Here is a 72,089-nt window from a genome sequence, read left to right on the forward strand (position 1 = left end):
ACTTCCTGTTTTTGAAACGGGAACAGGAAGTAGAAACCAGTGGAGATCTTTTATAAAAAAAAAAAAAATAATAATAATATTTAGGGGCAAATTAAACACTAGAAATTTAAGCCTTTAACCCCTTAAGGACGCAGGGTTTTTCGTCCGATTTCTCGCTCTCCAACTTCAAAAATCCATAACGTTTTCATTTTTACGTGTACAGACCTGTGTGAGGGCTTATTTTGTGCGTAACAAATTTTACTTTCCCGTAATGTTATTTATTTTAACATGCCGTGTACTGCGTAGCTGAAAAAAAATTCCAAATGTGGAAAAATTGAAAAAAAACGTCACGTGCGTCACGTTCTTGTGGGCTCAGTTTTTACGACTTTCACTCTTCGCTCCAAATAACATGCCTACTTTATTCTTTGGTTCGGTGCGATCGCGGTGATACCAAATTTATATAGGTTTTATTGTGTTTTAATACATTTTCAAAAATTAAACGAATGTGTACAAAAAAGAAAAAAAATTTTTTGCCATCTTCTGACGCTAATAACTTTTTCATACTTTGGCGCACGGTGATGTGTGAGGGGTCATTTTTTGCGAAATGAGGCGACGTTTTCATTGCTTCCATTTTGAGGTCTGTGCGATATTTTGATCATTTTTTATTTCATTTTTTATGTGATGTAAAAAGGTGTAAAAGTCGCATTTCGGACATTTGGGCGCCATTTCCCGCCTCGGAGGTCACCGCCGGCCGTAACCGTTTTTATATTTTGATAGATCGGGCATTTTGGGACGCGGCGATACCTAATATGTTTGTGATTTTTACTGTTTATTATGTTTTATATCGGTTCTAGGGAAAGGGGGGTGATTTGAACTTTTAATATTTTATTAATTTTTTTTATTTTTTAAACTTTTTTTTTTCTTTTTTTTTTCACTATCTTTTAGACCATCTAGGGTACATTAACCCTAGATGGTCAGATCGCTGCTACCATATACTGCAATACTTCTGTATTGCAATATATGGCATTTTAGCAGCACATTCATTACAATGAGCCACTGGCTCATTGTAACGAATCTGCAGCTGCCAGATAGCCTCGTGTCAAAAGAAGACACGAGGCTACCATGGCAACCGATCGCCGCCCCCCGATGACGTTCGGGGGCGTGGCGATCGAAAAAAAGATGGCGGCGCCCGCGCGCCGCCGTCTTTTAAACGCCGCCGGCGACTTTGCCGGCGGCAACGGGGGGGTTAATAGCCGCGATCGGTGCTAGCACCGACCGCGGTTATTAGCGGTGGGGGTTTTATGCATTTTGCAAAAACCCCCACCTTTGTATGAAGAGGACTCAGCCCGTGAGCCCTCTTCATACATCCCTTATACCTCTGCGCCGTAGAGCTACGGCGCAGAGCGTTAAGGGGTTAAAAAAACTACTGTGACAACAAGCCTTTTGTTGTTAACCTAAAAACAGCGCCTCCTCCTTGTCCACAGGCCGTGTCTGGTATTGCAATTCAGCCTAAATAATTTTCTAATCCTTCACGACCCCTCTAGGATTCGAGATTGTAGGATCTGTATACCTCGCACTGCATCACAGATTTTCATTAAAAATATTTTTTAGATTTTTAGCATTAGAGACTTTTCCAAATTTGAGGTAGTGGATTTTTAATTTTTTTTTGTTTTTTGAAAATTCCGTATGAAGTTTTCATTCTTTTTACAATAAATGTTACAATTCTTCAGGATTTTTTTTTTTCTCTCTGGCAGAAAAAGAAAAAAAAAATCCTTCATGACGGCGGAGGCCACTATTTATAACACAACAATATGCAATTATTATTACATCATTTATGGGAGGTTCATGCCGAAAAGAAATGACATTTTACTGTAAGTGCTGGAATTTAGCATAAAGAAAATTCTTTTCATGCAAATCTTCTATCTACATGTGATAAGAGCAGAGTCTTATACTTTATATTCCTGTTACGGTAGATTCATGCAATTGCATTATTGTGCTTTGCATCATATAGAGAACTTAAAGGGTTTGTCCACTTTCAAATAATTCATATTGTTTATATTGCAAAAAGTTATACAATTTCTCAATATCAATTCCTCATGGTTTTCTAGATCTCTGCTTGCTGTCATTCAACAGGAAGCTCCATTGTTTACTTCCTCTGGATAAGAAAAGCTCCCCGATCATGTGATGTCACACAGGTGCACAGCTCATTATATCCATGGTCCTGCGACGCCTCACAGGTGCACGGCTCGTTATATCCCTGGTCATGTGATGTCACACTGGTGCACGGCTCGTTAGTATCACAGTATAATCAGAGCTCTGTGTGTTTTATAACGAGCTGCGCACCTGTGTGACATCACAGGACCAGGCATATACAGAGCCGTGCATCTGTGTGACATCACATGGCCAGGGTTATATAACGAGCCGTGCATCTGTGTGACATCACATGGCCAGGGATATATAACGAGCCGTGCACCTGTGTGACATCACATGGCCAGGGATATATAACGAGCCGTGCACCTGTGTGACATCACATGACCAGGGATATATAACGAGCCGTGCACCTGTGTGACATCACATGACCAGGGATATATAACGAGCCGTGCACCTGTGTGACATCACATGACCAGGGATATATAACGAGCCGTGCACCTGTGTGACATCACATGACCAGGGATATATAACGAGCCGTGCACCTGTGTGACATCACATGACCAGGAAGCTCATCCACAAAAGTAAACAATGAAGCTTCCTGCTGAATGACAACAAGGAAGATCTAAAAAAACAGTGAGGAACTGATACAGAAAGTATAGCTAAAAATTAGGGTCCAACTCCGGGCCCCCAAACCAATCAGCTGCAGCAGTGGCTGTACCCATTATACCAGCTCCTAGCTGTAATACCAGCCATAGCCACCGGAGGCAAAATTATAAACTTGTAAAAGTATATTTAGGGGAAGTACCACAGTCTTGTCAATCAGTTGATCAATGGGGGCACTGAAGATGGACCGCCATCCATCCGATTTTTGGGGTACTGCAATGATTCAATACAGCCTTGCCTTTATAGGATTTCACAGGAGGCCGGTGCTATTTTTCTTTTCTGTAGGGAAAATCTCTTATGAGAAATGAATAATCTAAAAACTTCTTAGACTAAAAACAAAAGTAAAAAAAAAAAAAAAAAAACAGTTTAGTGTAGTGAGACCGGTTCACCCATTGATGGACTATCCCCCCACTGGTGCTTGGTTTTCTGTGAGCCAATTGTGTCTAACCAATAAATGTGAACAGATCCCAAGGCGTGCGTTTTCGGATTCCCATTTTCAGTCCGTAAAACATGGACAGTAGGTCGCAACGTATTTCCTGGCCTACACGTTGTGAATAGACATGGGCTTCCCGCTTCATAGTCCCCTGTGAGTGAAGGTACAGGTTCCCGATGTGTACGGCCGGTCTTACATGGGAACACGAAAATCAGGATGTTTGGTAATACAACAGGAAGGTTTTTCTTTGAAGGTGGATCTGTAGTGTTCGCCTAACTTAGAATATAGAGGGGCAAACAAAAATTTGGAGTGCTACTAAGGTGGGCGGGGCTTCACCTGGATAATACCACCTACTCTTCTTAATCATAACCATCCTAAAAATAAGAGATCCCCCCTCCATTTATGGATCATTGCAACATCCTTTTTTTTTTTCTACAAAAAGTTTACCAAATATTTTTGGACTTGGTGGAGGAAGAGATTTTTTTTTTTTTTTGCTTTCTTCGAGATGAAAAAAAATAAAAATATTGCTTTGTGTTAAATTCCCCCAGAATTGGAGTGAGCTTTAGTTGTGTTCATCAGTAGTGCATTTAGCGGACACATCAGTGATGGCTGCCGGGGCGCTGGACTGGCCAGGATACGCTGCATCGGAGGATAAGACTGGCGCTACGTGGCCCCTGCCCTCTTTGGACGCCTCGATGTTGTTTAGGAGCCCTCCTGCAAATTCTTGTAATATGGCTTCACACTGAAGGAGCATTTTCCCCCTTTCGGGAGCCAGGAAGGACAAGGGGCACTCCGAGCTGGAGTATTTGGCCAGGACTTGTATCTGCTCGCGGGTCAGAGACGCTTCTCTGCAGACCTGGTGGCACAGTCCGGACAGGTTCTGTTTGGTTTCTCCCAATGTGGATAAGATTTGGTCCCTTTCCTTCAGTAAATGGTGCTTTTCAGTTTGCTGAAAGGAAAAAAAAAAAAAAGAGGATACATAAGACGGGCGATCAACATATTTTGGGGGGGGGGGGGGGGGCGGGGTGGTCTGAAACTCAAGATCTGGTATCAAGCAAGAAGAGACACATTCTTTGTGAGTTCCCATTACAGTGAAGCCGCAGTTACCCGAGCTAACCACCATGCAGACAGTGGTGATATTCTTCCTAGTTACTTTGAAGATTTCGGAGACAGAACTGACTATCTTCTCCACTCTCCCTGTTGGCGCCAGCGTTCCAAATTTACCAGTCATGCCGCATCATCCTGGTGTGTTATCTGGGTTACACACGAACAGCCGTGGCCCGTCACATACTAGATAACACGCACGGACCCAAAGCTTTTCTGAAAACTTTTCTTACAGTATTGTCTCCTATGTTTAAGGGGTGCTCCACTACTGCACAACTATAGCCAGGATTAAGTACTGAATGTCTATCCCCCCCCAAAGACCCCATCAATACTCAATCAACACCCGGCTCCTACAACAATCAGATATTCTCAGCCCTGGACACGGAAGCAGTTCCAACAGATACAGGGACACAGAACAGACGGCTTTTATAGGTCTGATGAGTAGGGGCCGAAGGTTAGTAACCCTCATTCCAATAGTGGTGGCCTATGCAGAGGACAAGACTAAATCCTGGTCAAGCTCAGGTCTGAACAATTACAAAACTCCTGACTCCTCTCTTCCAGAAGCTCATGACCAATGGAGGTGTCTAGTGTTCAAGTTCAGTTCCGTTCACATTTTCTGGATGTTAGTTTGAAGTGAAAAAAACATTTTGAGTAAAAGTTCAGTAGTGTCCTGAAATGAAGAGTCTGGAATCTCTGTGTAGTATGGGATCATCTGTATCTATAGCTGTTCTTCTGGTCTGTGTAGTATGGGATCATCTGTATCTATAGCTGTTCTTCTGGTCTGTGTAGTATGGGATCATCTGTATCTATAGCTGTTCTTATGTCCTGTGTAGTAAGGGATCATCTGTATCTATAGCTGTTCTTCTGGTCAGTGTAGTATGGGATCATCTGTATCTATAGCTGTTCTTCTGGTCTGTGTAGTATGGGATCATCTGTATCTATAGCTGTTCTTCTGGTCTGTGTAGTATGGGATCATCTGTATCTATAGCTGTTCTTCTGGTCTGTGTAGTATGGGATCATCTGTATCTATAGCTGTTCTCCTGTTCTGTGTAGTATGGGATCATCTGTATCTATAGCTCTTCTCCTGTTCTGTGTAGTATGGGATCATCTGTATCTATAGCTGTTCTTCTGGTCTGTGTAGTAAGGGATCATCTGTATCTATAGCTGTTCTTCTGGTCTGTGTAGTATGGGATCATCTGTATCTATAGCTGTTCTTCTGGTCTGTGTAGTATGGGATCATCTGTATCTATAGCTGTTCTTCTGGTCTGTGTAGTAAGGGATCCTCTGTATCTATAGCTGTTCTTCTGGTCTGTGTAGTATGGGATCCTCTGTATCTATAGCTGTTCTTCTGGTCTGTGTAGTATGGGATCATCTGTATCTATAGCTGTTCTTCTGTTCTGTGTAGTATGGGATCATCTGTATCTATAGCTGTTCTTCTGGTCTGTGTAGTATGGGATCATCTGTATCTATAGCTGTTCTTCTGGTCTGTGTAGTATGGGATCATCTGTATCTATAGCTGTTCTTCTGGTCTGTGTAGTATGGGATCATCTGTATCTATAGCTGTTCTTCTGGTCTGTGTAGTATGGGATCATCTGTATCTATAGCTGTTCTTCTGGTCTGTGTAGTATGGGATCATCTGTATCTATAGCTGTTCTTCTGGTCTGTGTAGTAAGGGATCATCTGTATCTATAGCTGTTCTTCTGGTCTGTGTAGTATGGGATCATCTGTATCTATAGCTGTTCTTCTGGTCTGTGTAGTATGGGATCATCTGTATCTATAGCTGTTCTTCTGGTCTGTGTAGTATGGGATCATCTGTATCTATAGCTGTTCTTCTGGTCTGTGTAGTATGGGATCATCTGTATCTATAGCTGTTCTTCTGGCCTGTGTAGTATGGGATCCTCTGTATCTATAGCTGTTCTTCTGGTCTGTGTAGTAAGGGATCCTCTGTATCTATAGCTGTTCTTCTGGTCTGTGTAGTATGGGATCATCTGTATCTATAGCTGTTCTTCTGTTCTGTGTAGTATGGGATCATCTGTATCTATAGCTGTTCTTCTGGTCTGTGTAGTATGGGATCATCTGTATCTATAGCTGTTCTTCTGGTCTGTGTAGTATGGGATCATCTGTATCTATAGCTGTTCTTCTGGTCTGTGTAGTATGGGATCATCTGTATCTATAGCTGTTCTCCTGTTCTGTGTAGTATGGGATCATCTGTATCTATAGCTGTTCTCCTGTTCTGTGTAGTATGGGATCCTCTGTATCTATAGCTGTTCTTCTGGTCTGTGTAGTATGGGATCCTCTGTATCTATAGCTGTTCTTCTGGTCTGTGTAGTATGGGATCATCTGTATCTATAGCTGTTCTTCTGGTCTGTGTAGTATGGGATCATCTGTATCTATAGTTGTTCTTCTGGTCTGTGTAGTAAGGGATCCTCTGTATCTATAGCTGTTCTTCTGGTCTGTGTAGTATGGGATCATCTGTATCTATAGCTGTTCTTCTGTTCTGTGTAGTATGGGATCATCTGTATCTATAGCTGTTCTTCTGGTCTGTGTAGTATGGGATCATCTGTATCTATAGCTGTTCTTCTGGTCTGTGTAGTATGGGATCATCTGTATCTATAGCTGTTCTTCTGGTCTGTGTAGTATGGGATCATCTGTATCTATAGCTGTTCTCCTGTTCTGTGTAGTATGGGATCATCTGTATCTATAGCTGTTCTCCTGTTCTGTGTAGTATGGGATCATCTGTATCTATAGCTGTTCTTCTGGTCTGTGTAGTATGGGATCATCTGTATCTATAGCTGTTCTTCTGGTCTGTGTAGTATGGGATCATCTGTATCTATAGCTGTTCTTCTGGTCTGTGTAGTATGGGATCATCTGTATCTATAGCTGTTCTTCTGGTCTGTGTAGTATGGGATCATCTGTATCTATAGCTGTTCTTCTGGTCTGTGTAGTATGGGATCAACTGTATCTATAGCTGTTCTTCTGGTCTGTGTAGTATGGGATCATCTGTATCTATAGCTGTTCTTCTGGTCTGTGTAGTAAGGGGTCATCTGTATCTATAGCTGTTCTTCTGGTCTGTGTAGTATGGGATCATCTGTATCTATAGCTGTTCTTCTGGTCTGTGTAGTATGGGATCATCTGTATGTATAGCTGTTCTTCTGGTCTGTGTAGTATGGGATCATCTGTATCTATAGCTGTTCTTCTGGTCTGTGTAGTAAGGGGTCATCTGTATCTATAGCTGTTCTTCTGGTCTGTGTAGTATGGGATCATCTGTATCTATAGCTGTTCTTCTGGTCTGTGTAGTATGGGATCATCTGTATGTATAGCTGTTCTTCTGGTCTGTGTAGTATGGGATCCTCTGTACCTATAGCTGTTCTTCTGGTCTGTGTAGTATGGGATCATCTGTATCTATAGCTGTTCTTCTGGTCTGTGTAGTATGGGATCATCTGTATCTATAGCTGTTCTTCTGGTCTGTGTAGTATGGGATCCTCTGTATCTATAGCTGTTCTTCTGGTCTGTGTAGTATGGGATCCTCTGTACCTATAGCTGTTCTTCTGGTCTGTGTAGTATGGGATCATCTGTATCTATAGCTGTTCTTCTGGTCTGTGTAGTATGGGATCATCTGTATCTATAGCTGTTCTTCTGGTCTGTGTAGTATGGGATCCTCTGTATCTATAGCTGTTCTCCTGTTCTGTGTAGTATGGGATCATCTGTATCTATAGCTGTTCTTCTGGTCTGTGTAGTATGGGATCATCTGTATCTATAGCTGTTCTTCTGGTCTGTGTAGTAAGGGGTCATCTGTATCTATAGCTGTTCTTATGTCCTGTGTAGTAAGGGGTCATCTGTATCTATAGCTGTTCTTCTGGTCTGTGTAGTATGGGATCATCTGTATCTATAGCTGTTCTTCTGGTCTGTGTAGTATGGGGTCATCTGTATCTATAGCTGTTCTTCTGCTCTGTGTAGTATGGGATCATCTGTATCTATAGCTGTTCTTCTGGTCTGTGTAGTAAGGGATCATCTGTATCTATAGCTGTTCTTCTGGTCTGTGTAGTATGGGGTCATCTGTATCTATAGCTGTTCTTCTGGTCTGTGTAGTATGGGATCATCTGTATCTATAGCTGTTCTTCTGGTCTGTGTAGTATGGGATCATCTGTATCTATAGCTGTTCTTCTGGTCTGTGTAGTAAGGGATCATCTGTATCTATAGCTGTTCTTCTGTTCTGTGTAGTATGGGATCATCTGTATCTATAGCTGTTCTTCTGGCCTGTGTAGTAAGGGATCCTCTGTATCTATAGCTGTTCTTCTGGCCTGTGTAGTATGGGATCATCTGTATCTATAGCTGTTCTTCTGGTCTGTGTAGTATGGGATCATCTGTATCTATAGCTGTTCTTCTGGCCTGTGTAGTATGGGATCATCTGTATCTATAGCTGTTCTTCTGGTCTGTGTAGTATGGGATCATCTGTATCTATAGCTGTTCTTCTGGTCTGTGTAGTATGGGATCATCTGTATCTATAGCTGTTCTACTGGTCTGTGTAGTAAGGGATCATCTGTATCTATAGCTGTTCTTCTGGTCTGTGTAGTAAGGGATCCTCTGTATCTATAGCTGTTCTTCTGGTCTGTGTAGTATGGGGTCATCTGTATCTATAGCTGTTCTTCTGCTCTGTGTAGTATGGGATCATCTGTATCTATAGCTGTTCTTCTGGTCTGTGTAGTAAGGGATCATCTGTATCTATAGCTGTTCTTCTGGTCTGTGTAGTATGGGGTCATCTGTATCTATAGCTGTTCTTCTGGTCTGTGTAGTATGGGATCATCTGTATCTATAGCTGTTCTTCTGGTCTGTGTAGTATGGGATCATCTGTATCTATAGCTGTTCTTCTGGTCTGTGTAGTAAGGGATCATCTGTATCTATAGCTGTTCTTCTGTTCTGTGTAGTATGGGATCATCTGTATCTATAGCTGTTCTTCTGGCCTGTGTAGTAAGGGATCATCTGTATCTATAGCTGTTCTTCTGGCCTGTGTAGTATGGGATCATCTGTATCTATAGCTGTTCTTCTGGTCTGTGTAGTATGGGATCATCTGTATCTATAGCTGTTCTTCTGGCCTGTGTAGTATGGGATCATCTGTATCTATAGCTGTTCTTCTGGTCTGTGTAGTATGGGATCATCTGTATCTATAGCTGTTCTTCTGGCCTGTGTAGTATGGGATCATCTGTATCTATAGCTGTTCTTCTGGTCTGTGTAGTATGGGATCATCTGTATCTATAGCTGTTCTTCTGGTCTGTGTAGTATGGGATCATCTGTATCTATAGCTGTTCTTCTGGTCTGTGTAGTATGGGATCATCTGTATCTATAGCTGTTCTACTGGTCTGTGTAGTAAGGGATCATCTGTATCTATAGCTGTTCTTCTGGTCTGTGTAGTAAGGGATCCTCTGTATCTATAGCTGTTCTTCTGGTCTGTGTAGTATGGGATCCTCTGTATCTATAGCTGTTCTTCTGGTCTGTGTAGTATGGGATCCTCTGTATCTATAGCTGTTCTTCTGGTCTGTGTAGTATGGGATCATCTGTATCTATAGCTGTTCTTCTGGTCTGTGTAGTATGGGATCATCTGTATGTATAGCTGTTCTTCTGGTCTGTGTAGTATGGGATCCTCTGTATCTATAGCTGTTCTTCTGGTCTGTGTAGTATGGGATCATCTGTATCTATAGCTGTTCTTCTGGTCTGTGTAGTAAGGGGTCATCTGTATCTATAGCTGTTCTTCTGTTCTGTGTAGTATGGGATCATCTGTATCTATAGCTGTTCTTCTGTTCTGTGTAGTATGGGATCCTCTGTATCTATAGCTGTTCTCCTGGTCTGTGTAGTATGGGATCCTCTGTATCTATAGCTGTTCTCCTGTTCTGTGTAGTAAGGGATCAACTGTATCTATAGCTGTTCTTCTGTTCTGTGTAGTATGGGATCATCTGTATCTATAGCTGTTCTTCTGGTCTGTGTAGTATGGGATCATCTGTATCTATAGCTGTTCTTCTGGTCTGTGTAGTAAGGGATCATCTGTATCTATAGCTGTTTTTCTGGTCTGTGTAGTATGGGGTCATCTGTATCTATAGCTGTTCTTCTGGTCTGTGTAGTAAGGGATCATCTGTATCTATAGATGTTCTTCTGGTCTGTGTAGTATGGGATCCTCTGTATCTATAGCTGTTCTTCTGGTCTGTGTAGTATGGGATCATCTGTATCTATAGCTGTTCTCATGTTCTGTGTAGTATGGGATCATCTGTATCTATAGCTGTTCTTATGTTCTGTGTAGTATGGGATCATCTGTATCTATAGCTGTTCTTCTGGTCTGTGTAGTATGGGATCCTCTGTATCTATAGCTGTTCTTCTGGTCTGTGTAGTATGGGATCATCTGTATCTATAGCTGTTCTCCTGTTCTGTGTAGTATGGGATCATCTGTACCTATAGCTGTTCTTATGTTCCGTGTTGTAAGGGATCATCTGTATCTATAGCTGTTCTCCTGTTCTGTGTAGTATGGGATCATCTGTATCTATAGCTGTTCTTATGTTCCGTGTTGTAAGGGATCATCTGTATCTATAGCTGTTCTTATGTCCTGTGTAGTATGGGATCATCTGTTTTTCTTCTCTTCTGCATAGTAGGACATGTGGTCACTTATTTCTATTGCCCACAGAATCATCTCCTACTGCACACACTACATGTGGAGACGGAGATGAATTACACAATTTCATCATTTGGTGGGAAGAAGAAGAAGAAGAATTACCGCCTCTGCTTCTCTTCTAGCCTCACTATTGACATGCACTTGGGAAGATCCGTCTTCTCTCGTAGACAATTCGGTAAAGGGCAATTCCCCATGTGATCCCCGTCTCCCCATTTCAGACAGTGGAGAAGTGGTAAAACATTTGTGGCTCGTCTACGGGAGCCTCCCTGCTCAGCTAAGCTCCTAGAGAAGTGAAAGGAGAGAGCCGTCCATCTTGGCCTACTACACCCACAAGATTGGGGTCAGGGGACACTCCTTCAGACCAACCAGCCATTACAGTAGTACCATGTAGTGTGACATCTTCACCCCTCAGTATGAGATACCCACCCCATACCTGGCGCATGTGCAGTGAGGCCAGCGCACACCCACAAAAGCCTCTCCCGGCTCTTCAAGAGGATAAAGATGTATGATTGGATGTGCAGGAGATGTTGTGAGCTGTACAGATGCCCCTAAGCTCACTGCGCATGCGCCGGACAGTGAAGAGCTGCTCATGAGCTGCTACTACTTTCCACTACCAATAGTAGGTCATTTCACCCATGGAGGACAGACTGGACCCCTGTTATCATTACCAGCTTCCGTATCTCCGTCTCCAGGTTTTGGATGCAGTCCAGTTTTCTTTTCCGGCAGCGTTGAGCAGCGATCCTGTTCTTGCTCCGTCGTCGTATGTCGTGGATACAGTCCAGCTGCTCGGCAGAGAGGTTGTGCATTTTTACCAAGGACTGGAAGTCGTATCGTGAAAGTGAAATGATCTTCTGCGCGTTGAAGGGCAGCTTTTTCTACAACAAGGGGAAAAAAAAATTATCAATAAGTTTCTCAAAGGAGAAGCTGGATATGAGGAAGCGTGCGCTGTGCGGATACGATAAAAGGATTACTGTGATTGCCAATACCATTTCATGCAAATCCCTGCCCGCAGCATCCGGCTCAATGGTACGGGTCACTACAGAGCCCCAAATTATTCTGACTGGTACCTAGTGCTGGCGAAATCCAAGCCAGGATTAATACAGCTGTCCGGGGGGGCTTTCTGCTACATTCAGATGAGACACTAACAAAAACAGCAAAAGCTGCGCATCAGCCCCCAACAAGCTCCCTGAAAGGGACCTGGAGCACCCAACTTTTTCAAGGAGACCTCAATAACTAATGATTATGTGTATTAGGCTAGAAGGTGGGGGCAAAGAAAATACGTCTCAAGAAGACAAAACATGCCTTGGAAGCCCCATACGTGCCCCCTCACTTTCTGAATTGAGGGGAGAGGGCCGTCTGTCATAAAGCAAAATGGAGGGCACAAGGCACGCACCTTACTATAAGACACATTCTAGATTAGTCATCCTAAACACAGAAATATAAACCTTTTACTAATTAAGAATTCCCTATTAATCACACACAGCTCTGCTACATCCATTCACACACAAATACACTGAGCACCGCTATACAGGCGCACACAGGCACATATGCAGCACCGCTATACAGGCGCACACAGGCACATATGCAGCACCGCTACACAGGCGCACACAGGCACATATGCAGCACTGCTACACAGGCACATATGCAGCACCGCTACACAGGCGCACACAGGCACATATGCTGCACCGCTACACAGGCGCACACAGGCACATATGCTGCACCGCTACACAGGCGCACACAGGCACATATGCAGCACCGCTATACAGGCGCACACAGGCACATATGCAGCACCGCTATACAGGCGCACACAGGCACATATGCAGCACCGCTATACAGGCGCACACAGGCACATAAGCAGCACCGCTATACAGGCGCACACAGGCACATAAGCAGCACCGCTATACAGGCGCACACAGGCACATATGCAGCACCGCTATACAGGCGCACACAGGCACATAAGCAGCACCGCTATACAGGCGCACACAGGCACATATGCAGCACCGCTATACAGGCGCACACAGGCACATATGCAGCACCGCTATACAGGCGCACACAGGCACATAAGCAGCACCGCTATACAGGCGCACACAGGCACATATGCAGCACCGCTATACAGGCGCACACAGGCACATAAGCAGCACCGCTACACAGGCGCACACAGGCACATATGCAGCACCGCTATACAGGCGCACACAGGCACATATGCAGCACCGCTATACAGGCGCACACAGGCACATATGCAGCACCGCTATACAGGCGCACACAGGCACATATGCAGCACCGCTACACAGGCGCACACAGGCACATATGCAGCATCGCTACACAGGCGCACACAGGCACATATGCAGCACCGCTATACAGGCGCACACAGGCACATATGCAGCACCGCTACACAGGCGCACACGCAGCATCGCTACACAGGCGCACACAGGCACATATGCAGCACTGCTATACAGGCGCACACAGGCACATATGCAGCACCGCTATACAGGCGCACACAGGCACATATGCAGCACCGCTATACAGGCGCACACAGGCACATATGCAGCACTACTATACAGGCGCACACAGGCACATATGCAGCACCGCTATACAGGCGCACACAGGCACATAAGCAGCACCGCTATACAGGCGCACACAGGCACATATGCAGCACCGCTATACAGGCGCACACAGGCACATATGCAGCACCGCTATACAGGCGCACACAGGCACATATGCAGCACCGCTATACAGGCGCACACACACACGGAGGCACTTTTTAACAAGATTTTTTTCTTATGGTCAGAAAATAAACTAAAGAGAAACTAAAATGGACAAGACCCTACCTCACATTCCAGTTCTCTGGCAGAACAAGAGCCGCCACTGTCCTCCTCGCTGTCCGTTTCCGACTCATCCTCCAGGTTGATAGGACACACATAGGGGCAATTCTCGGGGGTGTTTCCTGTAGCGATGTTCTCGCTGTTCACATCTGGACTGTTGGCGCACGTCTCATTGGAGATGGTGTTGATAAAAGGGCAGGACACCGGATTGAGCGTTGTGAAGGTGCGTTCAGGGGTCTCACTGGAAATGGATATGGCTAGCCACGGACATTCAGACCTTTTGTCCACACTGTCCACTTCCTGAAGTTGTTTCGGAGGAGCCCCCATGTCCATTTCATGTTGACTAGAAAGTTCAGGGGGATAAACATCTGACCAGAAACCTTTGGCGAGATGTTCTGCTACTTCTCTCTCCACATTGCTACGTTCTTGTATCAGCTGTGGTTCCATGGCAGAAGACATATCTGGGTTGGTCATCATGCCTGCCCTTTGCATTTCAGGTGTCTGACTTGGATCAATGCCGCCCTTATCTGGCTGGACTGCCAGGCCGGAGGCATTAGACGTTTCCATGTAGCCGACGTTCCTGTATGGCTGATACGCACATGGAAAAGGCACAGGACTGAAGTCTGGAAGTCCAGGAACTATTGGAAAACATGGAGGGTAGGCGGCAGGGGTCACGACTTTGTCCGTGTTAGATACGAGGGTTGGATAAGTCAGGTCAGGGTCCTGCGGAGGTAGAGCGTTCTGTTCTATGTCACGCCTGGCTTCCTGTAGGTCCTCCACCTGAGATTTTGCCTGACTTGTACCCTCAGACATGTCGCTGCATGGTGCTGGTGATGGACTCTGAGCTTCCTGGTTGCTAGAACACGTACTGACAGATCGGACCCTGCCGCTTCTACACGCTTTCTGGAACTTCCGGTACTTTGGGCAGAGAGAGGAGAAGTTGGAAGCATTCTCTCTGGCAAAGCAGAAGGTTTCACATGGCTGTTTCGGACTTTCTGGGGAAGGGGATAAAGTTTCGATCTGAGGAGGACATTTGAGGTTCTGGGTAAAGTCCTCCCTCCAGATATCCTCCACCTCATGTACAACCACCCTCTTTGTCTCGTCTTGCTGCCGCTGTAGATTCGCCTTCGGGCAGAAAGACTTGCAGCATTTCTTTCTGGGACATTCTGAGGTTTCGGTTTTGTTGTCGGAGAACTTTAACTTGAGGAACTCGTAGCAGGTTTCTTCAATGTCATGGACCTCCAGTAACTTTGCACATTTCTTGATTTCCAACAAGTTGTCTTTGTTGACGAGAAGTTTAGAGGTATATGCAAACTGGAGGAGCGGAACGAAGCCCTTCACTGTAACCTGCGGGAACAATGGGTAGGATGAGAATACTACATAGACTCTAAGTAGCAATTTATGGCTTCCATCTCGATAAATAGGTTGGCTCATGTGGTAAAGCTCTTCCCCATGCGCTGGATGGAGGACAACCTTTTATTTTCTCTTAGGTATCTGTGTGCAGTATAGAAGTATACAGTAGTGGTCCTATGTTGCATCAGCAGATATGTATACAGAAAACTACAATAAAATACATGTATGTAGCAAAAGGTGCGTAAATTACACGGAGGCCTTGCAGCGACTACTGGAGATGGAGATGAAGTTGTGACTATGTAACGACCGGAGTTGTTAAAGCGAAACAAAGAAAATTATGTCCATTCTGTGCGGCTTTACTTCCCATTTTCTATTCTGAAGCTAAATGTCAAAAATCTCTGTGAAGTGGAGCCTCTGAGCCCTGAAGCGAATGTTTTCACATTAAGTAATTAAGCAGTAAATCCAGTGAGATTCCTACAAGTAAATCCTCTGAACACTGCATACTGGACATGTATATAGTGACGAACTTGGCAGCATCAATCGCATGGAGGTGCATGCAGCAAGTAATAAATAGTAGAAACCAGCAGTGAAATGGTTACATGCGGTCTTTAGTCTGTGCTGTGTGAGCACTAATGGTAAATAGATACCTGAGTGAAGTTGCCCCCCACCTTGTTCAAATCAAACAAAATTGGTGTCAAACGTTTGTGCTGGTTTGTGCAGCAGAAATTTTCGTTTGTGCGGCTATCGTTTTTAATAAAAGTTTCCAGAGGTCAACGAGACCCCCCCCCCCCACAATGCCCAAATCAAACAAAAGTGGTGTCAATCAATTGCGCTACGTTTGTGCTGCTTTTGTTTTAAATATTAACACATTTTTAAAGGTCAAAAGGTCAACCAGCCCCCCCCCCCACACATTAACCGAATCAAACAAAACTGGTGTCAAACTTCAGTGAAGCAAAGATTTTCGTTTGTGCTGCTGTCATTTTTAAGGTATGTTTAGGTGTTTACATAGGTTTAGGATGAAATGGTAAAAAAAAAAAACCACCTAATGACACTTCTCTGGTTTGATCACCAGGGAGAGCTAGCAAACACATTGTACTTTGAAAGGAGTGTCCTCTGGAAAAAAAAATTATGAATATATTAAAAATGATAGCAGCACAAACAAAAATGTTTGCTGCACAAATGTAGCACTAACGTTTGACACCAGTCCACCACCGGGCCGGTTGACCTTTTGACCTTTAAAAACTTGTTAATATATTCAAATCAAAAGCGGCACAAACAAAGATTTGAGCAGCACAAACGCAGCACAATTGATTGACAGTTTTGCTTGATTTGGGCAATGTGGGGGGGCTGGTTGACCTCTGGAAACTTTTAATAATATCTTAAAAACGATAACAGCACAAATGAAAATTTCTGTTGCACAAACGTTTGACACCAAAGGTCAGATAGATGCTCTGATGTGCAGAAAGTTTCAGGAGAGAAAAAGGTGGGGGAGTAGCTGCAGGTGTGCAAGACATAGCTTGAGGTGCAGAGACAGAGAAAGTTTCTGCAGAATCACAGGCTAGGAAAGGGGGTCCGATAGTGAAAGGTAGATCTTGGAACTCTGGATTATTCTGTGTAACAGATGTTTGCATCCACAGAGCAGCACAAATTCAGCTACACGCAGAAAGCATCATATAACAATTGGCTCCTCCCTCTAGAGTGAGCAGGGAGCAGCAGTCCCTCCCCCTCTGTAAAACAATACCTTTAAACAACTCTATGGAATCACAGGAGAATTCAGTGCAGCCAGGGTACACAGCTACTGCAGAACCAGGCTAAACTGAGGATGGCAAAGAAACTGCTGCACAGGCAACTAAGAAAATAATGGATTTGTGAAAAATAAAAACATGGCGCTTTTAGCAAGAGCAGTCGTCGGTAAAAATCAGTCATATGTGCTCACCTCTTCCGGCAGTGTAATAATGAGCTCGCCATTGCTGGGTGGCACCACACGTGATAGGAAATACTCGCTGGAAGCGGCGAGCACCGAGCGATGGGCCCGGAACCTCTGGTCTTCCACCACGATGGTGACATCACAGAGCAGACCCTGCTCCCGCTGGCTGTTCAGGCGAAGCAGAAGATTTGCGCTGTGAACGGAAGACTCGTACGCAAAATCAGCGTCCTTCTTCTCGCTACAAGACATCCTGCATGGGGCACTCGGTTAGCATGCTTCCTGGTATCTCCACCACTGCAAGGAAGACAAACACATCGATATTACACATAGACGCTTGATACAACTAAGGACAATGATGGCAACTCCAACTTAGTTCCACTAACATAGAACGCCACTCTATTGGCTTACGGCTACCCGTTTGCTTTGAACTGTCCTATCTGCAATTCAACTCTTCAGGCACAAAGATCTGCAGGACCCAATTCTAATCTTAGAGGGAAGGCGGATCCACCTATCTGTAAAAGGGTTTTCCCACGATAACAACGGGATGGGGCCTAACTTACTGATCAGATCACAAAAACGAGGGGTCCAATAGGGTCCCACCTCCGTCTGACCCCTCGTCAGTCTGTCAGACTAATGGAGCAGACACAGGATCTGTGGGGGTCTCAGCACCGAGACTCCCACTGATCAACAAGTTAGGACCTAGCCACAGGATCGGGCCTAACTTTTGTTTGTGGGAAAACCCCTTTAATAGCAAGACTGGAGCTCAAAGTATTTGGCTCCTTAGTCTCTGTAGTGGCTGGAGGCTATAATTACAACCACATCTCACATTCACCTCCTCGGAATCCATGGATAGGCCAGAAATTTTTGGAGAAACCCCTCAAGAAAGAGCAATTTATTTCTTTTTGGACCCATCCGGGCCATGTTTTACATGTGTACGAGTGAGGTAATACTACATCTCTCCTGTAGTGGCCACTGCAGGGAAAATGTCAGGTCTGTAATAGTTTGACCTGATCGTCTTGATCTTCGCAAAGCAAAGTCACACAGATCAGCTGATGGATAAACAGCATCTGCCTGTAACTAAAAATTCGGATGTGCCCCGTACCCAGACTGTCTAATTGGAGTAGGGGGGACGCAGAATTCTGGACCATGGAAAAGCAGGCACCAGACAACGATGGATTTTAACATGTTCGATCATATTGTTCTTAGACACACAGGATTCCAGAAGGTAGAGTGCACTGGAGGCGGACCCTATCTACATACAGACAGCTTCAAGTGCTTAGGGCCCCTTCTGAATCATTGACTGGTACAAGTTATTTTGTCGTGGTGATAATTTTAACCTTTGCCTGTGTCTTGATTGTCTATGGTCAAACTGGTCCCGCCTCTGTTGCACTTGAAGATCGATTTGCATATCCAAAAAAAGATATTTATTGCATCATTGGTCTGTGGACACAGAGGCTATTACTGGCATTGTGGACACAGTGATCTCTGTCAGGTCCATAGAGATTAAAGGAGCAGAACAGCCATGTGCGGCCGTCTGCTCCATTAGTCTGACAGAGCGACGAGGGGTCCTATGGAGGTACTTGGAACCCCATTGGGCCCCTCGTTTTCATGATCTCATCTCTGAGACCCCCACTGATCAGCAAGTTAGGATCGGGCCTAACTTTTGTTCGTGGGAAAACCCTTTTAAGTCCATGCAAACAATTAAAGGAAATCTACTACCAGGACAAAGGATTGTAAACCAAGCACACGGATATACTGTTGTGTGCCCCCTCTGGCAGGATCCGTTCTTTAAGCTTCCTATTCCTTTGTTTTAAGAAAAAAAGGCATTAAAAGTTATGTAAACGAGGCCGAGAGGCTCCATGCTTCATTATCACCTATGGAACCTTGTGCCCCTCAGGCTCAATTTCACTGCCAGAGGGGGCACACACCAGTATGTAAGTGTGCTTGGTTTACAATCCTTCATCCTTCTTGAAGATAAAAAACGGAAAGCATCAGATCCATCTGGAGGTGGCTTAGCTCCCGGACAAGGGATTGTCCCTAAATCTGCTCCACAAGTCTGGGGCATAAATTAGATTTTTTTAGTCCCTACTCAGGATAGCAAAATAAAATTTTTTTTTAATAAGAAATCAATTTAAGTTCCGCCTCGGAGGGTGGAGCCAGTAAGGGGAAGGAGGTGGGGCCAACATCACAGTTGGAAGCTGCTCGTTTTCGTTTACAGTGATAGGGGGCAACACAGAAAGAAGAGGGGAATTACAGAAAAATAAGTAGGGGGCAACACAATTACAGTTCATTGGAACATAGAGCAATGGGGGGGGGGGATAAAAAGAAGAGATGGGGGGGGGGCAACATAGAAAGACCTAAGGGCATACAGAAATAAGTAGGGGGCCACAAAGGGAAATGGGAACATAGAAGGACGGTGTAAAAACATAAGAAGCGGAAACTTAGATGGATGGGGGCAACATGAAAAAAAAATTAATTTTAATCTTACAAGTGGGTGTCTTTACTTTCACACGCTGAAGGATAGATCCATTAATATGGGGAAATCCCGTGACACGACTATTGGGAAATAATCAGGGATTTTCCACAGAAGAAAACGACATCTGGGCCAAACCACACAAAACGGCAGAACTAGAGGGAATAATAAAAGGGTCGACATTTTTTATTTTCTTCATTTTTCTGCCTAATCTACAACCACAGGAGAAATAAATAACAAAATACAAGCAACGGGATTTCCCACAATGAGAATAATCTCTGTACGTTGCTTTATTACTCAGAGGCGTCTGATCGCTGAAGTTTACAGCAGATGTAAATCCCTCTTCATGGGATCTGCAGAACCGGGGACCCAATGTCTAGCTATGGATGAGGCGCAGAGAAGCAGAGGGTGCACCAGACCGTGTAGCCACACCCACAGTGCACTGTAATTCCCTTTTGCATATTAATAAATATGACAATTTCTCTCCAGTCGGGCCGCAGATTAGGTGTATGACGCAGGACACATCACATGATTTTGTCTCTTATAGTTGAGGTTCTACCTGTGATGTATATTACAGACCTCTCTCATCTTACACAATTGGTGGCCGACTAAATAATTTTTCCCCCCACTGTAACTGTGGTTGTCGTTCCTGAGCGGTTGTGATGGACTGTGGGAACCTTGTACTTGTCTACAAGAGGCTGATAAAGATTAACCCTGTAGTGCTGGCAGCCGGGACACAACAGAAGAGAAAAACACATGTGCATCGGAGGCTACACGTACTGCCCACGGCTACCTGCATGTCACCTACGTGCTGTACAAGTGGAAATTCCCATCCGGGATGACAGGTTTATTTGCTTTAGTCTTTAACCCTTGAGTTTCTTGCATTGCAGTATGTGCAGTGTATACAGTTTTCTCTGGTTTCCATTCATGATGAATACATTCTCTTTTCCATAGGCATAAAAGGTGACACCAGGGTCACAAAGTTTTCTGTGATTTTGAATTAACCCAAAAGGGGCAGATTTTGTGTATAAAAATTAAATAAAAAAAATCTTAATTTCGAAGGTCCCACTAATCGCCCCCTCATTCAGTTCCAGTAGTCTCCCCTTTCTTGGCATTTCCGATCTCATTGGACCAGAAGTGATGACGTCCCACGCGATAGCTCAGCCAATCCCTGATCCCGGCCATCACACACTCATTCAAGTAGACTTGACATCCATTCAGACTTTACCACTGAGGCTGGTGATTAGTAATATGATGGCTGAGTCTATCACTGGTCTTAGCAGTCAAGTGGCATCCATTCATTCAGGTGTTAACAACGACGCTGAGGATAAGAAACCAATCACTAGCCTCAGCAGTAAAGTGCCAACTACTAAGGCCGGTTACACACAAGAGAGTTTGATCTGTCAGACTTGGAGCATTTGCCGATTGGAACACCCGTCCTGAACGCTAAGCAACTGGAACTGAATGAACCTGCTAAAGACATTGCCACTGAGGCCAGTGATTGGGCATGAGAAAATTGAGACAATAACAGGTCTCAGCAGCCACATCTGAGTCAGAAGTATAAGATCATCAAAGTAAATGATTGTCTGTGTCGCCAATTCAGAAGCAACTGCAGCGACCAGTGATTGGTTCAGCGGCTCAATGTCCATAATGTCATCACTTCTGGGAGAGCAGGGATCTTTGATGCTTAAACCGGTCATAAATACCTCACTGACGTACATCCGCTCCCTAGGGACCTACAGGATTGCTACATGTTACACCCGGGGTCTAGCACCTGAGGAACGAGAGCTTCTCGCTGGGGAACGTAACTGGACATGAAGTGAGGTGTAAATATTCACATCCCACTGGCATCTTCCACGTGGCGGCGCACAAAAGGAGGACGGCTTCGCGGCGCACAAAAGGAGGACGGCTTCGCGGCGCACAAAAGGAGGACGGCTTCGCGGCGCACAAAAGGAGGGCGGCTTCGCGGCGCACAAAAGGAGGGCGGCTTCGCGACGCACAAAAGGAGGGCGGCTTCGCGACGCACAAAAGGAGGGCGGCTTCGCGACGCACAAAAGGAGGGCGGCTTCGCGACGCACAAAAGGAGGGCGGCTTCGCGACGCACAAAAGGAGGGCGGCTTCGCGACGCACAAAAGGAGGGCGGCTTCGCGACGCACAAAAGGAGGGCGGCTTCGCGACGCACAAAAGGAGGGCGGCTTCGCGACGCACAAAAGGAGGGCGGCTTCGCGACGCACAAAAGGAGGGCGGCTTCGCGACGCACAAAAGGAGGGCGGCTTCGCGACACACAAAAGGAGGACGGCTTCACGACACACAAAAGGAGGGCGGCTTCACGACACACAAAAGGAGGGCGGCTTCACGACACACAAAAGGAGGGCGGCTTTGCAACGCACAAAAGGAGGATGGCTTTGCGACGCACAAAGGACTGTTCCAAGTACAACTATTTAAAGAATTTCCTGCTAAACATGAGCTACACACGCAGATCTACATATAATATATGGAAAATTACCAACACCGCTGTGTACACAACCACCATCCTGAGCACACACCAAGGCAGCTATACAGCTACAGAAGAGGGCCCCACTGCGTAATTATGAGTGGGCCCCTCCAGAGGTTGCATTAACGCCTCACCACGCGTCATAGTGAGGCGCCATTACCCTCCAAAATAATTGCCATGCGTAAAGATACGCTTGGCAATTATTCCGTGTAGCGTGCAGGCTGAGCGGCCCGGCGCGCACTGCATAGGAGGGGAATGGCAGTAGCGTGATCGCATCGTGTGCGGGACAGCTCAGCAGGATGCAGCGATCTCTGGGATCTGTGAGCGCCGGCCCTAGGGGAGACGTGTGAGCCGCGAAGCCGCTGCTACTCGTCCTGCTCCAATTCTCTCTGCCTGCAGCAGCGGCCAGCAGTTATGTAATCCCGAGTGAATGTGAGCCGCGGCCGGGGTACACTGCCCTCTATGTGTGCTGTGCCAGTGTGTGCTGTGCTGTGCCAGTGTGTGCTGTGCTGTGCCAGTGTGTGCTGTGCTGTGCCAGTGTGTGCTGTGCTGTGCCAGTGTGTGCTGTGCCAGTGTGTGCTGTGCCAGTGTGTGCTGTGCCGTGCGAATGTGTGCTGTGCTGTGCGAATGTGTGGTGTGCTGTGCCAGTGTGTGCTGTGCCAGTGTGTGCTGTGCTGTGCCAGTGTGTGCTGTGCTGTGCCAGTGTGTGCTGTGCTGTGCCAGTGTGTGCTGTGCTGTGCCAGTGTGTGCTGTGCTGTGCCAGTGTGTGCTGTGCCAGTGTGTGCTGTGCCAGTGTGTGCTGTGCCAGTGTGTGCTGTGCCAGTGTGTGCTGTGCTGTGCCAGTGTGTGCTGTGCTGTGCCAGTGTGTGCTGTGCTGTGCCAGTGTGGGCCGTGCCGTGCCAGTGTGGGCCGTGCCGTGCCAGTGTGGGCCGTGCCGTGCCAGTGTGGGCCGTGCCGTGCCAGTGTGGGCCGTGCCGTGCCAGTGTGGGCCGTGCCAGTGTGGGCCGTGCCAGTGTGGGCCGTGCCAGTGTGGGCCGTGCCAGTGCGTGCCGTGCCAGTGTGGGCCGTGCCAGTGCGTGCTGTGCGAGTGTGTGGTGTGCTGTGCCAGTGTGTGCCGTGCCAGTGTGTGCCCTGCCAGTGTGTGCCCTGCCAGTGTGTGCCCTGCCAGTGTGTGCCCTGCCAGTGCGTGCTGTGCGAGTGTGTGCTGTGTACTGTGTGCGCTGAGTGTGTGCAGTGAGCAGACATGATTTTTTTTGTATAAATAGCGTCTATTAACATTATAAACGGCTATGAGATATGTATATGTATTACCGAAATTTTCATACTCCTCATCGGCTAAAAATACTCCTCAAAAATAGTAAGAGGAGTATTATTACCCTTCGGGAAAAATGTTAGTGCGACCTCTGGGCCCCTCCCTGATCTAGGGTAATTTACATCTGCATGTGAAAGTTTAAGCAAGGACACACTTTCCTGCTGAGTGCCTACCTCTTCAGGCTTACAAGTGATGTAACTGTGGACCCTCCGCCGAGGCCAGGCGCCCCTCGCTGTCCGACCCGCCGCCGAGGCCAGGCGCCCCTCGCTGTCCGACCCGCCGCCGAGGCCAGGCGCCCCTCGCTGTCCGACCCGCCGCCGAGGCAAGGAGCCCTTCGCTTGAAAGTGTTATCCTAAACTGCTCGTAAATCCTTAATTCGAAACTGCTCAATTCACAACTGTGGCGCTCTGCCTAAATCAGATGATATCAGCAGCCAGTGCAGGGGTCTCCTCACTATTGGACATAGCAGAATAATTTATAGGTGTTAATGGAGCCTGGAGCCCCTCAGGCTAATTTGCATACAGTCTTGCATCCTGGATATAGATGTCCTGTAATCCAGCCCTGCACTTGAACATGAGACATGAAGATCCTACATGTCTCCCGCATTTTTTCACATGATCCGCAGGGACCTGATGCAATCCTATTCTCCCTTCCTATAAACCCTGAGGTGTAAACGTGTTGGACGAGGTGCTGACTTTCTGGTGACTCCTGGAGGACGGGGTGGGGGGGGGGAGCAATGGACCTACTGACGTTACCTTACAGGTTTACACACACACGGACCTGGAATAACACACTCAACAATGTAACCAAACACAGCAACATGCTGACAGATACGTGGAGAGGCAGCGACCCAAAGCAGAAGGCTGCACATGACGCGGCTCTGTTTACACCGTCAGGCGAGAGCGATATATACTGATTTAAGGGGAACAGAAGACGGGAAGTCCTTGCATCATATTTCAGTATGATGCAAGGACTCCCTTTCTGTACAAATTGGGAACCTTAAGCACTATCTTGCTATTGTGAGCCTTAGCTATGTCACAATGAAAATAGAAAGTAAAATTTTACCCTCTCCTTCACAGAGCGCCCCCTGGCTTCACCGGACAGGTATGACGTCATATCAGGGGGACTGCAAGCAGCAGCTCTCCGGCTATTGAAGAAATATAACTTCCAGAATCCTCAGCATCCGCAACCAGGAACCTGCAGCACTACAACTATTGTAAAACTATACAGATAGACATGTTGGGGGTAGTAGTTTTACAAAAGTTATAGGGTGGCAGATTCCTGACTGTGGATGGAAAGGAGCCTGGGAGTTGTATTTCTTCAATAAATGGAGCAACTTGATGCACTTAAGTTATAGAAGAACTACAACTCCCAGGATTCTTTGCAGCAACTTGCATGTTGTAAAACTACTACTCCAAGCATGTTCAGCTTCTGTGATCTGCGTTTCATAATAGTTGTTCTTGCCTTATTACAAATGGAGGACTAGATAGGACTTTGTTGACCCCTGATCACAGATGCAGGGTATGCTTGGAGTTGTAGTTTTGCAAAAGCTGGAGTGCTGCAGACTGTTGACAGATGTAGAGCATGCTGGGAGTTATAGTTTTGCAGCAAATGGAGTACAAGTTTTTGACATGTGCAAAAGCCTGCTCGGAGTTGTAGTTTTGTCTGACCACTGGTGCAGCGCATGCTGGGAGTTTTAGTTGTGCAGCAGCTGGAGTAACGTAGATTGTTGAGGCCTGATCACAAATGAAGGGCATCCTGGGAGTTGTAGTTCTACAGGATCACACTCACTGCAGATTAATGGGACAACAGCTAGGTGCAGTGGCAGGTGGCTGACCCCTGATAAGTGACACAGGGCATGCTGGGAGTTGTAGTCTCACAACAGCTGAGCGCATTGGCAGGTGGCCGATTCCTGATCACTGCTGCAATGCATGCTGGGAGTTGTAGTTCAAGAAGAGCTTAGAGCAGCACAGGCAGCTGACCCCTTATAAGTGACACTGGTCATGATGGGAGTTGTAGTCTCACAACAGCTGAGCACACTGGCAGGTGGCTGAACCCCGAATCTCTGCTGCAATGCATGCTGGGAGTTGTAGTTACCTGATAAGTGACCAGGACATGCTGGGAGTTGTAGTACTTCAGCAGGTTTATGATATAAACAGTAGGGGGCACAATCACAAAACCATCAGATATGACGTCATTTTGACAAGTCAAGTTAAAAACATAACCCAACAGCCACATCAGTGACAGCAGGGGCGACACGTGACACCCCCTGGGGGCCATACTACAACAGCAGGGGGCGCCTCCCCTCTAAGAGCCCCCCGTGTTTGCCCCTCCCCCATAAGCCCCCGACACACTTACTGCAGCCGGAGACACGGACTCCTCTCAGCCCTGACTCTTCTTCCTTGTTCTCTGCAGCTTCCTGGGCTGCCTGAGAGTCTTGGAATGACGTAACCGAGTGACGTCAGCGGCTACAGGGGCCAGGGAGGGTCAAACTCAGTCAGTTTGCAAACACTGTGCTAAAAGCTGCAGCCTCGTGCGGCTATAGTGTGTGTGCGCGGTGACTCATGTCACTGCGATTACTACAGAGTTTATATAATAAATTTACATATCACTATACAGTTATAATAGTCCAGGGAAGGGATATATCACCACACATCACACTCCACCACGGACACCCCTGAAAAAAATAGGGAAAACATCCTCTTAAAGGGATTGTCTACTGAGACTCTTCTATCTGCCCTGAAATAGGTCATGAAGTGATGCTAGAACTGCCCAAGAAACTGAACAATACCCCAAAATCTATAGATATGAACATAACGCAGCCAAAACCTTTAGGCCGGAGGCACTCGTGGCGTTTTGGGCCGTTTTTAAGCAGTCTGTTAAAAAAAGTATGCATTAAAAAACAGGTTTTACCAATTATCTTAATTAAAACGGGTCAAAAACGCATCCTATAATAATCCAATTCCTCCTGTGGCCTGTAGAAAAAGGGACAAATGTGGTGACGTGCAGTGCGTATTTCGGACGCGGCGATACCTAATGTGTTTATGATTTTTACTGTTTATTTATATTTATATCAGTTTTAGGTAAAGAGTGATTTTAGGTTTTTTATTATAATTTTTTTTTTTTTTTTTATTACCTTTACCATTTTTCAGACTACCTAGGGTACTTTAACCCTAGGTTGTGTGATCGATCCTATCATATACTGCCATACTACAGTATGGCAGTATATGGGGATTTTGCTCCACATTGTAATGAATGGGTTAACACGAGTCAGACTCGAGAGAGAAGTCCCGAGGCTGCCATGGCGACGGATCGCCGCTCCCCGATGACATCACAGGGAGCAACAATCCGCGGCAAGATGGCCGCGCCCATGCTAGCACCGATCTAGGGTGTTACCGGTAAGCCTTTGCTGCAATATAGACTAACCGGCTATAAAGAGGGCTTGGCCCGCGAGCCATCTCCATGCACCGGGACCCGGCTTGCGCCAAACTAGTACGGCGCAAGTCGGGAAGTGGTTAAAGGGGTTGTCTGAAGGTTGAAAAACATGGCTGCTTTCTTCCAAAAACAGCTCCTTTAACCGGTTCGCGCCCGCCCGCAGTGTATTCACGGCGGCGGTCGCGTTCCGATGCATGGAGAGGGCTCGCGGGCCGAGCCCTCTCCATAGCCGGTAAGTCTCTGCTGCATATTGCAGCAAAGGCTTACCGGTAACACCCGGGTGTTTTCTTGCTGATCGCCGTTGGCAAAGCTGCCGGCGGCTTCAAACAGACGGCGGCGCATGGGCGCCGCCATCTTTCCGAGGATCGCCGCTCCCCGTGACGTCATCGGGGAGCGGCGATCCGTCGCCATGGTAGCTTCGGGTCTCACGAAGACCCGAAGCTACTTCGGGTTAACCCATTCATTACAATGTGCTATCAGCACATTGTAATGTATGAGGAGTAAAATCCCCATATACTGCCATACTGTAGTATGGCAGTATATGGTAGGATCGATCAGACAACCTAGGGTTAAAGTACCCTAGGGAGTCTGAAAAATGGTAAAAATAAAAATTAAAAAAAAGTAAAAAAAAAAAAAATATAATAAAAAAACCTAAAAATTCAAATCACCCCCCAGTCACAGTAAAATCACAGTAAAAATCATAAACACATTAGGTATCGCCACGTCCGAAAATGCCTGATCTATCAAAATATGATAACGGTTTTTCACTGCGTTTAACCCCGTAACGGAAAATCGCGTCCAAAGTCAAAACTGGCACTTTTTTGCCATTTAAAAAAAAATTAAAAATTCTATAAAAAGTGATCAAAAGGTTGTACAGTCCTAAAAATAATATCATTGAAAACATCATCAAAAGTCGCAAAAGATGACACCACCCTCAACTCCATACAACGAAGTATGGAAAAGTTATAAGCACAAGAAGACGGCAAAATTAAAAAAAATTTTTGTTCATGAGGTTTTAATTTTTGTAAATGTATGAAAACATTATAAAACCTATACAAATTTGGTATCCCTGTGATCGTACCGACCCAAAGAATAAATTAGATGCGTCATTTGTGGCGCTCAGTGAAAGTTGTAATATCCAAGCCCACAAGAATACGACACAAATGCGTTTTTTCACCATTTTCACTGCATTTGGAATTTTTTTCCCGCTTCCCAGTACATGGCATGGAATATTCAATGCAATCACTATGAAGTGCAATTTGTTACGCAAAAAATGAGCCATCACACAGCTTCTTACGTGTAAAAATAAAAAAGTTATAGATTTTTGAAGGTGGGGAGTGAAAAATGGAAATGAAAAAACGGGAAATGGCCCGGTCCTTAACCGGTTAATGACCATGGGCGCTGTGTGGTATTACAGCTGAGCGCCAGTTCCCATCTGCGTTTTGGCTTCCATTTTGCAGTTTCCTTTTTTTTTTTTTTTTTTTTGAGACGGATTGTAATTTAAACACATGTCTGGATGGATACATTAGTGGTAGAGGTGAGCGGACCCAACATTCAGGGCGCGTTCACATGTTGCGTTTTGGCTTTTAACACAAATGTTAACAATAATGTAATTAGGCAAATCACCTCTCCTCAGCTGTTAAAATGCGTTTTTAACGATCTGAAAACGCACTAACTAAAAACGGCCCAAAAACGGCCTAAAAACGCCACGTGTGTCTTCACCCTCAGGCTGCGGTCACACGTGGCGTTTTGAACCCGATTTTTGGCCGTTTTCAAGCAGTCTGTCAAAAAATGCATTCCTTTTTGACCAGTTTTAATTCATTTTAATTGAATTAATTTAATTTTTCAAAAACGCATGCTTTTTTAACGGACTGCTTAAAAACGGGTTGAAAACGCCATGTGTGACCATCACCCTTAATCTTTGACAAATCCTACGACTGTTCAGGGCCTAAGAATGCAACTTTGCCATATGCCAAAATTGCAACAAAAAAACGTAACTTTACAAATCGTGTGAACGCGCCCTCAGTTTTGCCTATTTAGGATTTGTGTACTACACTGAGGTATACGGCTGAGTTGTGTTTTTTTTCCGCATATTACTCCGTGTGGATCAGATTTCACGGCTGTTGCTACAAAACAGAATTTTGCTCCAAAAAAAAATAAAAAGCAAATCCACAAACTGAAATCAGATGACAATGAAGGTCATTCAGGGAGAGCGGGCGGGATGAGCCGGGATTCCCAGCAGACAGCGCTCGGCACAGCAGTGTCAGGGCTCGGGCTGCTGACTCACTCTGCTGAGAGGGGATGAATCAGCATTTCCTCACCACGGAAGCTCTTGTGTAACTCGGAATATTTCATCACAACACGGAGGACAACAAGCACCAGAAATGCAACTGAAACAGCGCTGCATGAGGAGTTCTGCTTCCCTTTGTTACAGCTACGCGCTATTATATGCAGAAGACAAGTCTTACAGATCTGGAAAGCGCTGCGGAATATGATGGCGCTATATAAAGATGATTATTATTGCCCATATTCTCATGCACAAAGGTGTAAACAGGGAATCCACAAAATAGGCTTGAACCTTGGACAGTGTTCTGCCTAAATATTGACAAACAGAACTAAAATAATACTGCCATATAATGTCAATTATTACCCCTAGAACACATGCAAACTCTGCCTTAACAATACCGCAATTATTATTCACCATGTTCAAATAGAGTGCTAAAATAATACCGCCATACAATGCCAATTATTACCCCTATATCACCGTCAAACTCTGCCTTAATAATACCGCTATTATTATTCACTATGCCCAAATAGAGTGCTAAAATAATACCGCCATACAATGCAGAGTATTACCCCTATATCACAGTCAAACCCTGCATAGATTATACTGCTATAATTGTGCCCAAATAAAACTGGTACAGAGTACTAAAATAATACTGCCATACAGTGCCGGATAATACAATAACATGCAGAGACATTTGAACATACAGTGCTAAAATAATAATATCATGCTTATACCGCCATACGGTGCTCAAGTCACCAATACAGATGAAAGCATAATGAACCACTAAGCATTGTATGAAATTTGCCAAAGGGAGCTAAATTTATCATTTATAATACCACCATGCCGTGCTCAAGTCATAGCACTATAGCGGCATTATGCAACACCAAATAGACCACCATGTATGGTCTTAATTTTGCCCTGCACAGTGCATAATGTATTATTTATAATACTTCATTTAGTGCTAAAATAACAGTGCCATACGCTGCAAAATAATGCTGCCATACAGTACACAGGGCACATGACCTTTGCATATTCATCTTATGCCAAATTGACCATAATACCATCATACAGTGCTAAACTAACAGTGATGTACAATAACACGTAATACCACCAGGCAGTGCATGAAAAATAAGACTATTACCCTGCCCAGTAGATAAATAAAGCTGCTACAGGACTGAAATAATAAAACACTACAATCTATAAACACATATAGATCCCTTATGTAAACATATTCACCTAACATAGAGCTGCTGTATCTAAGCTGCAATTATATAGACATCCACATAACATAGAGCTGCTGTATCTAAGCTGCAATTATATTGACATCTACATAACATAGAGCTGCTGTATCTAAGCTGCAATTATATAAGCAACCACCTTACATAGAGCTGCTTTATCTAAGCTGCTATTATATAGGCATCCAACTTACATAGAGCTGGTGTATCTAAGCTGCTATTATATAGACATCTACATAACATACAGCTATAGTATCTAAGCTGCAATTATAACGACATCTGCCTAACATAGAGCTGCTGTATCTAAGCTGCCATTATATAGGCATCCACCTTACATAGAGCTGCTGTATCTAAGCTGCAATTATAAAGACATCTGCCAAACATAGAGCTGATGTATCTAAGCTGCCTTAGAGTAAGCTAAATTTTTGCCTTCGGCTTCATGAGTCTTTAGTTACAATCCTGTCTCCAGAGGAATGACCCCCTTAAGCCCTTGCCGCAAACCAACATAATAATACATCGACTGAGCCCTCTCTGTACAGAATGGGTGTTTGCCGCATATTGCAGCAAACACCCAGCATTAACAGCCGCAATGGGTGCTAACAGCGATCACGGGTGTTAACTCTTTACATGCCACCAGCAAAGCCATCTTGGCTGTCATCAGCGCTCTCTGTGACATCATCGGGGAGCGACGATCCATCTCCATGACTGCCTGGAGTCTGTACGAGGCTCCTGTGACACATTGTAACAGATCATTGGCAAATCCACCATATACTGCAAGACATCTGTATGGCAGCATGTGGTAGGAATTATCAGACCCCCTCGGGTTAAAGTACCCTAGGGGGTGAAAAAAATTGTAAAAAAGAAAAAAATATATTAAAAAACTATATGTTCAAATTGACCTCGTTTCCCTAGAACTGATATAAAATAAACACAAAAAATCCTAAAACATGTGAGGTATTGCTGTGTCCCAAAAGTCGAAATATTGAAATATAAATTCATTTATGCCAAGTGGTGAAGACCGCAATGGAAAATAGCGGCCACGTGTCTGAAATGCCATTTTGCGACTCAAAAATTTTTTAAATCAAAAGTAATCGAAAGGTCGTAAAGTCCCGCAAATGTTATCAATGTAAACGTCATCACGCCCGGCAAAAGTGGACGCCTTACACAGCTCCATGCGCCAAAGTAGGAAAAAGTTGTTGGCCTCGGAGTACGGCAAAATGAAGAAATGTTTTTTTCATACAAAAGGTTTTAAATTTTTTAAAACCTACATACATTATATACATTTTGGCATCCCCGTATTTGCACCGACCCAATGAATAAAGGAGACGTGTCATTTGGAGCGCACAGTGAAAACCCTAAAAACAGGGCCCACCAGAAAATGGCGCAAAAGTGGGGTTTTTTTGTCAAATTCACTGTATTTGGAATTATTTTTTTCCCACTTTTTCCTGCTTCCCAGTACATGGCATGAAAAATAGGAAGCACAATTTGAGACATAGAAAGCTCTGTACACGGGAAAATATATGTTAAGTTATGAGTATGTAAAGAAGGGGAGCAAAAACCGGAAACGTAAAAACGTAAAAGGTCATGTATACATCATTAAAAGCGCAGTCTAGCCCCCAAAATATTCAGCACAGTGCCCCCCTAAAACATGGCATCCGGATTTCTAGTTCTCCGGCGTCCTGATGACTCCCCCATGCAGAGTCATCACGTCACACACCATAAAACATCTGCCATCCGTCAGCAGCCCCTTTAATTCCAGGACATTTTGCATCACATTACAGATTCCTGGGGATAAATATTTGTGCATTTCCCTGATGGTTTCCACACTTGTATCTCTCCGACTATCCAGCAAAATAATCCTAATTCTCAATATTCCATATTAGTCATTCATAACAGGTGGGGAGCAACAGGTTGGACTTCCGGATCTCGTACAGTCCTACGATGTCCTTATGTTCCCTGGTGGTCCTACCTCTGGGGTCCTCTTCCAACCTGGGTACAAGGGGGCTACAGCTGGGGCTTTTATTTTTTTTACTTTTCTTTCCATTGGCATCACTAAAGTGAATGCAGATGGGTGCAATTCCCTGTATAGACAGGTAGGAGAGGGGGCGCTGTCTGGGATATAAACTAATTCTCAGGATTGATAGTATGAGGTAAGTGCACATCACTGTACGAGCACCCAGTATGTAGAGCATTGCCTTTTCACATGTGCTACAGGCGACTCAAGTGATGAGACCCCCAGGAACTTTTACTACTTCAAGATACAGACAAGAACTCAGCTTTATGCAAGGTGAATGGCTAGATAATGGCAGCTTAGATACAGCAGCTCAGCTCTATGTAGGGAGGTGTCTAAATAGTGTTAGCTTAGATACAGCTCTATGTAAGTTTGAAGCCTGTGCAATGGCAGATTAGATACAGCAGCTCATCTCTATGTAAAGTGGATGTCAATATAATGGCAGCCTAGATACAGCACTATTTAAGGTTGAAGCCTATGCAATGGCAGCTTAGATACAGCAGCTCAGCTCTATGTAAGGTGAATGGCTATATAATGAAAGCTTATATACAGGAGCTGAGCTCTATGTAAGAAGGATGTCTATATAATGGTAATGGCAGCTTAGATACAGCTCTATGTAAGGTGGATGCCAATATAATGGCAGCTTAGATACAGCTCTATGTAAGGTGGATGCCAATATAATGGCAGCTTAGATACAGCAGCTCAGCTCTATGTAAGATGGATTTCTATATAACGTCAGCTTAGATACAGCTCTATGTAAAGTATAGGCCTATATAATGGGAGCTTAGATACAGCAGTTCAGCTCTGTGTAAGGTGCATGTCTACATAATGTCAGCTTAGATACAGCTCTATGTAAGGTAGAAGTCTATGGAATGGGAGTTTAGATACAGCAGTTCCGCTTTATGTAAGGTAGTCTAAATAATGGCAGCTTAGATACTGCTCATGTCATGGTTGCAAGGAAGGATCCGGGATACCCCTTTCCACCCCCCTCATTGCCCCCATATGACACCAGTCTCACCTTTGGAGTTACTCCGTCTTCCCTGTCCAGCAGTTTAGTTTCCGCACAGTTTCTCTTCTGGGATCGTCACATATGGTGCGAGGAGGAGAAACAAACTTCTGGGGAAATGTTGAAGGAGCGATAACCACAATGAAAAAGTTGTAAGCTCCGGCCTCTGCTAATCTGCTGCAGCCGGCCGTGTGGAAGTCAGCTGATGAGGGAAAACGCCTCTGTAGTGATGCACCATACCAGGAATTCACCCAAATCTTCTTCTGGGGAAATCGTCTATGGACTGTTACAAAATATACCTACCTCCCGCACATGGTGCTCCCCCTAGAAACCAAGAAATATCTACAGGACACCGAAAAAATTCTTATAATCCGGCTGCTAATAATCAAGGAAGAGTCTAATCTCATAATCTCAGGCTTTTATGGTGGTCCAGGGCTTGGCTTGGTGGGGAGGGGGCATAAATAAGTTGTCATTTCATTCTGCGGACCGATACAATTTACATAGATACCAAACTGTTCTATTTGTTTTTATGGTTTTGTATATTATAAATATTTATTTTATGAGAGCCAGGCCTTTTTCATTTAGCTATAGCAGTGTAATGTGAGGGCTTGGTTTTAGTAGGACAAAGTCTACTTTTTATTGTTATTTTTTGATCATTTTTATTAATGTTTTTGCAGAGGTGACATCTATTTTTTTTATTGCATTCATGAATAGAATCCTTCATGTGATATTGTTGCCAAATATGTATATTTTCCGGGACATGTTATTTTTTATAATTTTATTTCACACGTTTTCCTTTGGAAGGATTTGGGGTTTATATTTGACACTTTTTTAAACAATTTTTTTTCCCAACTTTTTTTCATTGGTTGCTGCTGATGTTCACTCCTCCTCCCACTTTCAGGAGGGAGGAGGATAACAGGAGGATGTATCCCACCGTATGAGCACACAGTGGGATATGTCTTAACCTTTCATTGTAACGGAAGATTGGGAATCCACCCCAAATATCCTTACAATGTAGGGGTAGAGACTAAGGCATCTGCACCCAACAACATAATTTTTAGGGTGCTGATACAAGGAGGGCATGTCAAACCAGCCTGTTCACTACTGACAGCATCGTTCAACGGGTTAAAGGAAATCTGCCAGCAGGATCCAGGTATCTAAACTAAAAACACATATGTGCCGGTGTGTGCCCCACTTGGTCTGGATCAGCTCTTCTTTTACTTTGTTATCCCCATGTTTTGAAGTCACCAAAGCCCCTCCGAGGCAGTGTATGGTGGGATCAATCAGACAACCTAGGGTTAAAGTACCATAGGGGGTCTGAAAAATAGTTAATTTTTTTTTAAATAAGTCAAAAAAAAAAAAAAAATTTTAATTAGTCCCCTTTCCCTAGAACTGATATCCATCAAAATATAATAATAGTTATTTCGGGTGTTTAACCCTGTAACGTAAAATCACAAAAAAATACACCTCCCCACAGCTCCGTACTGGGAAGTATGAAAAATTTGTTAGCACCAGAAGAGGGCAAAATGAAGAATTTTTTTTTTTTGTACAGGAGGTTTTAATTTTTGTAAATTTTTATAAAACCTATACAAATCTGGTATCCCCGTGATCACCCCAACCGAAAGAATAAAGTAGACATGTCATTTGGGGTGCTCAGTGATAGTTGTAAAATTCAAGCCCACAAGAAAATGGTGCAAATACATTTTTCACCAATTTCACTGCATTTGTAATTTTTTCCAACTTCCCAGTACACAACATGGAATATTAAATACTGTGACTATGAAGTGCAAATTGTTATGCAAAAAATTAGGAGTACCTTAACCTTGATCCAGTGGTCAGAAGGCTGGCAGTAGGAGCCAGGTTGGCTCTGCTGTGTGGGCAGCAATCTGGAATGAAAAAATCTCAAGGAAACAATGAAAAAAACTGACTGATTGACCCAGCACCTTGGAATGAGCTCCTATTTATAGATTCTTGCAGAGCTCATTCCCAAGCATGCTGAGCTACCAACCAATCACCTCTTACGATTGTCTCCTTGGTAGTGTAATGCGGTGGATATGTAAAAATATTATATCTATAATTGGCTTTTCTGTGCCTATTTGTGGTTGGGTTACGGTACTTTTATGTTTCGCCTCAGTAATCCTCTCTATTGTTTGTGTTGTGTCTGATTCTGTTTTAGAGATCTCCTTTAATTTCCCATTTTACTGTATCACTTCCTGCAGTAGTTTTCATCTTGCACTGTGGAAGGATCTTTTACTAATATCAATGCGAAGCCGCAGAGTTTCTGGTCATGAGATTTAGTTTCCACTTTTTCGATTCAACAGAGACACTAAAGTGAGAGTATAGACATAGGGCAATGCTTCTCGGAAAGTTTAAAGGGGTTGTCTACAGATTGGGGGGGGGGGACTGCTTGAAAAAATAAACATGTACTTACCTCCTTGGTCCCACCGTGGTCTCTCTGTGTCATGCCCATGCTTGTCTACAGGGGCACCGACAGCCTCCCTATAGCTATATACAGTCCTCCCTTTAATAACTAAACAGCCTCCCTTTAACTACATACAGCCTCCCTATAACTATATAAAGCCCCCTATAATTATATACAGCCCCCTATAACCATAGACAGCCCCCTATAACTATATATCACTATAATAACTATATACAGCCTCCCTATAACTACATACAGTCCCCTATAACTATATACAGCCTCCCTATAACTATATACAGCCTCCCTATAACTATATACAGCCCCCTACAACTATATAAAGCTTTATAATAACTATATACAGCCCTCCTATAATAACTATATACAGCCTCCCTATAACTATATACAGACACCTATGACTATGGTGGGTCATGCAACCACCTGAATCACCCACATTTGGTTGGGGCACCTTTAAGGGCAAAGTGGTGGAGCCCCGGGAGCCCCTATAATCCGGCCCTGCACACAGACAATTTATGGAAAAGGGTGACCAACCCCTTTGGACCTGATGCCAGTATCAGCTGTTTTAACCCCTTTCCCACTATACCCTTTTGTTTTTCAATTAGTTTTTGTTGCTCACTTGCATTCCAAAAGCCAAAACGTTTAATATTATACCGTGTACTGGAAAGCTGGAAAAAGTCGGGGAAATTGTAAAAACACAGTTTTCATGTGGGCTGTTTTTAAGGCTTATACTGTGGGTCCCAAATGACACCTTTGGTTTTTGTGTTTTAATTAATTTTAAAAATAAATTTGTACAAAAGTCTTGCTTATACCCATATTTTGCTGCCCTTAAATATTTAATACTTTGGTGTACAGAGCTGTGTATGGTGTCTTTATATATATATATATATATATATATATATATATATATATATATATATATATATATATATATATATATATATATATATATATATATATATATATATATATATATATATATATTTAAACCTTTTTATTTACTAAATTTTCAGGCCCCCTAGGCTACTTAAACCTTAGGGGTCTGATTGCTCATATAATATGCTGCAATGCTACTCTATGGCAGTATATTGTAAATTTGCTACAATTTATTCTGAATTAGACCCTGCCTGCTGTCTAAAGCTCTAAGTTTTAAAAATTAAGAAACAAATTAGAGACATACGGAACACAACTAAATAGTATCTGGCGCTAAATACAAAAATACCATCCTAATCACATCCTAACGCCCAGAAAATTTCTAAAAGGACTCATCCGAAACACTCTAAAATTCCACCCAGCACTTAACACTCAAAGACGCCTTCATGCAATTTTGCATGAAATAATAATGTTAAATTAAAAATGTATAAAATACATGTTTATGGCTAACACTCTGATGGATATAAAGTCTGTTAAAAATAACATATCCAATTCCCCATATATTTTCCAAAATGAGCCAACTAGAGCCCCGTAAAAATTCACCCAGCACTCAACACTCAAAGACGCCTTCATGCAATTTTGCATGAAATAATAATGTTTAATTAAAAATGCATAAAACGCACATTTATGGCTAAAACACCTTTTGAAACTAAAATCTACGATACAGAGAAGAAAAACACAATTTTATGTAAGGGTGTAACTGTTCCAATGGGGTTTCATCATCTCCTCTGGGTATTATATAGAGTTTCTGCACCCAGCTGCACATTCGTGGCATCTATAAATAAGAATTCCTGAAATATCTGTCAGATTGCTGAGATTACATTTGCATGTGGTCGTGGCCAATTCCAGATAAACACCACTAAATAAATAGTAAATAATGTAACACCGCTCTGCCCTTACACCCTACAAATAGCAGACGATCCGGCCCTGTCAGCTGTCCCTCCGCGACTAAAATGGTGAGTGCATCCTGATGGAGGACAGAAGTGATGGATTATATGTCTAGAGTATCTCTATAAACAGATAGAAGCAAAGTATCTAACAATCATCTACAGCTAATAACTGCTAATACTCCAAGGTCATGGATGGAGCCATCTTGGTCATTCATTATTGGGAGCTCCCCTTGATCTCGCGCTTTGTTGATGTCATTGATTGTCTTTTGCTGGTCTATGTGTCTATGTGTCATAGTTGGTTCCTGTTTTCATTTTTCACTTTGTTTCTGATGAAATCGAAATTGTTAGAAAAGTAATTTCCGGTTTCCATAAATACAGGCACATGACTACTGGTTTCATATTGTAAGAACTAGAATTTGGGTTGCTACAAGACAATACGGTTTGACAAGACAGGATAGGTTGCCTGATTCTTTGTATTGAAATTTTAAAATATCTGAACCTTGTTCAGACCTTGGCTAATTTATGACTACTCTCAGGGCCGACTCCAGCACCGGGCGTACCTGGGTAAGTGCAGGGGCCCAGAGCTGCTGGGGGCCCATATAAGGGACCAAAGGGACCCACTGAGGCTCTGTCACCCAGTGGCCTACTGATACCTGAAGCTGAACCTTAACTACACTTTTACCTGACCCCAGGTGCCTTATGCCTATTGTCCACTTAGGCCACTGTTCACAGACATCAGAACCATTTCGAGTTGACATTGTGATGTCCGTTCAGATTAGAGGGTGAAAACCATAGAGGTAATTTAGAGAACGCTCTTAGGAGTAGCCAAAGTTTAAACCAATTGGTTGTCACAGTGGGTCCACAACCCCTTGCCTATAACAGATATCAATACAGCTAAAAAGTGAGTTGAAAATGTGTCTATACAGAATGATAATGAGGAAGATTTATCATATGCCAACACACAAAGCCCCTATGAAACCCCGCCCCTCCAGCACTACCAGATGTATCTGGCGAGGCGGCTGCGCTGCCGTAAATTCTATTTTTAAGATTGTGCTATAACCGGCGATCATTCCAGTTTGAATGGTCTCTAGCTGTAGCGAATGTGCAGGAGCGGGGTATTCATCCCTCCCCCTCCAGTGGCCAAGCCCTCTGCCACGCCCCTCCACGCCCACTTGGTGTGAAGGTGGCGTAAAGGGTAAAATATTTGCAACGCCTGGCGGTTCGCTAGACATTGCAATTATTTCAGGGCTTCTATGTCAGAAACCATGTGAGCAAGTCCTGATAATTGTCCGCAGTGTATGGATAATGAATTGAAAACTGATGGCAATTGATATCAGCATCTAATGTCTTATGTCAGTATTCAACGGACCTTTGTGTAGAGCAGGTGGCGAGCCAACCAGGTGGTAAACCCAAAACGCTTAGGTTCTGCTGATAGTTACAATATCTTTTGTGCTTCACAAGTTATCAACACGGAAAGTTGCAACAACAACCTGGAACGTGCCCTGTGATGCACAGCTATGTGATGTATTGTCCATGGTGCTGAACTCAGAGCTGAAGCTACAGGTAAATTTATGGAGAATCTTTGTGTTGATAACTTTTGATTCCCAAGAAATATTACAGATCTGATTGCAGCAATCGATTTCTGATACAATTCTGGTCTTCTTTGATATATTACACGACCTCCTTCCCATTGGAAAAAGTTGACCTTGGCCCAATATGGCGGCTTTCACAATGGAAGTCGTGTTCTGCATGTAGTCTATTCTTGTTGGCTATCAGATGTGTTATTTACCCTTTCATTTCTGGAATAAAAGGGTCTTGGGACTTTTCACTCACAAAGACCTCTGTGATATCCTCACTATAATCGTGACATCTGATATCGCTATGATGGGGTAGCACGGTGGCTCAGTGGGTAGCACTTCTGCCTTGCAGCGCTGGAGTCCTAGGTTCTAATCCCACCCAGGTCAACATCTGCAAAGAGTTTGTATGTTCTCTCCGTGTTTGTGTGGGTTTCCTCCGGGTCCTCCAGTTTCCTCCCACACTCCAAAACATACTGGTAGGTTGTTTAGATTGTGAGCCCCATGGGGCAGGGACCAATTTGGCAAACTCTGTGCAGCGCTGCGTAATCTGTAGGCGCTATATAAATAAAGAATTATTATTATTTATGATTGTGCAATCCCCTATCACAAAATTGCTTGTCTGTTACTATGGCGATCCACTATACTTCTTATTGCTAAATAATTCTGAATAGATATAAGATTACTGCAAGACACAGATGTTCTTTGAAGTGGAAAAAAAAAGCATTGCAACACAATGACTGTAAATCCTCAATGTCATCATCATTGGGAAGGATCAGGAAATCTCGGAAGTCGTGCAATGTGCTGACTCAACGTTTTCTACTTTCAGCTTCTTTTAATCAAAGTGATTGTTCTTTGTCACTTTACTGATATTGTTGCTTGTTTCCTGAGACAAAATTCTAACAATTATCATCATAAAAGTTCAACAAGTCGGAAAGTCTATTTTTTTTTTAATTTTACAGTTTTTTAAGATCTCTGCTTGCTGACAGTAGATATTGGTGATCAGTCCGGTCAGGTGAGAGTGTTGTGGCTATGCTCTATGGCTTGTACAGAGGTCACAAAGGAAGAAGTTATGGATCACAGAAAAGTTAGTTGTCAATTGATTCATAGATTTCTAGTGGGAATAACGGAGAACCAGCACAATTCAAGGTTTTTAGCAAATATCCTACAGTTCCACTTCCTGAAATGTACTGAGGGAATGGCCTGGATAGACGGGGAGGACAGTGCATCCTAATCCCCCTTACAAGTTGTCCTTACCTAATTGCTCAGCCTATCCTAAGCAGTAGGTGACAACTGGTCGACGGTCCCTTAAATAACTTTTTTATCATTACCTTGCAAGAACTACAATTTCTTTATTTAACCATCAGCATAGCCATATAGGGGCTTGTTTTTTGAAAAACAAGTATTTTTTAATGTTGTAGACAGCCGACTACCATCATAAAGAAATATCCCTATCACATGACCACATGGTTCAGCAAACAGGATAATATTCAAACTTTGGGGTCCTGGCAACCATGTTATATTTTGCTAACCATGTAGACTATATAAGTAAGTTTCTTTATTTTACATTTGCCTACAACAGGGCATGCTTTTTCATTTTGGAAAAATACTTTAAAGGAAATCTACCATTTGTTTACATGCATTGTGAACCAAACATGTCTTGAGAATGCTATAGTGACACTGATGCAGAAACATATCTTGTTTCATCCCTAATCCGAGTGGTTTTGCTCAAAAAACTATTATGAAATTCAGGACCTTGGGAAAGCTGGGTTGCATGAAGGCTGCAGTTCATAAACAAATTACACAGAGCTTCCTGAACTGTCCAGACAGGACTAATCAACCTGAGCCGAATGACTCATACACAGCAGCTGGGGGATGGTGCAGCGATTGATTACTTCTGCCTGTCAGGCACATCACAGTGATTACATCATTCTCTGGTGCATAGTTAGGGTGAGGAGAAGTGCTGGGGCAGCCACAGGAGCAACAGAGCCTCATTATCATAATTTTATAATAGTTTTTTCAGCAAAACCACTCAATTCAGGGATTGAACAAGATATGTTTCTGCATCAGTGTAGCTACAGCATTCTCATAGTATGTTTGGTTCATAATGCATAAAAAGATATGGTAGATTTCCTTTAAAGGGAAGCTGTCCAGAATTTTGATCAATAGAGAATCTGTCAGCAGCTGTGACCTGCACTGGAGATCTGTGTAGCCATACCTCTGTGTATGTTGTTAGTAGTAACAGGACTGTGAAAAGTGAAGTTATAACCCAACTGTGCAGCTCCTGCAAGGGCTATGGGTGGGTCTTTCAGCCTAAAGAGCTTTCTGCTCTTTGCACTATGCCTTCCTCAGCCACTCCCCTCTGCTAGTAGGAGTAGGAGCTATATCAAGTTTTGATTGGATACTTACTGCAATCACTCAGAGTAGAAAGGAGGAGCTGTGGTACAGTTCATCACAAACAGCAGAAATCTCTTCAGGCTGAAAGACCTGCTCAGAGCACTTACAGGAGCTGCAAACTTGGGTTAACAAATTGCTTTTTACAGTCCTGCTGCTAATTATTATACACACAAATGGTTACACAATGGCCACAATTTCAGGATAAATCTATGTCAGGGTGCCCTGGAGCAATACAGAGGCTCACTAGAGGGTAATAAAATTGTACCGCCGTGCCATTACAGCTGTATGCAAAGTAGCACAGTCAAGCAGTCCTGTACATGAGCTTAAAGTATATTTTTGTTATAGACACTGAATTTGTCTGTCGCTCAGAATCAAAAATAAGCATTTATGAAGAAACCGCAATGACGGCATTATTTCCTGTAATGGATTGCTTCATCTTTCCTGCATAAGGAGAATGATTTATATTGTGATATGAATACATTTGGGAACAAGATCATTGCCCGCGTCTTTAAAGACGGGTCAAGTTGGGTTGGTTCTGGCAGGGCCGGCGCTATGGGTAGGCAAAGTGGGCAATTGCCCAGGGGAGAATCTCTTCTTTCAAAGGATTCTTGAATTGTGTTTCTAGGTGCCATGGATCCAGAGATATTCAGTTGTAAACTCACTCCCGACGGTAGTTTAACAGTTAATGGGGGTCATTTACTAAGGGCCCGATTCGCGTTTTCCCGACGTGTTACCCGAATATTTCCGATTTGCGCCGATTGTACCTGAATTGCCCCGGGATTTTGCCGCACGCGATCGGATTGTGGCGCATCGGCGCCGGCGTGCGCGCGACGGAAATCGGGGGGTGTGGCCGAACGAAAACACGACGGATTCGGAAAAACCGCTGCATTTTAAAAAAAAAGTGTAGCGAAAATTGCGCTTACCTTCATCCAGGATATGCCGGTGAATTTCAGGGCATTTCGGCGCGCCTCCGGGAACTTCAGCGCAACAGCGCCACCTGGTGGACGTCGGAGGAACTGCCTTCATAAATCCCGGCCAGACCCGAATCCACCGCAGAGAACGCACCGCTGGATCGCGAATGGACCGGGTAAGTAAATCTGCCCCATAATCTCTGTTTTTAGTGATATTATGTGGATTTATTTATGTGAACATATTAATATGAGGCATTTGTGAACTCTACACATGTCCATCTATTACATTTAGGAGATGTGAAGGTAAATATTTTCTGTTTGGAGCACATTTTTGCCATCAAAGTCAAAGTTTAAGTATTTTTTTAATAAAATGTTTTAGTTTGAATCAAAATTGCATGAAAGCGCCGCTGTCTATAAACTCTTATGCAATTTTGAAAATGGGGCACGTGTCTGCTTTCAGAAACTATGTGGTTTGTTGGGTTTACTTTAATTCTTTTTGCTGTAATTTCAATTTTATTTTTAAAGGTCAAAATTGTAAAAATTGCTCCGGCCAATAACGCGACAAAATATCCAGAAATGCCGGGCGGTGAAAGGGTTAATACCCCTTGGTTGAATTCCCGAGTGAAGACGCTTATCATCTATCTCCTGTCTATATATCTGTCTCTCTAGTTATCTATCTCCTATAATCTGACCATTTATACATCTTGCTTTTTCTCTATCAATCAATCTTCTATTTCTCTTCTACTGTATTTATCTCTCATATCCATCTACTGTATATATAATCTCCTGTATATATCATTTCCTGTATATATAATCTACTGTATATATAATATACTGTATATATCATCTACTTGATAGTTCTGCATCTAGAAATCTCTATCTTTCATATTTATCTTGTATCGTAATGATTATAAATAATAATTCCTTTATATAGCGCACACAGATTACGCAGCGCCTCACTGTGTTGTCTATTCAACCTACCAGTAATTTTTTGGGGTGTGGGAGGAAACTGGAGGACCCGGAGGAAACCCACCCAAACACAGAGAGAACATACAAACTCTTTGCAGATGTTGACCAGAGCTGCACGGCTATAGTGCTAACCACTGAGCCACAGTGCTGCCCATCAATCTCCCTATTATCTATCTCCTTTAAAATTCTCCCATATTACAGATTGTTTTACCATAGTAAAGGGAGCGTCTTACTGACTGTGACTAGTCATAAAATAGTTTTATTTTGGGGCTCCACTTTTCGTTTTGCCCAGGGCCCCACTTTGTCTAGAACCGGCCCTGGGTTCTGGACATGGGGCCTTAAAGGAAATCTACCATCAGGATGAAGGATTGTAAACCAAGCGCACTGACCTACTGGTGTGTGCCCCCTCTGGCAGGATCTGCTCTTATTTTAGCTTCTTATGCTCTGGTTTTTTACAAAAAAAGGCTTTTAAAATTATGCAAATGAGTCTGAGGGGCTCCAGGCTCCATAGGCTCATTTGTATAATTTTTAAATCCCTTTTTTCTTAAAAAAAAAAAAAAAAAGGCATAAGAAGCTAAAAGAACAACAAATCCTGCCAGAGGGGGCGCACACCAGCATGTCAGTGTGCTTGGTTTACAATCCTTCATCCTGATGGTAGATTTCCTTTAAGGTAAACCCCACCACCCACCAAACTTTTCCTAACCATGTAGTCCAGTGTGTGCATGAAGAGTAAGGCCCGTTCCACACTTGCGAGTGTGATGCAATGAACTCGCATCACACTCGCAACGCGTGCTGCTGGGAACGCACGGCCCGAACGCTGCACACCGGGAGTGAACTCAGCACTCCCGGTGTGCAGCGTTCGGGCCGTGCGTTACCGGCAGCATGCGTTGCGAGTGTGATGTAAGAACGGGCCTAACACTGTATCTGACCATTATATAACTTGTAACTTTCCAAGGACGTAACGACAGTGGTAGCAGCCATAGCACCCGCAATGGGGCCCACAGTGTCAGGGGGCCCGGCCATCCAACCTGCTACACTGAAGAATGGAGGGTGTGCACTATTATATGCATATAATACTCCACATTGTGTGAAATCAGTAATCATAATATGTACGTATGTGTGTATGACTGTATTTATGTGTATCCAATGTATGGATGTGTATGGTGTGTATATACTGTATGGATGTATCTACACTCACCGGCCACTTTATTAGGTACACCATGCTAGTAACGGGTTGGACCCCCTTTTCCCTTCAGAACTGCCTCAATTCTTCGTGGCATAGATTCAACAAGGTGCTGGAAGCTCCTCAGAGATTTTGCTCCATATTGACATGATGGCATCACACAGTTGCAGTTGCAGATTTGTCGGCTGCACATCCATGATGCGAATCTCCCGTTCCACCACATCCCAAAGATGCTCTATTGGATTGAGATCTGGTGACTGTGGAGGCCATTTGTGTCCAGTGACCTCATTGTCATGTTCAAGAAACCAGTCTGAGATGATTCCAGCTTTATGACATGGCGCATTATCCTGCTGAAAGTAGCCATCAGATGTTACAGGGTACATTGTGCTCATAAAGGGATGGACATGGTCAGCAACAATACTCAGGTAGGCTGTGGCGTTGTACCAAGGGGCCCAAAGAGTGCCAAGAAAATATTCCCCACACCATGACACCACCACCACCAGCCTGAGCCGCTGATACAAGGCAGGATGGATCCATGCTTTCATGTTGTTGACGCCAAATTCTGACCCTACCATCCGAATGTCGCAGCAGAAATCGAGACTCATCAGACCAGGCAATGTTTTTCCAATCTTCTACTGTCCAATTTCGATGAGCTTGTGCAAATTGTAGCCTCAGTTTCCTGTTCTTAGCTGAAAGGAGTGGCACCCGGTGTGGTCTTCTGCTGCTGTAGCCCATCTGCCTCAAAGTTCGACGTACTGTGCGTTCAGAGATGCTCTTCTGCCTACCTTGGTTGTAACGGGTGGCGATTTGAGTCACTGTTGCCTTTCTATCAGCTCGAAACAGTCTGCCCATTCTCCTCTGACCTCTGGCATCAACAAGGCATTTCCGCCCACAGAACTGCCGCTCACTCGATGTTTTTCTTTTTCGGACCATTCTCTGTAAACCCTAGAGATGGTTGTGCGTGAAAATCCCAGGAGATCAGCAGTTTCTGAAATACTCAGACCAGCCCTTCTGGCACCAACAACCATGCCACGTTCAAAGGCCACAAATCACCTTTCTTCCCCATACTGATGCTCGGTTTCAACTGCAGGAGATTGTCTTGACCATGTCTACATGCCTAAATGCACTGAGTTGCCGCCATGTGATTGGCTGATTAGAAATTAAGTGTTAACGAGCAGTTGGACAGGTGTACCTAATAAAGTGGCTGGTGAGTGTATATGCTGTGTGTGCTTATGTGATGTGTATATTCACCGTTGCAGAACGGTGAACGCCAAAAGTTCAGGTCTACTTATCTTTACTCATAAATAGAGATTAACGCCCACCGGCTAATCACAGCCATGGCATGTTGCTAGGGGCTTCAGTTTTCCCTATTGGCTATTAGACTGCCAATCCGGTAATATGTCCGGGTCAGGTGACTGAATCTGACCATCATGTCCGCTCACCTCTACTCATAAATAAATTTAGCACATGCATCAGGAGCTTTATTAGTCCTTACACTGAAATTTCGGGAGAGTTGAAAAAGTTGGCCCCGCGCTCTATCTACCCTCTGTGACCACCCACCCTCTGTGACCTCCTACAAATCCAATGGATGATCAAGTTCTGATAGAGGAGATGGACAACATAACAAGTATAAAAAAAAAGTGAAGCAGATGTAAATTTTGCCTTTATTTCATATCTTTGGTATTTTCCCACATTATAGGTAAAGTATACATCGTGTAGACCAGTGCAAAATATTTGATATTCTTATACATTCCTTCTGTATCACATCTACAGCTCCTGTGTGTCTCCCTATGTGTCGTCCGATCTCACAGTTCTGCTCTTAGATAGCAAGGGACCAACAAAAGGGGATCAGACTACACAAGGTGTGATTGTAGTCTGTTACTATGGGGACACAAAGTTCTGTATAAAATCTGTAGCTTCATTTCCTTCCTGGAAGATGCATTGGGCAGGGGTGGGCCCATTTCAATATTTGGAATCTAAATGCACATTGGGTGCCCCTTGTGAGTCACGCTACAATGAGACCATGAGGGGGTGACCAAATGCTAGACCCTCCTGTGCCAAGATGGCAGGATCCCCAAACAGATGTTTCAAGCCTTACCTTTACATAAAGACAAATGTGGCAAGAATATCTCCGGATGTAAAGCCAAACAATCATGTTTTGTCCTAAAGCTGGTCATCTCTTGCCACTCAAGATATGCTAATGAGGAAGAGGAGGAGGGCCTCATCTGTGCACCAATGATAATGAAGATCATTCACCACCTCCATCCGGTAGGTGCCACTCAACTGATTCTGGCATAGTCAAATTTTCTCTCTAGTCTCCATCTTTCTCGAGAAATCAATAGGATTGTTTTTGGATATCTACTGTCAAGTGGGCGGTACCAGGCTGCCTTATCCTGCCCAGGAGCATCCTTCTGACAGACGAGAATGTAATTAGCATATTGGGTACTAAAACTACCCTGAAACTATGATAACTAAGCTCCCTACTGTCAGGTGGGTGGTCCTAGACTGGAACAGATACCCTGGCCCCACCCACCTGACAGTAGAGATCTGAAAATAGTGAAATTTGTTGTTTGTGAACGGGTGGGAGGGGGGTGGGGGCTAGAGACAAAATTCAAACTGTCAGAACTAGTGGAACAAGTGCAGAGATCCTCTAAAAGCCTACTTAATAGTCATCTAAAGGGATCTGATTGGGAACACAACATTGTTTAACCCCCCAAAATGTCCCAAAAATGAAGTGGCAGGTAGGTAGTAAAAGGACATATACAGTGTTCAGAGTGGAGCCCACCTGAGCGGAGGCTGACATGACTATGCACACACTACAGCTCATACAGTATATACAGAGAAAGGATTCATCTCAACTGAATCTGAAAAATAAAATAAACAGCTAAACACACAAATTCACAGATTTATAGTCCAGGTTGATGGAATTTCCCTACAAATGGAGCCATTTCCATAAAGAGGAATCTGTCATCAGGCTTGACCATACAAAGCTGCAAGCCGTGTTATGTAATTACACCATTGTGAATGTTGTTAGTAGCAGCAGGACTGTGAAAAATGTATTTATCTCCAGGTTCACTATTGTCCTGACACTGCTGTGCTCTGAGCTATCTGCAATGAGCAGGCACCCATTCGAGTAAAAGATGTATGAAGCTTCCAGGTGAATACTACAGCAGTCACTTAGAGTAAAAAGATTGTGTCTACAACTACAGTCCGAGAATAGTAACATTTTTCACAGTCCTGCTGCTACTAACAAGACACACAAGGATATGAATACACTGATCTCCATGGATAATACCTATCACTGTCTGCAGCTTGTATGGTGGGTGCTGCTGGTAGAAACCCTTTAAAGGAGTCTCCAGTTTAGTTATTTTCTGCTATTTTTGTCACTAAAGCTTTGGTCACCCATTGGCTTGTGGATTTTCATAGTGCAGAAGCCCATTACATACTGGAAATGGTGGAAATCTATAACAGGATCTCCCACGTTGTATGTATATTATAGTGCTGTTCTCTTATGTGCCCCATCAAGCACCAGCCTGGGTGCAACTGCTACCCCTACTATCCCTATAGTCAGGCTCAGATTGGCCCATCGATGTTTTGGTGAATCCAGATGCAGATAGAGTAAAATACAATGATGCATAGAGCCGTAAGCTCATTAATCCTCTACTGCTGTTATGAGCAGGCAGCGGAAGAGAGGGGGACCACAGTATGAGGGGGAGATGATAGGGGTACAATATTAGAGGGAGATGAGAGGGGCCACAATATGAGGAGGATATTAGAAGGGCCACAATATGAGGGGTTTATTAGAAGGGCCACAATATGAGGGGATTATTAGAAGGGCCACAACATGAGGGGGAGATGAGAGGGGCCACAATATGAGGGGAAGATGAGAGGGGCCACAATATGAGGGGGAGATGAGAGGGGCCACAATATGAGGGGGAGATGAGAGGCCACAATATGAGGGGGGGGGTGAGAGGGGCCACAATATGAGGGGGGATGAGAGGGGCCACAATATGAGGGGGGGATGAGAGGGGCCACAATATGAGGGAGGGATGAGAGGGGCCACAATATGAGGGGGGTATTAGAAGGGCCACAATATGAGGGGGATATTAGCAGGGCCACAATATGAGGGGGTTATTAGCAGGGCCATAATATGAGGGGGTTATTAGAAGGGCCACAATATGAGGGGGTTATTAGAAGAGCCACAACATGAGGGGGAGATGAGAGGGGCCACAATAAAAGAAGGAGATGAGAGGGACCACAATATGGGGGGGGAGATGAGAGGCCACAATATGAGGAGGAGATGAGAGGCCACAATATCAGGGGGGAATGAGAGGGGCCACAATATGAGGGGGGGATGAGAGGGGCCACAATATGAGGGGTTAATGAGAGGGGCCACAATATGAGAGGGATGAGAGGGGCCACAATATGAGGGGGGGATGAGAGGGGCCACAATATGAGGGGGAGATGAGAGGCCACAATATGAGGAGGAAGATGAGAGGCCACAATATGAGGAGGAAGATGAGAGGCCACAATATGAGGAGGAAGATGAGAGGCCACAATATGAGGAGGAGATGAGAGGCCACAATATGAGGGGGAAGATGAGAGGCCACAATATGAGGAAGGGTATCACAGGCCACAATAAAAGAAGGAGATGAGAGGGACCACAATATGAGGGGGAGATGAGAAGGACCACAATATGAGGGGGAGATGAGAGGCCACAATATGAGGGGGAGATGAGGGGCCACAAAATGAGTGGGAGATGAGAGGGACCACAATATGAGGGGGAGATGAGAGGGACCACAATATGAGGGGGAGATGAGAGGCCACAATATGAGGGGGAGATGAGAGGCCACAATATGAGGAGGAGATGAGAGGCCACAATATGAGGGGGAGATGAGAGGCCACAATATGAGGCGGAGACGAGAGACCACAATATGAGGGGGAGATGAGAGTCCACAATATTAGGAAGGAGATGAGAGGCCACAATATAAGGAAGGAGATCAGAGGCCACAATATGAGGAAGGGGATGAGAGGGACCCCAATATGAGGGGGAAGATGAGAGGCCACAATATGAGGGGGGAGATGAGAGGCCACAATATGAGGAAGGAGATCAGAGGCAACATTATGAGGGGGAAGGTAAGATGCCACAATATGAGGATGAGATGAGAGGCCACAATATGAGGGGGGAGATGAGAGGGCCCACTATATGAGGGGGAGAGGAGAGGGGCCACATTATAAGGGGGAGATGAGAGGGGCCACAATATGAGGGGGGAGATGAGAGGGGCCTCAATATGATGGGGGAGATGAGAGGGGCCTCAATATGATGGGGGACATGAGAGGGGCCTCAATATGATGGGGGAGATGAGAGGGGCCTCAATATGATGGGGGAGATGAGAGGGGCCACAATATGAGGATGAGATGAGAGGTCACAATATGAGGAAGGCGATCAGAGGCCACAATATTAGGAAGGAGATGAGAGGGAGCACAATATGAGGGGGGAGATGAGAGGGGCCACAATATGAGGGGGAGATGAGAGGGGCCACAATATGAAGGGGGAGATGAGAGGTCACAATATGAAGGGGGAGATGAGAGGCCACAATATAAGGGGGGAATGAGAGGGGCCACAATATGAGGGGGAGATGAGAGGGGCCACCATATCAGAGGCAGATAAGCGGCCAGAATATGAGGGAGAGATGAGGGGAGAACAAAATGAGGGAGAGATGAGGGAGAGATAAAAGGGGGTCAAAATGTTAGAGTGAGATAGACCCCCCCCCCCCCCAGTCTGACACTGCCTATAGTTATGCCCCTGCTACCAGAGCTCCATTGAAAACAAGGTTTCCATTTTCTGCTATTTTAGAGTATTCCTGGAAATGTCTCATACACCTGAACCTGAATTAAGAGCTCTGCCCCTGTGTATAAATAAAAATAACAAACACTGTAGACCCCTTTTATATATATAAGTTACTAAAACTACCCTTTATAATGTACATTTTTCATCAAAACCGATCTATTAAGGCATTCAGTATTTCCGTCGCTTTCTCTAGGCGATGTAATACCTCACGACAACCTGTAGGTGTCACTGTTACAAAAGCTGTCATCGCAACACGTGGAAACATCAATTCTATTTACATTTACAAAACATAAGTCATAGATTAGTCACAGTTCCCCGTCACTTTAAAATAAAATCGCTTAATTTCTAAACAAAATGTAAACGTATAAACCACTGCAACCCGCAGACAAATTCTTTGGCCATAACTTTTTGTCAATCTTTTTGAGGACAAGGATTAGGGACTTGGGAAAATCCATCTTTACAATTAGGGATATAACCTTATGATAATGAAGCTCTGTCCCTTCTATGGCTCCTTCAGCGCTTGGTTCAGCACTTTTCCTAGCACGTGAGTTTTCTCTACAGGAGAGGATGATGCAATCACTGTTCTCCCTGCCAGACAGAATAATCAATTGCTGCACCAGTGAGTAATCCAGCTCCAGTTGATTAGTCATGTCTTGACTAACCTCCATTGGTAATTACACGCTCCTATGTGTAATGCGTTTATGTCGGCCAGCCTGAACCAGCTTTCCCAAGGTACTGAATGTTAGGTAAGCAAAACCACTCAGCCCAGGGATTAACCAAGATATGATCCTGCATCAGTGTAGCTACAGCATTCTCAAGGTATGTTTGCTTCATACTGCATGAAATCAAATGCTAGGTTTCCTTGTGTAATAATGTGTAATACTTAATTTCCCCTGTGGAGGTGCTATAGAGGAATCACATGGATACAATTTGAAACCATAGTCGCCCTAGGAGGCAGTGCCTCTCAGTATAATAGAGGACTCCAATGCTATGAGTCCAGGTGGCTCAAAACCGTTTTTGTGCACGATTTCTGGCCGCCATATTACTGCAGCAATCAGAGTTGATCACTGGATGTCCTAAAAGTGGTCAAAAACGGACAGATTTTGGTAACAAACCGAATAACTAAATACGGATTACGATTTAATACCAATGATAAATTAAATATGAAAAATGTATTAAAAAATATATTTTTGGCCCACTTTTTCTCAGGTTGCTCAAGTTTTACACATTGGGGCACATTTACTTACCCGGCTCATTCGCGATCCAGCGGCGCGTTCTCTGCACAGGATTCGGGTCCGGCTGGGATTTAAGATGGTAGTTCCTCCGCCGTCCAACAGGTGGCGCTGCAGCGCCGAAAATAATCTTAACGCCCCGGAATGCACCATCCCATAGAAGGTGAAGGTGAGCGCTCCCCAAGCGACACATTTTCGGTTTTTAAATGCGGCGGTTTTTCCGAATACGTCGGGTTTTCGTTCGGCCACGCCCCCCCGATTTCTGTCGCGCGCATGCCGGCCCCGATGCGCCACAATCCGATCGCGTGCGCCAAAAACCCGGGGCAATTCATGTACAAGCGGCGCAAATCGGAAATATTCGGGTAACACGTCGGGAAAACGCGAATCGGGCCCTTAGTAAATGACCCCCATTGTTTACACTTTGTTTTTAAAGGGAAGCTGTCACCAGGAGAGATTCCCTTGCACAAATCCTTTATCAACACTAGACTACAAGGTAAAATTGTGCCACGTCATGTAGGCCAATCAGAGAGCTAGGATTTATAAACCTTACTACATTAAAGGGCATTTACCACCAGGATGAAGGACTGTATGCAAATAAGCTTTAGGGCCTCTAGGCTCCATTGGTGTTAATGGAGCCTGGAGCCCCTCTGGCTCATTTGCATACAGTCTTTCATCCTGGTGGTAGATGTCCTTTAATGCATAGATAGTTACCAAAATTTAGCCCCTCCCTGTCGACCACCACAAACCATTCAGGAAAACCCACATATGGATGAGGCTTGTATAAAATGCAATCTTATTGGACTGAGTTTTTAACAGAATTGGTTCAAATTCAAACTCATGACAGTTGGTAAGGGGGTCGTTAGTCGTGGTCTCCCGAGAGCCCGAAAGTCCTCCTGATCTGCCTTTAAGACTCTTGGACTCTTGTCTTAGAAGTTCTATACAAGTTCTTTGGGTTTTCAATCTACCAATTACTGATGGACTCCCCCCATGGTCATCAATTTACCCCTTATCCTGTATATTAAAATATAACCACTTTAGTCGTTGGAAATGAGCCTCTTCCTATTTCTAATTAATCAAACTGTAATAAGAGGGACAGATTTATAAAACTTTCCAAACTCTTAGTTGACCAATCCTACGTACCCTAAATAAAAAGGAAGCTGCGCTGTGATTGGTTGATGTGCAGCAAAAACAAATTTCCATATTGACCGTTTTATAAATCTACTTCATGTCATGTGATCACTTTGAGTTCCTCTAAATAATTATGGGGTTCACTTGGGAAGGACATGTGTGACAAGAGATAATCCAGCCCCCTTAGGCTAATTCATAAGCCGCCTAGGGCATTACACATCCTACTATCAAAAAAACCTTTTACGAGTGTCAGGTTCCCTTTAAGAAGCATCATCGTGGCTCACGCGTCGCCACTAAATCTCTTTGGAAACGTGGCGGCCATCGTCACAACATTCTAACAAATACTTCGAAGAAAAGTGCTGCCGTGTAGGTCACTTTGCACGGGGTTGTCGCTTGTCATTTGCCGGTTTCGCTGTTAGGACGATCCCTGCCGTTTTTGGTATTGTATCCTCAGTTTTTCTAGTTGCTCCTTACATCGGGAGTGAGCCAGGCTGAGGCTCTGGTTCTCTTTACTGAGGTCCTCATATTCTTGTGCTAAGTGAACGGTATCGAAGTTTTCCTTCTCGACTTGATCCAGTCGGGCCAACAACTCTTTTCTAGAGAAAAAATGGAAAAAAAAGTTTCAAAAATTTGACACAGATCCTTGTCACATCCATACATCTAAAATTGGGAAAATATAGAGGGGAATATTTGGCTATTATGTATCCCACCCAACTGCATAGGGTCCCAAAGAGCAGGAAGACCCCCACACAATGGTAGGATGGGGGCTCAACCGGATTGGTTGTTAATATAACTACCGGTATGAGGAACCAAGGAGGAAGGGCATTGTCCTATCTGACTATTAGTGGGAGGCGGCACAACTTGGCCCCCTCTCCTCCTCTAGATCCTGCTTCTTCCCCAAAACCACTCACGTTGAAATCTTCAGTACTAGCGTGAGTAGGGTACAAGATGCATAATGGGTGCATGTGACCTTACTTTGCATGGGGCCCCCCAAAATGCTTAGTTTGCCCCTTAATATGTTATCCAGTTTCAGAATAAATTCCAAATTTAAGTACCTTGAATTTTGGGGAAAGCCTTGACTCCTAGGACTCCTAGAGTTGACCATTAACCACTTACAGTCACAGCTTTTTGACCCCCACAGTTTTTTCCCTGTCTTTTTTACCCTTTTATTACTCCATAGACTAATTATTGGGACCTCCCCCAGTAAACTCTACTAAAAGTGAAGTTACCCTCCTCCAGAATTCTAAATCTGACTATACATTATGAATTTGTAGCCAGCAAACCAGCAAACCATTTTGTTCCTGGTGCCCCCTTATTGCTTGTTTAGCTCCCCACTAGATCTGTCCTAAAATAACTTCTGACTTAAAGGAGATGTTCATAAGTCACATACACACCCACTGCAAGGTATTGGTTGAGGGCTGTGTAGGGGCGTGTCTGTGACTTGTGAGCTCTACGGATACCCATATGGTACATTTTGGTTTACCCTGCATGGAGAACTTACTTCCTTTCCTCCAGCAGTGTGATCTCCCTCTTGACTTGGTGGTATTCCTCTGCAATCTTACAATGCTGCTTGAACACCTGCATGGACTCCTTGGATGTGTTACATGGAGGAAGAGGCTGGAGGAGATGTGAACAGTGAAGAACAACACAACATGAAGGTAAGCATGTATGGAACGTATACCACATAAGTGTCATGGCATTGTATTACTGCCGACGGAGTCCTAAATGGCGCAGGTAAAGCGGAAGGATAGACATTGTCATGGCATTGGATATGGAGTCCTATCACTGAGAATCTCCTTAATCCCAAGAGCAGAGGAGCTTATTCTTGTGACCCTTTCATAGACATGCATGAAATGTATGGGATATACAGAATCTAAGACCCTCAGCTCGATGAACATGGAAGGTACTGGACATTCTCGCCAATACAGCGCCTATCGGAGATAATGATTCTAGAGGCCGACCCCAAGGAAACAGACTTAATTACAGACATTCCATTTTCAGTAAATAATTGATATTATTTGTATAGCGAAAAGTTATACAATTTTATATTATACTTTATGTATGAATTCCTCACGGATTTCTAGATCTCTGCTTGCTGTCATTCTATAGGAAGCTGCATTGTTTACTTCCTCTGGATAAAATACAAGTTCATGGTCATGTGATGTCATACAGGTGCACGGCCCGTTATATCCCTGGTCATGTGATGTCATACAGGTGCACGGCCCGTTATATCCCTGGTCATGTGATGCCACACAGGTATATGAATTGTTGTATCCCTGGTCATGTGATGTCACACAGGTGTATGGCTCGTTATATCCCTGGTCATGTGATGTCACACAGGTCCATGGCTCATTATATCCCTGGTCATGTGATGTCACACAGGTGCACGGCTCATTATATCCCCGGTTATGTGATGTCAAACAGGTACACGGCTTGATATATCCCTGGTCATGTGATGTCACACAGGTGCAGGGCTCCTCATATCCCGGGTCATGTGAGGTCACACAGGTGCACAGCACCTTATATCCCTAATCGTGTGTTGTCACACAGGTGTACAGATCGTTATATCCTTGGTCATGTGATGTCACACAGGTACACACTTGTTATACTGCTATTCAGTTGATGTCACACAGGTGCACAGCTCCTTATATCCCTGGTCGTGTGATGTCACACAGGTGCACACTCGTAATATACATCTTGTATCACACAGCTCTGATTACACTCTGTGATATAACGAGGCATGCACCTGTGTGACACCACAGCACCAGGGACCGTTTTTTATCCGCAGGAAGTAAACAATGAAGCTGTTGATTGACAGCAAGCAGAGGCCTAGAAACCAGAGATTGGGGCACATTTACTTACCCGGTCCAGTCGCGATCCCGCGGCGCGTTCTCCGACACTTATTCGGATCTGCCGGGATTCACTAAGGTCCATGCGCCCGATATCCACCAGGTGTCGCTGTTGCGCTGGGGTCCGCTAGAGTTCACCTTCTTCGTCCCAGTGCATGTAAGTGCTGATCTTGCGAAACAAATTCTTTTTTAATTACCACGGTTTTTCCAAATCCGTCGGGTTGTCTGGCAGCCACGCCCCCTGATTTCTGGCGCGTGAAAGACGGCGCTGATGCGCCAAAATCCGATTGCGTGCGCCAAAATCCCGGGGCAATTCGGCACAAATCAGAAATCGTCGGGAAACCCAATGAAAGTGCGCGATTCGGACCCTTAGTAAATGAGCCCCATTGGGAGCAGAGATCTAGAACCTAATAAAGGAATTGATGAAGATTATACAGCGGGCCCCCTGTAGCTTTATACTTCTGCATTGATGAAGGCTGAGAGCCACTTACATCCTTCCTCCACATACCTACATCCCGTACAGGTCACTTTTCACTGCAGGTTTTAATTGCGGGATTTGTGGTGCTGCTAATGTACATCACAGCGGGGGATCTGCTGCCAATTACTTCCCAAAATGGACACAACCTATTTAAGGGGCGCAAGTAATTTGTGATATTTGTGAGTGTTAACTTGTTTTTGAATATACTGTATATATATTCTGCATATATACTCGAGTATAAGCCTAGTTTTTCAGCACAAAAAATGTGCTGAAAACCCAAACTCGGCTTATACTCGAGTAAAATAATATAGGTTTTTCCAGGTTTTTGTAGTAAAATTAGGGGCCTTGGCTTATATTTGGGTCGGCTTATACTCGAGTATATACGGTATATATATATATATATATATGTTTAATATGAGGGCCTGTTTTTTATGTATTTTTGCAAGACATATCTCAGCATTGTTTTTTTAAATTTTTCTTTTTTTTTACATAATTTAAAAGGTGGTTTTTATATACTGATCAAATGCTTTATTATCTGTCTCTAGTTCTGTCTCTTTCTCCGATTTTATTACATTTATTTTTAACGTCTACTTAAAATAAGTAATAACGTTTCTATATTCTAATATATGTCCAGGAATCCATTGCAAAAAAAAAAAAAAAAAAAAAAAGATTATTACCTGAAGTTGTTGGTCTAGATCTGGAAATGATAAAGGGAAAGCGTTCTCTGCAGATCTTTCATCTGTGGAAAGGCAAAAATTAACTGCATTAATTATTCTGAACAGATCTCTCACCACTAGGGGCACTGTTCCATTGACCAAAACTATAAACTTACATTTTTGTGTCACCATAACTACATTTCTGACAAGGATACATTAGAGACAACAATAGCATTGTGTATGTTAGTAGCAGCAGTACTGTTATTTGTGGGTTTATATTCCAGGATTGTAGCTAGACTTTGCTGATTGTGCTCTGAGCCTGGGACGTAACCTGAAATGGCAGGGCCTCATAGCAGACTGGGGCCCCTCTACAACCTTGAAAAAATATATACCTATATCTATCCTCACGCATTTATACACTCATATACATATTTGTGCACTGATAAATATGCTGTACAATGTGCAGTGTAATATGTATATAATAATGCACATCCTCCATTCTTTGGTGTGTGAGGTCTGATGCCAGGGCCCCCCTGACACTGCAGACCCCATAGCAGCTGCTATGGCTGCTACCATTGTTGTTACGCCCTGCTCAGATCTTTTCCACAGCACCCCCACTTTGCTCTAAATAAAAGCTAGAGAAGACTTCTGGTTGAATACTACAGCAGTCACTGGGGGTCATTTATTAAGGGCCCGATTCGCGTTTTCCCGACGTGTTACCCGAATATTTCCGTTTTGCGCCGCTTGTACTTAAATTGCCCCGGGATTTTGGCGCACGCGATCGGATTGTGGCGCATCGGCGCTGGCATGCGCGCGACGGAAATCGGGGGGCGTGGCCGAACGAAAACCCGACGTATTCGGAAAAACCGCCGCATTTAAAAACCGAAAATGTGTCGCATAAGGACCGCTTACCTTCACCTGGTCCAGCTCGGTGCATTCCGGCGCGATGAGTTTACTTTCAGCGCAGCAGCGCCACCTGGTGGACGGCGGAAGAACTACCTTATTAAATCCCGGCCGGACCCGAATCCAGAGCGGAGAAGCCGCCGCTGGAACGCGAATGGACCGGGTAAGTAAATTTGCCCCACTGTGTTCAGGAGGGAGGGGCTGTGGTGTAGTGCAACTGAGAGTGCTGAGAGCACAGCAGTGTGAGGACACACCTCAATTTCTGTGGGACAGTCCTGGTTTTCAGGTGCTTTCCCATGCAGTGTCAGGATTGCCCCGATTTTCAGTTTTATGTTTTATAAATGCAACATAGATGTTGAATGGTAATGTATGGTGCACTTATATATATCGCTATCATACAGCGATGTGAAAAATTCTTTACAATAGACGTAACAGCACAACTAACAAACCCGACATGTGATTGGCAAGGATCATGACCGGACAACTGGGAAAACTTGATGAAAGGGGTAAGGGAAGGGGAATTCAGCACATAACTCCGCTATATCCAAGTGCACATCCAAATTTGAACTTTTAAGTATCACTAGGGATAAGTGACAAGACGACTTGACACAAGGGAGGACAATGCCTCGGAGGGGGATTAACAGCAATAATAAAGGGACAAGACTAAACAAGACGATGAAGCGGGGTGAGATTTCCATGTCTTGACTATATATATATCGGTTATGACAGCCAGGACTGGCTGCTATTTTATCGCTGATATATTTACCTCGCTGCGAGGCGCGCTGCTGTCAATCCACAATTCCTCGGTGTTTACTTTAAGATTCATAATTGCCTCCTTTTAAAAATAGGTGAAAGCTCTAAAAGCGGAGACATGAATCACGCAGCGATTTCCAGAGTGACTCAATCCACCTCCTCCAGCTGCTTCACGTGAACCGTGCCAAGTGGATGGGAGCCCAGTGCCAGGCTGTATGTACAGCGCAGCATGGCAGCGGCCTGTGGTTAGGGTCCTGCAGACATCCTTACAGGACCTATCGTGGATACAATTGTCACAGGAAGAGCACAGCCCCCCAAATATGCAACTCATCATGTGATTGCGTGGGCATGACCAATAGGTTACCTTCACCGTATTGCCCAACTTTTGAGAAGCTATCGAAACTATGAGGCAGCACGGAAAAGTTTTATGGCATAAACCACATCCCTTACTCCAACCCCTAACTCCACCCTCCATTATTTATCCCCAATATAGTAGCGACCTTATTAAAACCCCCATAGTGGTCCTTACATAGTACAATGACCCCCACCTTTGGCTCTCATTGTATAATGCCTCTTGTTCTGTTGCCACCCCAAAGACTATATAATCCCACCCTCTGGAGCCCACATATAATAACTAGAGATGAGCGAGTATACTCGTCCGAGTATACTGCTCGGTCGAGTATTAGCATACTCGGACCGGCTCGTTACTCGGACGAGTATCTCGCCGGCTCGAGATCGAGCAGTAAATTAATAAAATAAATTGAATAAAAGTATTTTTATTGTAAAAAAAAAATATTACACATGTTTGCAGATGTTTTACTTGTAAGAACACATTGAAATAACACTATTCTTCACTTTCCAGGTGTTCGCGCGTGTCTCCCGCTAGGTTCGGAGATGTTCGGAACATCTGGAATGTGAAGAATATTGTTCTTTCAATGTGTTCTGCACTTAAATGCTCCTGTATTCACTGTTTTTAATGTTTTAATTCTGTTTTTCACTTTGCAGCTGTGCGCGCGTATCTCCGAACCTATCGGGAGACACGCGCACACACCTGCAATGTGAAGAATAGAATTAAAACATTAAAAACAGTGAACACAGGAGCATTTAAGTGCAGAACACATTGAAAGAACACTAAGGGGGGGTCATTTACTAAGGGCCCGATTCGCGTTTTCCCGACGTGTTACCCGAATATTTCCGATTTGCGCCGTTTGTACCTGAATTGCCCCGGGATTTTGGTGCACGCGATTGTATTGTGGCGCATCGGCGCCGGCATGCGCGCGACGGAAATCGGGGGGCGTGGCCGAGCGAAAACCCGACGGATTCGGAAAATCCGCCGCATTTAAAAAAAAAATTGTGTTGCGAAAATTTCACTCACCTTCATCCAGGATAGGCCGGTGTATTTCGAGGCATTCCAGCGGACTTCAGCGCAGCAGCGCCACCTGGTGGACGGCGGAGGAACTACCATCATAAATCCCGGCCGGACCCGAATCCAGCGCAGAGAACGCGCCGCAGGGGTAAGTAAATCTGCCCCATGGACTTTTATATGTCAATTTTCTGATACTAGCCAAGGGGGCGGTAAGTTTTAGTTTTTTTCTCTGTGGGCGTGTCTGTGGGCGTGTGTGTGCTGAGATTCAAAAGGTTGCTACCCCCTTGGCTAGTATGAGATCATTCACGTCTAACATTTCAGGGGACAGATCTTTTGAATGAGTGGACTACTTTAAAAAAAAGGCACACAAAAATTAGTCGGGGAGGGGGGGGGGGCGATCAAATGAGTTATGGCATTCAGTATTATGTTCATAGGGACAGGTTCTCTTTTTAATGGAAAAATTATTTTGGCCTGACTTAACAGTGAAATGCAGTGATTGTTTTATAACCGCCCCTTTAATACCCTTATGAATATGTATATGTATATCCAGAAGGCATTTCTTTCCCATTGTTTGACCTTGGTGAGAGTCTTTCTATTCGAAGCCGTAAAATATGTAAGGGGAAGGGATTCATGGGGCTTGTAAAGTCCATGTACCGCAATGTAATGGGGTAAATCAATCATTTGTTGCATAATGAGTTCCCTGAATAGGCTGAAAGAGCGCGATATAAGCAAGAAACCGCGGGGGTCAATGGCTGCTGGAATGGTCCCGATCCCTGGCCGCAGCGTTATTGCATTCCATAGTACATTTCCTAATGAGTCTGTCCCATCATCTATTGAACAGCTGCGATTTATATTTTTAGCGGAGCTGCTCCGAGACGCCTTTAAACCGAAGGTGCAAATACAGAGTCATGGAAATGTCTTAATGGACTGGTGGGCACTGCCTTTCCGTCTAATTTAGGAAGGTGATAGATTTCTGCAGAGTAATAATGTATCCGCCGTGACATGGGATCATTTGCGGAAGAACATTGTGTGCAAAAACCTCGTCTACAGACATTGAAAAAGTGATCTGTGCAAAAGGGAAAATTCGAGGCGGCCCATCTCCTCAGAGTCTGGGTAGATATACCAAATTACACCATAAAACATTCTGCCGTAAAGTGTTTTTGGTTGCAAAATGGGGTGTGGCTTCCCAGGAAAGGGGTGTGGCTTCTAGTACAGAGGGTGGGGCATGATTTGGTATGCCAAATTTGAAATACAATATTCTGGTAAGAACTAAGCCAACTAACAGGAGGTGTAAAGTTAGACCAGACAGTGAAAAATAATTATCATATAGCATCAGATACTGGTGCAGTATAACACTGTCTTTTCTACCTTAATAGTTCCAGTATATATGCCCGATTGTATCAAACCCTTCTCACGGGCCTTGTGATGGGTATTAAACATACTATGAAGAATGAAGAAACATGGTGGGTGGAGACCGAGATGCTGTGACTCGTCCCCTACTCCATACATAAATAATATGTAACATCAGTGAGGTTCTGTCCATCTTGCTGGCAAGACAGAATTCAGCAGGGAATTCAGTGAAGCTCGTTTTATCACAAGCTCTCCAGCAGGGGCAAGGAGGTAACTTTTGGCACAGGGGTCGGGCAAAATTATTAGCCAAGAGGACCTGTGTGACCTAAACAAAGCTCCCGAGGCTAATTAACATATATTTTTTGCTGGTATCCCGGGACACATACAGAACACAGAAGAAGATGCGGACAGGTAAGTACATTTAGTCTAAATGGTAGTTTTCCTTTAACAAGGATTTTCTCATGGTCTCTTGCATTCAGGGAACTGACATCATCATAAACAAGGAAAATGCAGCCAGACAGGTGAAGACACATATAAGTGGTGAGTGACCCGGTGGTAAATGTGAGACAATGTAGAAGATCAGTGAAAATAAATCATATGTGACAAGAAACTGGAGAAGTGCGAAAATCTGAAGTTTAAATACGTCATCTATCTGAGTAAGATATTTAACAGACCCTTAAATGGGGTCTTCCAGCCACCTGAGGAAGTAATGACATTTAATTTTTTTAGCCCCCTTGATGCCCACAGACACCACTTTTCCCCAACCAGAAAAACTTTTTAAGGACTACGTGATAAAATCTGCTTGAAGAATTCATCTCAACTCAACCGGTGAGTCATAATGACCATCGAGGAAACCTAAAGAAAAATATAGAGAGTAGTCATACTCTATGCCAGGGGTGGCGAACCTATGGCACGTGTGCCGGAGGTGGCACTCTGAGCCCTTTCTGTGGGCACCCAGGCCATCATCCCAGAATGAAGTTCACCAGACAGAGCTCAAAGTATCTGCCTGCAGAACCTTTCTACAGTGATAGATGAATTTGCCCTCCTCCTTTCAACTGCGTTGGTGTCCTTGGGGGGCTGAAGGATTGACAGTTGTCAATGAACAAAGAGAAATACTTTGCTGCGCTGGCACTTTGCAATAAATAAGTGGCTTTTGGTTGAAGTTTGGGCACTCAGGCTCTAAAAGGTTCGCCATCACTGCTCTATGCTATACCTGTAACCTCTATTTGATACCATATTTCTATACCTGGGTGTATTTGATACTATATAGTCATACTGTATGTGTAATGTAAGCTCTAGGAAAAGTCAAGGAAGATAGACAGTGAGCCCTAACACTTAGCCCACTACCCAGAATTCACTACCTGATTGCCCCACAAACCCTAGTGGTAAGGGGCAACTGGTCGACAACCCATTCCTATGCTAAAGGCACTGAAAGGCACTACCAGATAATAAATTAGAGGAAACTAAATCTAAATCTCTCTCAGACACTGTTTCAGAATATTTCATTTTTCTGAGTGTCTGTATCATGTAATCTACCTAAATCGTGTAATCTAGCTAATGAAGCATATACTGTAATCTGAGAGACCCTCTTCAGACATTGTATTTGAGGACAACTGTAATCTCTGTTCTATACTGTATAATCTACCTGGCAACCATTTAATCTGAGAGACCCCACAGACACGGTTTTTGAGGAATCCTGTAATATTTTTGTTCATCTCTTTCATATATTTTATCTATAGAAACCTATATTCTGAGGAAAATCACTTAGGCCCCTCAGACACTGGGGGGCATTTATTATCGCATTTATTATCGCTTTTCAAATGGAAAACTAGCAGAAATATTTTTCCTTACTGCTCCTCTTGTGGCGCTACTTGTGAATCCGACACTTTTCCGGTGCTACTATTTTTCTGACTTGTTTTGCGGCGCAATTCTTGGCGCACAATGAGAGCAGCTAAAAGCTGGTTTAGGGAGCTCTATTCCTTTTTGTCCATGCACAAATTCATTAATCCCTCGTGCCATAAATTTACATCCCACTGAAAAATATACTTCGTTCCCTGCGCCACCCTGCGAGCAAATTAATAAATGATCCCCCCCCCCCCCCCAAACACACACACTAGGGCAGATTTATCAAGCTGTCTGAAAGTCAGAATATTTCTAGTTGCCCAACCAATCACAGATCCCCTTTAAAATATTCATGAACACTGGTAAAATGAAAGCTGAGCTGTGATTCTGACTTTCAGACAGCTTGATAAATCTGCGCCACTGTATTTAGGGAAAAACTGTAATTTCTAAACGGATTCTATACTATATAATCTTCATGTAGGAACCCTTTAATCTGAGAGACCCTCTCAGACACAGTTTTAGATGAATCCTGAAATTTATAATCGGAGGGAACCCATTGAGGTATTGGTTTTAAGAAACTCTATCATCTTTCTGACGGTTCATGTCGTATCATCTAAGGAACTCAATAATCTGAGAGAACCTCACCAGACACTGTATCTGAGTGAACCTGTAATCTCTATGAGGGCCTATTTCATACCATCTAATATATCTGAGGTAATAGTCTGAGGGAATCCATTTAGGTATTGTTTTTAAGAAACCCTGTCATCTTTCTGACGGTCTGTATCGTATGAAATGAACCCTATAATCTGAGAAACCTATTATCTGAGGGAACCATTATAAGTAATGTTTTTAAGAAACCCTGTCATCTTTTTGAGGGGCTATACAGGCGGTCCCCTACTTAAGGACACCCGACTTACAGACAACCCATAGTTACAGACAGACCCCTCTGACCTCCGGTGAAGCTTTCTGGATGCTTTACTATAGTCCCGATTGCAATGATCAGCTGTAAGGTGTCTGTAATGAAGCTTTATTGATAATCCTTGGTCCCATTACAGCAAAAAATGTTTAAACTCCAATTGTCACTGGGGCCAAAATTTTTTTCATCTGGATCTACAATGATAAAATATACAGTTTCGACTTACATACAAATTCAACTTAAGAACAAACCTCCGGACCCTATCTTGTACGTAACCCGGGGACTGCCTGTATCCTATGATCTAACTAAGGAACTGGATAATCTGAGAGACCCTCAGCAGGTCCTATTCATACCATATGCCATAATATATCTGAGGTAATAGTCTGAGAGAATCCATTTAGGTATTGTTTTTAAGAAACCCTGTCATCTTTCTGATGATTTGTATAGTATCATCTCATGAAAGAACCCTATAATCTGAGAGACCTTCTCCATACACTTAATCTGAGTAAACCTTTCATCTCTATGAGGGTCTATTTCATACCTGAGGTATCTGAGGTAATCTATAATCCTGAGGGAACCATTTTAAGTATTGTTTTTAAGAAACCCCGTCATCTTTCTGAGGGGCTATATCCTATGATCTAACTAAGGAACTAGATAATCTGCGAGACCCTCACCATACACTGTATTTGAGGAAACCTGTCATCTTTATGAGGGTCTATTTCATACTAAATCATTCACCTGAGGTAATATATAATGTGAGGGAATGATCTAATGTCTATCCTGCTGAGCGTTTATTCCATATTGTAAAGCGCTACGGAATTTGATGGCGCTATATATAAATAAAGATTATTATTACATATTATTATTATCCTCCTGTGGTGATCTATAATCTGAGTAACCCTTACAGATCAAGTTTTCTCAGATCTCTTCTTTTATCTCATTTTCACCTGCTTATCTGTACACAATTACAATATACAGTACATAAATACCCATTATCCCATTTTTTTGCGTTTAATCCCACAGATGATTTTTTTAGAATCGTGTTCCCTTTAACTATAATAAGTGAAGCTTCCACATCCAGTGACTGAGCATCGCCTCAGCTCATACATATTTTACATTACAGCATTCATTATAAGGAAGCCTTTGTGACAAATATAGATAAGGGATAGTAGATTTTTATCCGCCACGGGATGTGCGGTCTGTTTCTTGTTCGCTGAGGTAGAAGCAGATAAATGCGGTACCTGCCGAGTCATTAAGACTGAAGGAAATGCGCACGGGTTTATCAGCGGGGATTCTTGCCGTGGTGATCATGTGGGCACAATGACTTCAACCGCCTTATCTAAAATAATACTGAAACGAGAAGAATAACACATAAACTGTTAGCGATGTAGTATAGAAAAACTCATTCCAACAGACCGCAATGTGTGCGGGGGGAAAAAACGTAAGAGGCCATTGAAAATAAGAGGTACATAACAATCTCGCTCCAGCAATGTAATCTCTGATAAAATAAGGAATAAAACACTGATTATGACCAACAAGATATATCAAGTGTAGAGATATATACGGTATATAAAGAAGCACTGATACTTGAGATACTCAGTCATGGCCGCCATGACTACATGTATGATGTACGTATGATGCCATATTGTACACATAAATAATGCAGCTATACGGTACTCATAAATAATAGTCATACAGGCGGTCCCCTACTTAAGAACACTCGACTTACATACGACCCATAGTTACAAACGGACCTCTGTATATTGGTAATTTCTTGTACTTTAGTCCTAGGCTACAATAAACAGCTGTAACAGTTATCACAGGTGTCTGTACTGAAGCTTTAGTGTTAATATTGATTCTTATGACAACCCAACATTTTTAAAATCCAATTGTCACAGAGACCAATAAAGTTCTGGCTGAGATTACAATGATAAAATATACAGTTCCGACATACATACAAACTCAACTTAAGAACAAACCTGCAGACCCTATCTTGTATGTAACCCGGGGACTGCCTGTACTGTACAAATAACTATTGTCACTACACACTGCTCATAAATAATGCTGTTATACTGTATACACATAGTTAATGTCACCCCCATACAGTTCTCATAAATAATGCCGTCATATACGCTTCTCATAATTAATACCAACACATGTGACCGATAAATAATTCCGTCATACTGTACACATATAGTGGTGTATATAGCCATAGGTGATAGGCTATGGTACTGTGATGTAACTCTATTATAATGATTATTTCTAGAATTGCAGTGTGATAATTTCTATTTATTGATTGTATGTTGTCCACCACCACATGTTTTAAATTTAATAGGTTTTTAGGTCCAGGTGGTTGTATGTTTATAATAATTTGGCAATAAAGTGACTTTATACTGGTGAAAATATATTTGGATATAGTGTTATGACATATCCCAAGTATAGGGACTAAAGACATTAAAGGACATTTACCATCAGTTTAGCGGAACATCATCTTTTATTATAACTCTATAAAAGTTTAGCAAATTACTTGGGGGTGCTCAGGCTATGTCACCCGATCACCTACATAGGAAAGGCGGATAAGGAGAGACCAGAAAGCGCTCACAGAGTAGTATTTTGCAGAAAAAAAAACTGATTTTGGTGAGGTAGTTAGAATAAGGCACACCAGAGAGAGTTGTGCTAATACCAGGCACAACACTAGTAGGAAACTTAAGTAGGGTACCATATGGTTTCCATGTTGTGTCCTGGGAAGCGGCAGTCAAATGCAGTTTACGGATTTCACTGTACGACCCAAATTACATGTCTACTTTATTCTTTGGGTCGGTACGATCACGGGGATACCAAATTTGTATAGGTTTTATAATGTTTTCATACATTTACAAAAATTAAAACCTCCTGTACAAACAAACATTTTTGGGTTTTGACATCTTCTAGCGCTAATAACTTTTTTATACTTTGGTCTACAGAGCTTTGGGTGGTGTTGTTTTTTGCGACATTTGATGACGTTTACAATGTTGTCATTTTTTAAGACTGTACGACCTTTTGATCAAAAAGTGCCATTTTCAACTATTTTCCGTTACGGGGTGAAACACAGTGAAAAACCATTGTTATATTTTGATAGATCGGGCATTTTCGGACGTGGCGATACCTAATGTGTTTATGATTTTTACTGTTTATTTATATCAGTTCTAGGGAAAGGGGGTAATTTGAATTTTTATATTTTTTTATTATAATTTTTTTTAAAACTTTTTTCTTTTATTTTTACTATTTTTCAGACTCCCTAGGGTACTTTAACCCTAGGTTGTCTGATCGATCCTACTATATACTGCCATACTAGAGCAAAGACTTACTGGCTATGGAGAGAGCTCGGCCCGCGAGCCCTCTCCGTGCACCCGCACCCGGCATGTGACATAGTATTACGTCACATGTCAGTAAGGGGTTAAAGAGGACCTGTCACAAATTAAAAAAAGGCACTGGGAGCTGCTTACTAAAGTAAGCAACTCCTAGTGCTAAAACAGACGCAGCAGTGTTACAATGATAGCATTATCGGAAATCTCGGAAACGTTGTCTCCATACGGTACTCACAAATAATGGCATATGGTTCGCATGCCTAATGTCACCATATGTTACTCATAACTAGTGCTGTTTACATATAGTAAATGTCCTCATACAGTACTCGGAAGTAGTGCTGTCATTCATATGATACATAATCAGTAAATATACTGTACATATAGTAATGTTGTCTTCATGCGATGCTGTCATATAGTTCATACAACCAATATCACTACCGTATTTTGCGGACTATAAGGCGCACCATCAATAAATGCCCGCTAAAGCATCTAGGTTCATATACAAGGCGCACCGGATTATAAGGATGAATGACCAGCAGGTGGCAGACCTGTGCACAGTTAAAGGCAGCTGTAGTCTGTAAGTACGATTCATATATAAGGCGCACCGGATTATAAGGCGCACCTGATTGTAAGGATGTATGACCAGCAGGTGGCAGACCTGTGCACAGTTCAAGGCAGCTGATGTCTGTAAGTAGGTTCATATATGAGGCGCACTGGACTATAAGGCGCACCTTTGATTTCTGAGAAAATCAAAGGATTTTTTGTGCGCCTTATAGTCTGAAAAATACGGGTACATGTTATTCAGAAATAATGCTGTTATACTCTATACATAGTTAATAATGTCGTTCTCATGAATAATACTGTCATACAATATACATTACGATTGCCACCACAGAGCACTAATAAATAATGACGTGACTGATATAACCATACACTTCTTATACATAATGCTGTTATACTGTACATACAGTATATACTAAATGCTGTCTACATGCAACATTCATTAAAAAAAAAAATGCAGTCATATGGTTCACATATGTGATCTCCCCACACGTCACATACTGTATACATTTTGTAAATGTTGCCGCCTCACAGTCCTCCATGTAATACAGATGATTGTCCCCATATAGCACTAATAAATAATGAGGCGACGCAACACACTGCACATAAGTCATGCATTAGCATAATTTAAAAAGTTGACTTTAGAAAGGTGAAGGCCATGGATAGCAAATATAAGAAGATTACCACAGTCACAGTGCCTGGATCTATGAGTAGGTGTCCCTGGATTTTGATGGTAGATTTCCTTTAAAGGGCACCTACCACCACAAATCTACCTATAAAGGTAGATTGGGTGGTAGGTGGATCAATGGGACGTGAGGATAGGCCTTTTAAGGGCTAATCCTAACGTCCCCGCACTTTTTTAGTAACTTTTATTAGACTTTTATGCTAATTTTATTATGCGGCTACTGGGGCGTGGAGTAGCCGCATCTGAGGTTACACGAGGCAGGTACTCCACGCCCCGGTAGCCTCTTTTCTCCTCCTACTCACCATCTTCGGCGCGCAGCTGCTCGTAGCTGCGCACCCTCGTCCGACGATCCTGCAGTCTGCGCATGCGCAGAACAGCAGGCCCGTGCCTGTGCAGCCCCGGCTTCGGAGCAGTGACCGCGCAGGCACGGCACTGCTGTTCTGCGCATGCGCAGACGGCAGGATCGTCGGACGAGGGCGCGCAGCTACGAGCAGCTGCGCGCCGAAGATGGTGAGTAGGAGGAGAAAAGAGGCTACCGGGGCGTGGAGTAGCCGCCTCGTGTAACCTCAGATGCGGCTAATCCACGCCCAAGTAGCCGCATAATAAAATTAACATAAAAGTTTGATAAAAGTTCCAAAAAAAGTGCGGGACGTGAGGATTAGCCCTTAAAAGGGCTATCCTCACGTCCCATTGATCCACCTACCACCCGATCTACCTTTATAGGTAGATTTGTGGTGGTAGGTTCCCTTTAAACGACTGTCAGCTACCAGATCGTACATAAACTTTACATATGAACATGTAGCTGAACTGTACAGGATAAGAAACACGTCTTTATTCAGCAAAAAAAACCTGCATTGGATACAGAGGAATCTTCATTTTTATCTATATGCAAATTAGCATTTCGGTGCACCATGGGTGTGGCCTGGAGGTCCAGTGCACCCTTAGCAAAATACTGTCAATCAAGGCTGAGTGGGAGGTGCTAAGTAGTAAAATATAGAGATGTTGCACTGGAATTTTTGGCCACACCCATTAGGCACCTTACTGCTTATTTGCATATAAATAAAAAAGAGGATTTCTGTGAAAGCTGTGCTTATGATACACGTCACCTACAAGGGCAGGTAGATCATATATTTAGCTTTCACTCCATTTTTTGCACCCTACTCGCATTATGGTACAGTTTTCGTGTATTGTATCTGTGCATTGGGACGTGAACGTATTTGTATACTCCAGTTAATTTTACACCCCCTCCCCCATCTCCGCTTCTACCCCCCCCCCCCCTCACACCTGCTTTAATCTACACAAAGCAATGTCTCATTTCCTAACCAGTCATTAATTCCTGACCTCTATCAGTAACAAGATGTGGTTAAAACACTCGAGACGCGTCATCTATTATTCCAGAAGTGAAGGGAGAAGAAATATTACCCAATTTACGTCCTGTCTGGCTGGTAAATACACGGCCATTGCCTTTAATTACTATTGTGGCTTAATAGAATGAACCTGTTCTGTCAAGTGCAACGTTCTATCTTATCAACTTATTTGTATGTATGTGGGATGATATTCAAGAGTCGGCTATTAAAGGGACGCAGTCTCCAAATTCTATCCCACTGAGCTAGCAGACCCCCTCAGGTGGGGGATGAAATGTCCTTTCCAGAATTACCTCTTTTATATGAAATCTTCTAAGTTTACCTTTAAAAAATAACTTCTATGAGGATAGAAGAGTCACTTTTTACCTGAGATGAGTCACTTTAAGAGACTGCAGGGGGTGCATCACTTCAAACAGTCCTATATCGGCCCCTGTAATACCTAGAACCATGCTTTGGTGTAATTTTAAAGATAAGAAGCTCAACTTTCAATTCGCAGCAGGTATGTGGTTCTGTGAGCTACAGAATTGGAGATATTGGTAGTCAAAGACAGATACAGGGACTGGATCTTTACCTGTAGCGTTTGAACTCCAAAGTCCTGGTGCAGTAAATAAACAGGTCTGACAGAGTCTACCATCTTTTTTGTGGTGCATTTTTAACAAAAGGCGTGCAACACAATTTTAAAGTTAAATATGGCGCTTGGTCTGAATCAGTCGGACCGTCCAACGGTGCGCCCCCTAAATTGCGTCACACAGAATCGCCTGTGCAAGCCGTTTTAGCCATGAAGAACGTGAACAGTCCGACTTAAGTTCAACGCAAAGTGGCACAAAGCCCATAGTAAATGTGCCCCATTAGATAAAAATGGTTAGATCAAGGGGCCCAATGTATAAGTGTTCTGCGCTCAAGTCTCGTTGTTGCGCCAGAATTATCACAAGCTACAACCATCTGTGATAAGGTAATTTCCTGCCTCTTATTAATCACTTTACTTCAGGCGCAGTATATACACAATGTTAGATTCGGGCACTTACATGTGATCCTGCTACAAGCTCCTCTCTGCTTCTCCCACAGCCCAGAATGAGAATCACCCCCACAGCAGCACCCAGGTGTGTGACACCCTGCACCCAGTGACCTCCTCAGCAGGGGCTTCTCCTGGAGGGGATCCCCCAGTGCTGGTCTCCTGCTGCACCCCTGTAATTCTGGCCAGTATCCCCCTCAGACACAAGTGTGGTCATCCTGCTACACATGGACACTTCTCTGTCCTGTCTGCATCTCCTACACACTTCTCTTCCATCCTGCTACACAGGGACACTTCTCTGTCCTGTCTGCAGCTCCCACTCGCTTCTCTTCTATCCTGCTACATGGGGACACTTCTCTGTCCTATCTGCAGCTCCCACTCGCTTCTCTTCTATCCTGCTACATGGGGACACTTCTCTGTCCTGTCTGCAGCTCCCACTCGCTTCTCTTCTATCCTGTTACACAGGGACACTTCTTTGTCCTATCTGCAGCTCCCACTCGCTTCTCTTCTATCCTGCTACATGGGGACACCTCTCTGTACTGTCTCCAGCTCCCACTCACTTCTCTTCTATCCTGTTACACAGGGACACTTCTTTGTCCTATCTGCAGCTCCCACTCGCTTCTCTTCTATCCTGCTACATGGGGACACTTCTCTGTACTGTCTGCAGCCCCTACACACTTCTCTTCTCTCCTGCTCCATGGGGACACTTCTCTGTCCTATCTGCAGCTCCCACTCGCTTCTCTTCTATCCTGCTACATGGGGACACTTCTCTGTACTGTCTCCAGCTCCCACTCACTTCTCTTCTCTCCTGCTCTGTGCTGCTGCTTTTGTAGATTGTTTGTAAATAGAAAGTCATGCACTGTAAACAGAGGCTGCAGGCAGTGTCTGTAGTGCCTGCTGAGCTCTGCTGCTGGGGATAAGAGCTCAGTGGGGGACATTTATCACACTTCTCAGTTTAAGCCCCTAAATGTACAAGTCATGATTAGTAGGTGCAGCAAAACCTCTGGATTGCTAGGATAAATGAGGAAAACATGGTTATTTTTGCTGTGCCACAATACAATAAGGCACAAAAACAACAGAAAAAAAGAGTGACACTTGTCCTGCTGTCCGGGGGGGATTTCCCCACTCTCATCGCTATGTACATCCTCACGGCGTCTCCTGC

The 72,089-nt window shown here is 43.8% G+C and overlaps 2 protein-coding genes across 5 annotated transcripts in view; both read right to left on the bottom strand.

Annotated features, from left to right (window-relative positions):
- Positions 1–979: 979 nt before the first annotated feature.
- BACH1 (BTB domain and CNC homolog 1) lies at positions 980–33,491 on the bottom strand. Of its 2 annotated transcripts, none has more exons than XM_072138656.1 (5): positions 33,353–33,491; positions 17,097–17,381; positions 13,814–15,154; positions 11,654–11,860; positions 980–4,175 (listed from the first exon to the last, which is right to left on the bottom strand). In XM_072138656.1, exons 2-5 carry the CDS (start codon positions 17,334–17,336, stop codon positions 3,789–3,791), a joined length of 2,175 nt encoding a protein of 724 aa, XP_071994757.1. In that variant the 5' UTR covers positions 17,337–17,381; positions 33,353–33,491; the 3' UTR covers positions 980–3,788. The 2 variants fall into 2 exon arrangements, with proteins under 2 accessions (XP_071994757.1, XP_071994756.1); XM_072138655.1 differs by lacking the exon at positions 33,353–33,491 and adding an exon at positions 25,725–25,826.
- An 18,906-nt stretch (positions 33,492–52,397) lies between these two features.
- Positions 52,398–72,089, bottom strand: part of MAP3K7CL (MAP3K7 C-terminal like) — a 23,104-nt gene continuing 3,412 nt past the window's right edge. Inside the window, exons 2-5 of one of the 3 annotated variants that reach the window (XM_072133225.1) lie at positions 65,200–65,308; positions 56,850–56,911; positions 54,347–54,462; positions 52,398–53,441 (exon numbers count right to left, since the gene is read on the bottom strand). In XM_072133225.1, coding sequence (XP_071989326.1) covers positions 53,261–53,441; positions 54,347–54,462; positions 56,850–56,911; positions 65,200–65,269 — 429 coding nt within the window. In that variant the 5' untranslated portion in view covers positions 65,270–65,308 and the 3' untranslated portion in view covers positions 52,398–53,260. Of the gene's footprint in view, positions 53,442–54,346; positions 54,463–56,849; positions 56,912–58,497; positions 58,737–65,199; positions 65,309–72,089 lie in introns of those variants that run through there. The other 2 variants (XM_072133226.1, XM_072133227.1) reach the window with 2 other exon arrangements.

The sequence above is a fragment of the Engystomops pustulosus genome, chromosome 2 (assembly GCF_040894005.1).
Source record: "Engystomops pustulosus chromosome 2, aEngPut4.maternal, whole genome shotgun sequence".
Classification (NCBI taxonomy): Eukaryota; Metazoa; Chordata; class Amphibia; order Anura; family Leptodactylidae; genus Engystomops; species Engystomops pustulosus.

Bases quoted from the DNA above. Each gene is read 5' to 3' on its own strand.
- BACH1 (XM_072138656.1), bottom strand. From the start codon at position 17,336: ATGTCTTGTAGCGAGAAGAAGGACGCTGATTTTGCGTACGAGTCTTCC. The intron at 15,155-17,096 runs GTGAGCACATAT...TTGTTCCCGCAG, and splicing joins TTATTACACTGCCGGAAGAG to GTTACAGTGAAGGGCTTCGT. The intron at 4,176-11,653 runs GTAATGATAACA...TTTTCCTTTCAG, and splicing joins AGACGGAGATACGGAAGCTG to CAAACTGAAAAGCACCATTT.